This window comes from Lactuca serriola, chromosome 8, assembly GCF_051521515.1.
Source record: "Lactuca serriola cultivar US96UC23 chromosome 8, Lser_US96UC23_V15, whole genome shotgun sequence".
Taxonomy (NCBI): Eukaryota; Viridiplantae; Streptophyta; class Magnoliopsida; order Asterales; family Asteraceae; genus Lactuca; species Lactuca serriola.
In genome coordinates this window covers 221,215,267-221,287,355 of record NC_136415.1, presented here as the reverse complement: position 1 = coordinate 221,287,355, position 72,089 = coordinate 221,215,267, and the positions used below count along the sequence as shown (strand labels likewise).

General features: G+C 34.6%; 1 protein-coding gene and 3 pseudogenes across 1 annotated transcript; 2 read left to right on the top strand and 2 right to left on the bottom strand.

The window, feature by feature from the left end:
• The first annotated feature begins 39,528 nt into the window (after positions 1–39,528).
• On the top strand, positions 39,529–41,052 carry LOC145071138 (malonyl-coenzyme A:anthocyanin 3-O-glucoside-6''-O-malonyltransferase pseudogene; annotated as a pseudogene).
• A 2,137-nt stretch (positions 41,053–43,189) lies between these two features.
• LOC145067887 (secreted RxLR effector protein 161 pseudogene) lies at positions 43,190–43,627 on the bottom strand (annotated as a pseudogene).
• A 643-nt stretch (positions 43,628–44,270) lies between these two features.
• LOC145067886 (uncharacterized) lies at positions 44,271–45,470 on the bottom strand. Its single transcript, XM_079014919.1, has 3 exons — positions 45,176–45,470; positions 44,925–45,040; positions 44,271–44,666 (listed from the first exon to the last, which is right to left on the bottom strand). The coding sequence occupies exons 1-3, from the start codon at positions 45,468–45,470 to the stop codon at positions 44,271–44,273; spliced, it is 807 nt and encodes a 268-aa protein (XP_078871045.1).
• LOC145067885 (malonyl-coenzyme A:anthocyanin 3-O-glucoside-6''-O-malonyltransferase pseudogene) lies at positions 45,469–46,434 on the top strand (annotated as a pseudogene).
• The last annotated feature ends 25,655 nt before the right edge of the window (positions 46,435–72,089 follow it).

The window sequence follows — 72,089 nt, the reverse complement described above, 5'->3', positions numbered from 1 at the left end:
ACCTTGAATGGTCTTTGGGAAGCCAAATACTTGTTTCATACCTTCAGTCTTACAAATAACTTTCATTCTTCTATTTGAAGACTCATACTATCATCTGTTGTTGAACTATAGCGATTTAGTTCATGTGACACATACATTTTCTATTCTATGAAATTCTTATCCTCGTCTTTTCAACCTATAGTTGAAGGATGCCTCCACGTAGGAATCCAAGGCGAAACAACGGTGAGGAAGCACCTGTACCACCACCACCTCCACCACCTCAATTTGATGCTGTTATGTTTCAAGCAGCAGTCACCGCAGCGGTGGCAGCTGCCATGTCACAGATCAATAACTCGAGTACTAATGGCTCGGGATCTGCTACACACCTATCCAACCATAGTGAGAGTCATGGACCACCTCGAGAATGCACCTATAAGGACTTCACTAATGCCAAGCCTCGGATGTTTTATGGAACTAGTGGTGTAATGGCCCTGAGGCAGTGGATTGAAAGGACGGAGGCAGTCTTTGAAATCCGCTTCTGTCCCGAGCACAACAAAGTCAAATTTGCAACTTTCACCCTTCTTGATAAAGCTTTAACTTGGTGGAATGGCCACGTTAAAGTACTTACCCTAATCGTGGAAAACTCCATAAGCTGGGAGAGCCTGAAAGCCATGATAATGAGAGAATACTGCCCACGGGGAGAGATTCAAAATCTTGAACACGAGCTATGAACTCTCGGAATGGTTGGTACCGATATTGCTACTTATACCAACAGATTCTGCGAGCTGGCAATCCTTTGTCCAGATATGATTGCTCCCGAGAGCAAGAAAATAGAAAGGTACATCTGGGGACTGACGCCCCAAATGCGATCAAGCGTGTTAGCTTCTAAACCTAACACCTTTGAAAGTGCTAAGGAACTGGCACAATCTCTGATTGACTACGGAGGTCATCAGAACTCAACCACTTCTGCACCAGCACCACAGAAAGGAAACAACAACAACAACAACAACAACTACAACAACAACAACAACAACAACAACAATGGCAGAAAGAGAGTGTGGAATAAAGGGAAGGGTAGGTCTTCCCAAGAATCCGCAAAGAAACAACTGGTTTTAGTGAATGCTGCCACTGTACCTACTACAGCTCCTACAAATACCTACCCAACAAAGCCTTATGTAGGTAACCTCCCAAAGTGTACCAAATGCAATTACCACCACCATGGACCTTGTCGGGAAATGCAGTGCGCCAACTGCAACAGGAAGGGACACACAGCCCGTTTCTGCAAGGACCTTGCAAAACCTATCACTCAAGTTCCCGGTGCGGGTGTAGGGCAGACTTGCTACGGTTGTGGCGAGGTGGGCCACTACAAGAGGAACTGTCCTAAGGCAGCAGGCACCGGAGGTGTGGGACGAGTTTTGGCAATAGGCCACGACGAAGCTGTAGCTGACCCAACTATAGTTGCTGGTACGTTCCTTCTCGATAATTCATACGCATGCATATTATTCGATAGTGGAGCTGAGAGAAGCTTCGTGAGTCAAAACTTTATTCATTTACTTAAACCTAAACCTAGCAAGTTAGAAAAATCATTCACTGTAAAGATGGCCAATGGAAAAACCGAAAACACTAATTGCATATACATGGGCTGTACGTTAACTTTAGACGGCCATTTTTTCCCAATCAATCTCATGCCGGTCCAAATTAAAAGTTTCGACGTCATAGTCGGCATGGATTGGTTGAGTCTTCTTCGCACCGACATCATGTGCTTTGAGAAAGCAGTCCGTCTTAATCTCCCTAACAACGAAACCTTAGTTATCTACGGTGACAAATCTAGTACAAACCTTCGCATCATTTCGTGCATCCAAGCTCGAAAGTGCTTGCGGAAGGATTGCCGAGCATTCCTAGCGCACATCGTTGATACAAGTCAAGAACTGAAGGACATCAAGAGCATCTCGGTAGTACGCGACTTTCCCGATATCTTTCCAGAAGAACTACCAGGATTACCACCGCAACGCCAAGTCGAGTTCAGAATCGACTTAGTTCCAGGAGCTACCCCAGTAGCGAAATCGCCTTACCGTCTCGCACCAGCAGAGATGCAGGAACTTTCCAGTCAACTTAATGAACTCCTTCAAAAAGGATTCATAAGACCAAGTTTCTCACCTTGGGGAGCACCGGTCTTGTTTGTAAAGAAGAAAGACGGATCGTTCCGTATGTGCATCGACTACAGAGAGCTGAACAAACTTACTATCAAGAACCACTATCCTCTACCCCGCATTGACGACCTATTCGATCAACTTCAAGGAGCGAACTACTTCTCAAAGATAGACCTACGATCCGGATATCACCAATTACGAGTTCTAGAGGGGGACATTCCAAAGACAGCTTTCCGAACTCGTTATGGACACTACGAATTTGTAGTGATGCCATTCGGATTAACCAATGCACCAGCAGTATTTATGGACCTAATGAATAGGGTATGCCGCCCTTACTTGGATCAGTTTGTCATCGTCTTTATCGATGATATACTTATCTACTCTCGAAGTGAGGAAGAGCTTAGTCAGCACCTACGAAAAGTCCTAGAAACACTGCGAACGGAGAAACTCTATGCGAAGTTCTCTAAATCCGAATTTTGGATTCGAAGAGTCGAATTTTTAGGCCACGTTGTTAGCGAGAAAGGTATACACGTGGACCCCTCCAAAATTAAGGCTATTGAGAACTGGTCGGCACCAAAGACACCTACAGAAATTCGTCAATTTCTAGGTCTAGCTGGCTACTATCGCAGATTCATAAAGAACTTTTCGAGCATTGCGAAACCTCTTACTACATTAACCCAGAAAGGTGTGGCCTTTGACTGGGAAGCGAAACAAGAGAAGGCATTCCAGACACTAAAGCAGGCCTTGTGCACCGCACTGATACTATCCCTCCCCGAAGGGATAGAAGACTTCGTAGTGTATTGCGATGCGTCAAATCAAGGACTTGGTTGTGTTCTATGCAGAGAGGGAAGGTTATCGCTTATGCCTCCCGACAGCTAAAGACACACGAAGTGAATTATACGACACACGATCTCGATTTAGGAGCAGTGGTATTTGCTCTGAAGATCTGGAGGCACTACTTATACGGGACAAAGAGTACTATTTTCACCGATCACAAGAGCCTTCAACACATTTTCGATCAAAAGGAACTCAACATGCGATAACGACGATGGGTTGAGTTACTGAATGACTACGAATGCGAAATTCATTATCATCCTGGCAAGGCCAACGTAGTAGCTGACGCCCTCAGTCGAAAGGAATACACTGGTCGGAGGGTCAAATCTCTGACCATGACTATCCATTCCCACTTATCCACACAAATTAAGGAGGCACAAATGGAAGCTTTGCAACCTGAAAATGTGGCAGGTGAATCCCTGCGAGGAATGGAGAAGAATCTAGAAGTCAAGGGTGGCGGAGCCTACTATCTCATGGACCGAATCTGGACCCCGAAACATGGTGGTTTCAGAAACGTAGTCATGACTGAGGCTCACAACTCAAGATATTCCGTTCACCCGGGTTCAGATAAAATGTATCTGGATCTTAAGAAGCTGTACTGGTGGCCTAACATGAAAGCAGAAATTGCTACCTTCGTGAGTAAATGTCTTACTTGCGCTAAGGTTAAGGTCGAGTATCAGAAACTGTCAGGATTACTACAACAACCAGAGATACCAGAATGGAAATGGGAGCGGATTACTATGGACTTCATAACCAAGTTACCCAAGACGACAAGTGGACTCGATACCATATGGGTCATTGTCGACAGATTGACCAAATCCACGCATTTCCTACCCATCAAGGAGACTGACAAAATGGAAAAGTTTACAAGAACTTACTTAAGGGAAGTAGTGCGACTGCATGGTGTTCCAATATCCATTATCTCCGATCGAGATAGTAGATACACTTCAAGATTCTGGCAGTCACTACAAAGTTCCCTGGGAACTAGGCTAGACATGAGTACAACCTACCACCCACAAACAGACGGACAAAGTGAGAGAACAATACAAAGTTTAGAAGATATGCTGAGAGCCTGTGTGATTGACTTTGGAAAGGCATGGGATATTCATTTACCCCTTGTCGAATTTTCATACAACAATAGTTATCATACAAGCATAAAGGCTGCTCCGTTCGAAGCCCTCTATGGTCGAAAGTGCAGATCCCCTCTGTGCTGGACTGAAGTTGGCGATACCCAGTTAGCTAGAGGAAGAGTTCCTGAAAGCACTCTCACCGGTCCGGAAATCATACGAGAAACGACAGAGAAGATCGTTCAGATTCGTGAACGATTGAAAGCCTCTAGAGACCAACAGAAAAGCTACGCTGACCAAAGGAGGAAACCTTTGGAATTCCAGGTAGGAGACCACGTCTTATTTAAGGTCTCACCGTGGAAGGGTTTAATACGATTTGGAAAGCATGGAAAACTAAATCCAAGATACATAGGGCCTTTCGAGATCCTTGCCAGAATCGGCCCTATGGCTTACAAGCTTAACCTACCGCGCGAACTTAGTAACATCCATCCAACCTTCCACGTCTCAAACTTGAAAAAGTGTCTGTCCGATGAGACTCTTGTTATTCCACTCGACGAGATCGAGATCAACGAGAGCCTCAACTTTGTGGAAGAACCAGTAGAAATTATGGACCGAGAGGTCAAACAAACAAAACAAAGTCGCATACCCATCGTGAAGGTTCGCTGGAACGCCAAGCGGGGACCTGAATTCACATGGGAACGCGAAGATCAGATGAAACAAAAGTACCCTCATCTTTTTCATGTTCACTAGTATCTTTACTACTTTAAATTTCGGGACGAAATTCTCTCTAACGGGGGGATGATGTGACAACCCGATATTTCAACTCTTTGTAATGACCAAAAAGGGTCAAGTATTGTAACCACTTTTGAGTAATAAAATTTACTTTCATAATAAAATGTACAAATAGTTCTATTTAATTTCCTTTTATGTTTAAATGTCTTTAAACCATGATCGTACATGAAAAGAACGCCCAAATCCGACTTCATATAGCGAAGTTATGATTTTTCCAAGTTCGGCTTAGCAACAGACATCTAAAAACTTGAATCGGAGATCGAGCGACTTTTGGCCGGAATGACCTAAACGAGAATCGAAGGTCTCGACAATGGTATTCCAGCGGTAAAAAGTCTGGCAAAAACCGACATCAGATAAAGAAGTTATGAATTTTCAAAGAAATTCCTTAAACACGATGAGTTTAAAATAAATAATAAAAAAATAAAATAATTCCGGAATTTGCCGACGGAGTCTAAACGAAAGTTGTAGAGCGTAGTCTCACCTACGCATGGATATAAAGACCATCGAAAACGGAGTTCGTATGAAGAAGATATGAATTTTTGAAGTTTATTAAATAAATTATATATTTATTTAATTCAAAAATCGGACCTTATCCGAAGAGGGGTCAGCGTCCTCATCCGAGGTACGCGCTACGTACCCCTGTACGCCCTGCGTACCCGAGAGACTTGGCCTCTGATCGTCCACGTCGCCCTATCCGACCCGTCCGACCCGCCGTCCCATCCGACCCGCCTCCCCAGCAATCCGTCCCATCCGAAGCCGAGGCATTCGAGGCTTCGGTCATGCATGACGTACGCATACGCGCTGCGTACGAGCGTACGCCCCGCGTACCGACGCAGTTCAGCCTTCCTATAAATAGGATGCGATGGCTTCCGAGAAAAGGGCTCATTTCTCTCCTCTCTCTCACAATCTTGCCTCGTTTTCCGTGCCCGTTCAAACCCGAAGCTTTGGTCTTTTTGCTCAAGTCCCGAGGGTCGATTTTACTCCCGAGATTCTCGAGAATCCCGAGGAAAATCCATTTCCCAAGTCGAAACTCTGCCCGGTTTTCCATCTCACTATCTTCAAACTTTCAAGTGAGTTCATACCCCTTAATTTACCTTTTAAATATTTTATAAATTCTTTTATATGCTTTCAAGGGGGGGATTACAAGTAAAACACACGAGTATTATCGTGTGTTACATAAAGAAACTCTTTTATATGCTGTTATATATCCAAATCACATGCGATTTATAAACCTTTAAGGAACTTTCATATATATAACATATGTTAAAATGACATTCTATCTTTTGAAATATAAATTTGTTGTAATGCATGTATAAACTAAACTTTTCTTAGATTATTCTTGTCTATCTTAGACTCTACACCAAAAATCTATGCTTTCATAAACAAGTGATTCCTTTTCTAGGTATTTCTAAACAAACAAGACACACTTTTAGAAAACTATAATAGGTATGGTTTTACGAACAAATTTCTAACTCTTATGTACTAGAAACATGAATTTCAAGAAGTTTACTTTCGTATACAAGAACAAACGTAACATTTTAACAAGTAGATCTGTTTTTATACCACGGTTTTGTGAGACGCTAACTTCATGTACGTTCGAGTACACATTTCAAGTCCTGTATTATATACCAGAATCCCTTGGAGGGGGAGCGTGGTGTTTGTGTATAGATCTATACGGGCTTGACAACCCGCGCCCTGACTGTTAGCTGCAGTCCACCGTTTGGGGTGACAAACGTCATAACATTCCAACGCCTGAAGAACGTTGTGTATAGGCATTCCGAGTCAATAGTATGGTTATAAAACTCACAAGGGGTATTAAAAATGCATTGATTTATAAGGTTTTCAAACTCATTGGTTATTTTACACTTACATACATTTTAGAAACAAACATTGGTCTTGAGTGAAGGCTACTATTATACTAGTAGAAAATATAGGATTTTCTAAACACAAACAAACAAGGACAAAACATTTCATTTCATTCAAACATTGTCATTTAAATACTTATGAAACTCACCAGCTTAAATGCTGATCTACTCTTTCAAAATTTCTTGTATGTCCCAGGAAATTAGTAAATTTCAGGTATTCATTTTGCTTTTGATGAAGGGATGTTGCGGCGCCAGTTTAATCTCGTATTTTGACATCATATTGTAATTGGTTTTAAACATGTAACTTTTGACAAATGTAAACTTTCAATTATATATATGATGGTTGTATTGCTTTCTTTACTATGTATTCATTTGTTACGTTACCACATGAAGTCATCCGCCCCCGAACGTTTCCGCCGTTCAGGTTTGGGGGTGTGACACGTGTGTACCAGATCCAACAAACCTTCACCCCTAGCACAAGAACCAGTGAAGGGTAACTTTGTCATTTTTCCAAGTAAGCATGATTGACAACTATCATCTAACTTTAGGTCAAATGACTCCAAGACTCCATCCTTTTGGATTTAGCCTATGTGTTTCTTGCTCACATGTCCAAGACGACAATGCCATAATGATGCTTTATCCAAGTTATTGTTACTCGAAGAATCAATACACAACATATTATTTCCTAGATTATCTACAATAGATACAACTTCATACACATCATCACAATGTAATGCTTTAAAATAAAGACCATTATTAAAGAAAGCATTTATTCCACCATTTTCGTTATCAAAAGAAAAGGTACACCCTTGTTTCTACAAATCATGAAAGGAAATAATATCTGTTGCCATATCTGGAAAATAACAACATTTATTCAAAGCTAAAGTAAACCCACTACATAGCAACTAAGAATAAAATCCAATGTTGGTGACAGGTGAAGCTTTCCTGTTCCCCATGATCAAGTTTATCTTTCCATGCTCCACATTCTCACTTCTTCTTAGTCCCTGCAAAATCAGAACATATATGAATACCACAACCGGTATCAAGGACCCAAGAGTTAGAATAGGGTGAGTTATTAGATAGAATAGTGTAAATACCTGCATGGTTGGGTTTAACCTTCCCATCCTTCATATCTTGCTGGTACTTTGGGCAGTTCCGCTTCCAATGTGACTTTTCATGGCAATAGAAGCAACTAGCCTCTTTTGGGTCAGAAGAAGGAGTGACGAATATTTTCTTGGTTCCACTTTAAGAAGAGCCATAAAGGGTCCTAGCCTTGGTACCCTTCGAATAGCTCTTCCTCTTCTTCCCTCTACCTTTCTCGATTGCCAAGACAGGGGCGGAGTGTGGAGTAGGAGTAGGAATGTTAACAACCGACTTACCTTGAAGACCTGTTTTTGCGGTCTTTAGGAATCCCTGAAGTTTGCTGAGTGTGACTTCTTCCTTATTCATGTGGTTTGTCGTGCAAAATTTATCATAACACGAGGGTAAGGAGTGCAAAGTGATATCTATTGCAATCTCCTCAGGGAAGTTCGCATTAAGCTTAAGCAAACGATCCATATACCTTTGCATTTTCTGCATGTGGCTCGTGACAGATTCTCCGTCCTTCATCCTGGTTGTTAACATGGAGGAGATTATTTCATATCGCTCTTGTCGAGCACTCTGATGGTATCTTTCCATCATATCTTGTGCATCTCAAAAGGGTAGTAGTCCTCATAGGACTTCTGGAGTTCAGCTGTCATGGTGGCCATCATGATGCATGCCACTTTGGTGGCATCTCTTTCATGAGTCCGGAAGTTAGCGATCTGCTGGGGAGTAGCAGTGGACTCATCGATCTCCTTTAGCTCCTTGTCGAGGACATATTCCTTGTCCTCGTAACGAGTCACCATCCTAATGTCCCGGATCCAATCCATAAAATTGGAACCATCAAAGATGACCCTCCCACATAGGTTCATGAGGGAGAAAGAGCCTGTAGGGTTTGAGCTAGAAGTAGTGTTGTTGGAAGACATCTGAAAAGAAGAGAACAAGTTTAGTTTAGATATAAAGATAGTCCTTAATAAAACACCCAAATGTAATATTAAGGCTAGGATCCAATCACAATATATCATAACTTAGAAGAGGTATGTCGTAATCTAAGCTATAACATATTTGAAAGGTAGGTGACGATTCACCAATTTCCACCAAAAACCGAAATATTAATTATTAGGTTTTAATTGGTTCATAGAAATTCATAGATTCTTTTGAGATTCAATGAACTTTTCAAAGGCATGTTTCAATCTCGAGTGTGCCATCCAAGTTATGTGACTGGGATACCGAGGATCACAATACGAGGTGTGAAGTAACCATGCAAATCACTTGGTACCCTTAAAGTTTATCAGTCAATCAATGTGTCGGTTAACCACACACGCTCCACCGACCTATAATAAACTTTAAGTCACCCTTTAATTACCCTGTTAAGTCCAGGTTAGTGTGCCGGTTAACCACACACGCTCCACTAATGACTTAATCAAAGTGTAACGTGTAATTTCATCGATTAGCACCTTATTCACATTTTCCTAAAGTAACTAAGATTGGAAATTTAATAAAACATTTAGTTACTTTATAATATTCATCATACTTTTAATGAGAATTTATAAGTCCTTGTCCTACTTGTTCTGCTAAGGACCCTCCACCGATTAAGGAAGCGGTGGGTGAGAGTGGACACCCATTAAGCTGCCATTTTATAGGCAGCAACCTTATACCCCCCCTTATAGACCGACTTCGTGAATGAGGCCTACTAATGGTAAGACAACTTGCTCTTATACATACATATATATATATATATATATATATATATATATATATATATATATATTATTAACTTATAATATTATAAAGTATAAAGGTTGATTTTTGAACTTTTAAAAATCTAGAGGTTGGAACTAAAGTTTATTAGTTGACTTTACATGTTCCTAAACTTGAGGGCAAGTTTTGTAACTTTACAAAAACTTTCAAATTCATAACTTATGAGTTATTCAATTGAAGACTCTTCATTTTATAACTTATGTGTTCTTTCAATGGTTTTTAACACAAATAGACTTTTGGTTATCCATAACTTGAGGACAAGTGATGGACTCCATTAAAACACATAAAGATCATGAATTAAACATTTAAACAAGTAATTCCTATGATCTATCAAAAACTCATAAGAACATGAATATTCATATCAAAGTTTCAAGAACATATGAACACATAAGATCATGAAAAGTTGATATTAGCCATTGAAAATGGATTAGAACAGCCATTACACCATCTAAAACAAGTTTTACAACACCAAAACAGTTTAGTGTAATGTTTTTAGTCCATTTCCAGCAATAAAAATCGAAATTCTGCACTCTACCTGGCCAATTCACGAACTGACTCGCCGAGTTGGTTGCATTTTCACTAGTAGTTGAGTATGTTTCGTTTGTTTCCGTCGTTGTCATCGTTTTAGTAAATGACTAACAAAAAGAATGTTATCCCAACCCTAGTGGTCATCATGAATCGAGTCCGATTAAGATAAAGTCTACGAAGTAAGTTACTTGGTTCAGAGAACTGTGATCAATGTAGTGTTCAAATTTAGTTAAAAGATTGAAGCAAAAGATAATTGAAGCAATCGATAGAAGTATTGTCGTTGTCGTTAAGACTAAGCAACATGTAGATAGAAATGTTACATGTTATCATGTGACTATATCATATTAAGTCAAGAAGGAAGGTGTCTTCCATTATAGATTCTGATTAAAAGAGACACGAGTCTAGCCATTACATCATGTAATGTAAAGTCATTAGAGCATAATCATTAGATTTGTTACGGTAGTTGAAGTAAAGACCATATCATGAACTAAACCTATTTAAAAATCAGAATGATTTTAAGATAAGGAATGGATTTGTAACTCGAAGGTTAGGACTGAAATTCCAACATATAATGATGACACGGTGCAAGGTTGAGCATTGCCAACAATCAGGAATTCCAAGGGTTTGATACATGTTTGGAAAAGACATTTGAGTTATAGTTATTACCTAGGATGGGATGGTGATGTGTGGAATCATTATACAAGCCCTATTTTGCTGATGATTCTGGAACGTAATCATCCTAAAAGGGAGATAATTTTAACGCTCGCAACTTCGGGCAAGACAATAAAAAATAATAAGCAATAAAATGAAATTTTGATACAAGATTGCTTAGGATAAATAATCCTAACCAAATTTCTGGTATATATTTGATAAGGATTTTGTACATATAAAGAACGTGCAAGTCTGACTTCGTGTGAAGAAGTTATGCTTCTTCGAAGTTTTGCGATTAAAACAACACGACTATGTGTGTCGTAAAAAGTAAAATTTAGATACATTGCTTATTAACCTAAGTGATCTAAAATAAAATCATATTAATTGTAAAACCGAGAGCGTGCATATAGAGAACGTCTGAATCTGACATAGTAAGAGGAAGTTATAATTTTTCAAAGTTACAACACAGTAGTGAAGGAACAAAAATTGAAATTCAAATCGGTTTATTTTTAGCCAGAATTATCTAAAAAAGTAATGAAGATCTCATGATAAGGAGTATGTTGATATAAAGACAGTCGAAAACGGAGTTAGTATGAACAAGTTACGAATTTTACTCGGTAATTTGCAGTGTAGTCTTCTTATACTGTGAAACTTAAGGTCGGCTAGCAATTAACCAACAGAGTCTAAATGAAAGTAGTATTACTCAGAAATACCTATGTGTGGATATAGAGAATGTCGACAACGAAGCCCGCATGGGAATGATATAAATTTTAAAAGATACAATACTACCTACTTGCCTTACCATGATGCTCCACCCGCTGAACGACATATGTCACACGCGCGGAGGGCCGACCAGGCTAGGCGTTTTGCACACCTGGTTGGGGTGTAGCACACACCTTCAAATTTCATGATATTAATAAGTTTCAGCCTCCATTCAATTTCCTACACCTTTCCAACATTCTCTCTCAATTTTGTGTCCATTTTGTCCTAAAATTTCTTTATTTTTAAGATTATAGCGAAGCTCTGGGGTCCGTAACTTCCCTACATAAGTAGCTATCAGGTTGAGTTCTACCAGTGCAATTTATGAAATTTTGTAAAGAAAATCTTTGTAAGTTAAGCTACACTTATATTGCTTTCATTGTAACTTATATTTATATTCATTGTCGTTGTTATGAATTTTTAAATAAAATTAATCAGTGATTTCAAGCCATTATATTGATTGATCTAATTACAGGGATGATGTCTAGGCTAGATTTAGTGAGGTTTTTCAAGTGATATTTCCAAATAGTATATTTTGTACATACCAAACGGACCCTACCTCCGATATAATCATACTTGGTTGCTCCGTACTTGATAGATCTTGATGTAGACATTGGGAATGCTGAGTAATCTAAACTATCATTATTCATAAGAAACGATAAACATAGACTTAGTTATACTAACATAGGTCACATCAAAAGGAGAAGCTAAGGTGTTAGGCGAAGCTCTGCCGAATTCTCCAGACACTCACCTAAGTCTAGTTAGTGAATAGTCCCTTTCATAAACATAATTTTAATACAAGTATTAATTAAAGTATTAAATATCTATTTGAAATTTTATATGTGATCTATATGATCACTGCCTCGATTATGTGCTAAAAATTTCTTTGAGAATGTACAATATGCAAAGTAGAACGATGTAGTATCGAAATTTAGTTAACAGATTGAAGGAAAAGATAATTGAAGCGATCGATAGAAGTATTGTCGTTGTTGTTAAGACTGAGCGGAATGTACGTAGAAATGCTATATGTTATGATGTGATTATATCTTATTAGGTCATGAAGAAATGTGTCTTCCATGCTAGAGTCTGATTTAAAGAGACCTGAGTCTAGCCATTACATCATGAAATGTAAAGTCATTAGAGCATAATCCTTTGGTCTGTTACGGTACTTGGAGTGAAGACCATATCATGAACTAAACCTATTTAAGAATTAGCATGATTCTAAGATAAGGAATGGATTTGTAACTCGAAGGTTTGGACTGAAATTCCAACATATAATGATGAGCAGGTGCAAGGTTGAGTACTGCCAACAATCATGAAGTCCAAGGGTTTGATACTCATTTGGAAATGACATAGGAGTTATAGTTATTACCTAGGATGGAATGGTAACGTGTGGAATCATTATACAAAGATTTTTTACTGATGATTCTGGAACGTAATCATCCTAAATGGGAGATAATTGTTACGGTCACAACTTCAGGCAAGGCAATAAAAAAAATAATAAGCACTGAAACGAAATTTTGATAGAAGACTGTTTAGGACAAATAATCCTAACCAAATATATAGTATATGTGATAAGGATTTTCTACATATAAAGAACACTGAATTCTGACTTCATGTGAAGAAGTTATGCTTCTTCGAAGTTTCGCAATTAAAAAAACACGACTATGCGTGTTGTAAAAGTGAAATTTAGATACATTGCTTATTAACCTAAGTGATATAAATGAAAATCGTATTAATTGTAAAACCGAGAACATGCATATAGACAATGTCAAAATCTGACATAGTATGTGGAAGTTATGATTTTTCAAAGTTATAGCATAGTAGTGTAGACACAAAATTTGAAATTAAAATCAGTTTATCTTTAGGCAAAATGATCTAAACAAGAATTGAAGATCTCATGATAAGGAGTCTGTTGATATAAAGACAGTCGAAAACAGATTTAGTATGAAGAAGTTATGAATTTTACTCGGTCCTTTGCAGTGCAATCTTCTTAGATTGTGAAATATAAGATCAACTAGAAATTAGCCAACAAAGTCTAAATGAAAGTTGTAGTACTCGGAAATACCTACACTTGGATATAGAGAACATCGACAACGGAGCTAGTATGGGAAAGATATGAATTTTCAAAGATACAACCTACCTACTCGCCTTGCAATGTTGCTCAACCCATTGAACGACACGTATCACACGCTCGGAGAGCCGATCATGCCAGTGTCTGGCACACACCTTGTTGGGGTGCAACACATCACTTCAATTTTCAGCCTCCATTCTATTTCCCACAACTTTCCAACATTCTCCCTCGATTTTCTCTCAATTTTGGCCTAAAATTTCTTTAATTTTTAAGATTCTAGCGAAGCTCTGGGTCCCTGACTTCCTTACATTAGTAGCTACTAGGTTGAAGTTCTACTAGTGTAATTTATGGACTTTTGTCAAGAAAATCTATGTAAGTTAAGCTAAACATATATTGCTTTCAGTGTAACTTACATTTATATTCATATTCGTTGTTATTAATTTATAAATAAAATTAATCAGTGATTTCAAGCCATTATATAGATTGATCTAATTACGGGGATGATGGCTAGGCTAGATTTAGTGATGTTTTTCAAGTGACATTTCCAAATAGTATATTCAATATACCAAACAGACCCTACCTCTGATATGATCTTACCTGGTTGCTCCTTACTTGATAGATCTTGATGTAGACATTGGGATTGTTGAGTAATCTAGACTATCACTAGTCATAAGAAATGATAAAATAAGACTTGGTGATATTAACCTAGGTCACATAAAAAGGTGAAACTAACGTGTAAGGGAAAGCTTTTCCGAATTCTATAAACACCCACCTAAGTCTAGTGAGTGAATAGTCCCTTTCATAAACATGATTTTAATACAAGTATTAATTAAAGTATTAAATATCTATTAGAAAGTTTATATGTGGGCTATATGCTCATTTCCTAGATTATATGTTAGAAATGTATTTGATGGAAGTAGTGTCTGAATTTAGTTAAAAGATTGAAGGAAAATATAATTGAAGTGAAAGATAGAAGTATTTTCGTTGTCGTTAAGACTAAGCAACATGTAGGACGAAATGCTACATGTTATGATGTGATTATATCATATTAGGTTATGAAGGAACGTGTCTTCCATGCTAGTGTCTGACTCAAAGAGACCTGAGTCTAGCCATTACATCATGCAATGTAATGTCGTTAGAGCATAATCCTTCGGTCTGTTACGATAGTTGGAGTGAATAACATATCATGAACTAAACCTATTTAAGAGTTACCATGAGTCTAAGAAAAGGAATGGTTTTGTAACTCATAGGTTAGGACTGAAATTCCAACATATAATGACGAGTAGGTGCACGGTTAAGTATTCCCGATAGTCAGGAACTCCATGGGTTTGACACTAATTTGGAAAAGACATAGGAGCTATAATTATTACCTAGGATGGAATGGTAATGTGTGGAATCATTATACAAGCCATGTTTTGTTGACTATTCCAAAATATAATCATGCCAGAGGGGAGATAATTGTAACGCTCGCAACTTCGGCAAGACAATACAAAAAATAATAAGCAATAAAACGAAATTTTGATAGAATGTTGTTTAGGATAAATAATCCTAACTAAAGTTATAGTATATGTGATAAGGACTTCGTACATATCAAGAACGCCGAAGTCTGACTTTGTGTGAAGAAGTTATGCTTCATCGAAGTTTCACTATTAAAAAAACGGCTATGCGCGTCGTGAAAAGTGAAACATAGATATGGTTCTTAATTATTAACCTAAGTGATCAAAATGAAAATTGTATTAATCGTAAACCGAGAGTGTGCGTATAGAGAACATCAAAATCTGACATTGTATGAGGAAGTTATGATTTTTCAAAATCTATCATAGTGAAATTTAGATACATTTCTTATTAACCTAAGTAATCTAGGTCGATTAGCTTTTGTGGGCTGCTCACCAGAGACATGGGAAGGATTTGGTAGGACAGCCAAACCCGTGGTCTTGAGATGGAATTTTTTGTGTGGAGAATCGGAAGGAATAAAATATAACATGTGTTGAGGAAGACATCTAACATGTCCAAAAGATGATTGATTTTGCAACCTATAAGATTTAATTCCTTTGAAAGTACAAATACCTTAAGGATGTCTGATGGGATGGGAATGGCTTCATGATGTTCATGATAGAGCTGATGTAGTGTCGAAGCCCAGAGTCGTGGGCTTGGTATTTTGTTTGTCTTCCTTCTCTTAGTGTACTTCACAAAGTCTTTCCACAAAACTTTAGGTAGCTCAACTGTATTTTTTCGGCTGGTAAAATGCTATAAACAAAATATAGACATTCTTTGCTCATGGTGTCAGTACCGCCATGGTTTCCAGATAAACCTGGAACAATTATGCACATCAAAATCATCAGGATTCTAGGAAAAACAAATGTCTTGAATTTCGTGGCCTTTAAATCTCCTTTGTAACCAATTTAAGCAAGAAACTCTTGAAATTCTTCAGTAGTAGGCTTAACAACGGTGAATTCCTTAGTGTTTAGAGAAACCCCAATTGCATGTAAAAAAATTATTTGGGGGTTGGAACAATTCTATCACTAGTGATTTTGCATTGAAGAACCCCTTTATTGAACTTCACATTCTTAAAGACTTCGAAAAGTAGACAAAGTGGGAAACTAGGGTTAGGAATTTTTGTGAGAGGGATGGCGATAGGATGATGAGATATGAATTCAACCAAAACATGAAAAAATTCAATACAATCAGAGGGATCGAATGAAAAGAGTTATGTGGAATCTCTAAGAATTGGTTCAGTGGATGATGATGAAGCAGATCCTTTAGAAGATTTGATCTTTGATGAGGTTTTGGAAATTTTGGAAGCCATTTTTGAATGCTTGAAGAACACGAAGAATAGAGTATAAATAGAAATTTCTAAGGAAGAGGACAAAAAAAGCGTACAGAGAGAAAAGTAGGATTCAAAACCCTTATCTAGGAGGGTGTTTCGGGTAGGGTCGAAGAGTGCAATGATGACAGCGAACATAGAAACATGTTTTCATTAAACGCATATGTTATAAAGGGCCTTCCTATATGATAGCTTTGATGGGTTTTATACAAACAATCCTATGTGTGCATGCAACCCTAGATTTGGATCTATGTTTTCACTATTAGATACACAACATTATGAACACATGAATAAAACCCTAATGCAACCTACTATTTTCGAAATTCACATAGAAGGTTAGATCACATACCTCTTGTTGTTATATTTCAATAACAACTTAAATCTTCAAACTCTAAGTCTTGAAAGTAAGCACCACAAGTGTAGTGCCTCTAATGGCTCACAAACACCACAAGCAATTGGAGAGGCTATAGAGAGAGAAGGGAGGAGGTAGAAATCAGATCTAGATACCCTAGGGATCAAGTGGACGATTTCTTATGCCTTAGGGGTCTTTGAAAAGACCTTAGATCAATCAATTTATCAAATAATGACTGTGAACAAGAACAAATAAGGTTTCACAAAGAAAAACTTTCACTAAGAAATATAATCTCACAAAGAGATTATCGTGTGCACAAAGCGGCTATTAGGGTTTGTGAAAGGTGTGCCTTTCACAAACCGATACAAATGAATATATACTGCTATTCTAGACAATCCCTACAAATCAGGGATATACAGCTAACTAATATATGATAACTATCGAAACAAGATAAATACAAGATCTGCTACAACGTACTGAATAAAGCTATATACACTGAACTATTGTGATGCTGATGCTGATGCTGACGCTGAGATATGCGCTGATGCTGAAAGACTAATTTCAAACATCATCATATTTCAAGGTTTGACCTTACAGTCTTATATAGGGTTGAGATTAGGGTTTCAGTCCTTATCCTTATCTAGTTGCTTGCCCACCAAGCAATCAAAAGATAAGCCTTGATAACCCTTATCTCTTGGACCTCTGGATGATTTCAACGATGTCTTATCCCTTGAATTCGTCCATCCTACAACTAGGACAACCATTGCCCTATTTTGCAACTATCACATGATTACAATTCAGCCCCTCTAGTATAACTAATTACACTTGATCACAAAATTAATTCTTAATTAATTATTGACCAATATTAATTAAACAAATATGATTTCTCCTTTAATATATTATTCTTATAATATATTAATAAATCATAATAACCTCTCTCTCTATTTCTTTCTCCAGTCAAGTTGCTTTAGTGAAGGCAACCCAAAAGGACCATGCACAACCGGGTCAAGTACATACCAAATATGGTTACGGGCTTAGACACTAATCCAACAGTCTCCCACTTGGATAAGTCTAGTAACCACAAATACAACGTACAACTCGATTAGCAATCGTAGCTCTCAAAGACGTTGTCGAACTCTGATCTTATTAGTAACCTGTCCTTTAGATAAGGGATCGTATAGTCCTTTGTTTTGATATCGTGCAGACAATATCATGAAACATTGTCATACTTATTGCCTAGTAATTAGCTTCTCGGTCTAAGATTTATTTGACATTGAACTTAATTGAACACATCAATTCAGTCCTGACCGGGCCCGTCACATAAGTCAAATCAAATCATCGAGCGGCCATGATATCGCTTTTACCCTCTTAGGATAGAAGTAACAGATAAACTTCGACTTATATGTATTTATTATATACTAATCAATCATACACAACAATGCGTTTTATGACACCAATTTACTGATGCGGTTTCGTATTATCAATGCACAACCAATTAGTAAACAATAAACCATATATCTTGCTTTTAAGACCATGATATTATCGTCTTGCGATCACTCCATAAAGTGATTCTAGCAAGCGTGGGTTTATTCCAATGCTCAAAACTTGTTCATAAGCACTCATGAACGTTGTAGCAAACCTTTGCTATGTCTAATACCATTAAGACAATCTACACACCAATTCATGACAATCTTCATTCATACCTACTTCCAACATATGAACGATTGTGGACTGTTTGAATAATTCGATTATTCTTAATAAACTCAATTATTTTGGAAGTCAAAACATGCAAAGTGAAACAATAGTTAAACATAAGACAAAAACCTTAAATAATACTCCTTTATTTAATCATCAAATGTCAATTACATTTATCTATTACATGTTTCTAAACTATCTAATCCAGACTAATATCATCCTTCAGCCCAATGCTCCTAGCATGCTGCAAGTGCTTAACCCTACTCAGTCCCTTCGTAAGTGGATCTGCTGGATTATCTTCTGATGATATCCTCTTAACTACGAGCTGTCCTTCTTCTAATCGATGTCTAATAAAATGATACTTTGTGTCGATATGCCGAGATCTACCATGATCCCTCGGTTCCTTAGTCAAGGCAACCGCTCCTTCATTATCACAGAAAATTTTCATAGGCTCCTTTATGGCAGGCATAACTCCAAGGTCACCAATGAAGTTCTTCAACCATATCGCCTCCTTTGACGCTTCGCTCGCTGCAATGTACTCTGATTCGCACGTTGAATCAGCTACGGTTTCTTGTTTGGAACTCTTCCAAGTCACTGCTCCTCCATTATGGGTAAAGACCCAGCCCGACTGTGAACAGTAGTTGTCCCTGTCGATCTGGAAGCTTGCGTCACTATACCCTCGCACCTTTAAGTCATCACTCCCTCCGAGGACTAAGAACCATTCCTTGGTCCTCCGAAGGTACTTAAGTATATTCTTGACTTCAATCCAATGAGCTTTGCCCGGGTTCCCTTGATATCTACTGACCATGCTCAAAGCAAAGGCCACTTCAGGGCGAGTACAAGTGATAACATACATGATCGAGCCAACTGCAGAAGCATAAGGTACTCGTCTCATCTCTGCTATCTCAGCTTCGGTACTCGTACTTTGAGTCTTACTCAACTTGGCATTACTTTATATCGGTAGTTCTCCCTTCTTCGAGTTTTCCATACTAAAACGTTTTAGTACTTTATCCAAGTAAGTATTCTGACTAAGTCCTATTAGTCTCTTACTTCGTTCTCTCACTATCCTTATCCCTAAAATATAGGAAGCCTCTACGAGGTCCTTCATAGCGAAGCACTTCCCGAGCCGGGACTTAACCTCCTACAGAGTCGGGATGTCGTTTCGTATGAGTAGTATGTCATCGACATACAAAACGAGGAAGCTAACTATACTCCCACTGGCCTTGACATATACACATGATTCATCTTCACTTTGTACAAATCCAAACTCTTTGACTTTCTCATCGAAGCAAAGATTCCATTTGCGAGATGCTTGCTTAAGTCCATAAATGGACTTCTCAAGCTTGCACACTCTATTGGGATGCTTCGGATCGAAAAAACCCTTTGGCTGAGCCATGTAAACATCCTCAACCAACTTCCCATTAAGGAAAGCGGTCTTGACATCCATTTTCCATATCTCATAATCATTAAATGTAGCAATGGCTAGCATCACCCTAATAGAATTTATCTTAGCAACTGGTGAGTAGATCTCATCATAGTCAACTCTGGGAGTTTGAGTAAAGCCCTTCGCCACCAGTCGTGCCTTATACGTGTGCACATTCCCATCCACGTCGGTCTTCTTCTTGAAGATCCATTTGCACCCAAGCGTCTTACGTCGAGGCACATTTTCAACCAAATTCCAAACTTGGTTGTCATACATGGACTGAATCTCGCTGCCCATCACCTCTTTCCATTTTGCAGACTTTGGGCCTGCCATGGCTTCCTTATAGCTATTGGGTTCATGTAGATTTATTAGCGTACCATCACTAATATACGTGTCCCCTTCGGTAGTAATATGAAAACAATAAAACTGGGGTTGAAGTCTAAATCTTTCGGAACGTCTAAGAGGTAAGGACTCGTCAATTGGTTCAACCGGAGTTTCCTCCTCGGGTTGAGCACCAGCGGTAGATATTCCTTCATCACTCGATTCTCGAATCTCTTCAAGATCGATTTGCCTCCCACTGACTCCTTGGCTTATGAGTTCTAGCTCTCGGAAAACCCCTCTCCTCACAACGAAGACAACATTGTCACTCGGTCTATAGAAGAGATATCCAAAGGATCTATGCGGGTAGCCGATGAAAATACATTGCTCACTACGAGGTTCGAGCTTGTCATGAGTCTCTCGTCTTACGAAGACCTCACAGCCCCAAACCTTGATATGTGCCAACGAGGGAGCTTTCCCTGTCCACTTCTCGTGAGGTGTTTTGGAAACCTTCTTTGTAGGGACTCGGTTAAGGATATGGGCGGCAGTCTCTAAGGCATACCCCCAGAATCAGATAGGTACTGAAGCACGACTCATCATAGAATGGACCATATCTAACAAGGTTCAATTATGCCTTTCTGCCACACCATTCAACTGCGGTGTCCTAGGTGGCGTCAATTGCGAAACTATTCTGCATTCCTTGAGATAGTCGTGGAATTCAAGACTTAGGTACTCTCCTCCTCGATCGGATCAAATCATCTTGATTTTCCTGCCCAATTGATTCTCCACTTCATGCTTGAACTCTTTGAACTTTTCAAACGTTTCTGACTTGTGCTTGATTAAGTAAATATACTCATATCTACTATAATCATCAGTGAAAGTCACGTAGAAGCGGTTCCCATCCTTTGTGGTGGATCTAAAGGGCCCATACACGCCGGTGTGTATGAGATCCAATAAACCCTCACTCCTCTCACAAGTGCCAGTGAAGGGTGACTTGATCATCTTTCCAAGTAAACAAGATTCGCATGTGTCATCTTCCCTAAGGTCGAATGACTCCAACACTCCATCCTTTTGGAGTTGGGCTATGCGCTTCTTGTTGACATGTCCAAGATGACAATGCCACAAAGATGCTTTATCCGTACTATTGAAAGAATCCATACACAACACATCATTTCCTAGGTTATCTACAACCATAACAGTTTCATAAATTCCATTGCAAGGCATTGCTTCAAAGTATAAAACACCATTTAGATAAGCATAAATAGAACCATTCTCATTATTAAATGAATATCTAAATCCTTCTCTAAACAAACCATGAAATGAAATGATGTTTCTTGCCATATCTGGCGAGTAGAAACAATTATTTAAATCTAAACCTAATCCATTAATAAGCACTAAAGAATACACTCCAATCTTGGTGACAGGCGACGATCTTCTGTTTCCCATGATTAGATTTATTCTTCCATGCTCCACATCCCTATTTCTTCCTAGTCCCTGCAAATCAGAACAAATGTGGTAACCACATCCCGTATCAAGAACCCAAGAAATAGCATGAGATGAATCATTAGATTTAATTGTGTATATACCTGCATAAGATGGCTTGATCTTTCCATCCTTGATGGCATGCAGATATTCCGGGGAGCTTCTCTTCCAATGCCCTATTTTGTGGCAATGATGGCACTCTCCCTCCTTTGGGTTAGGGTTGGGCTTAGCAGGATCAACCTTGGTCCCACTAGAAGAGGAACCATCTTGGGACTTTCCCTTGCGGTGGCTCTTTGACGGAGCCTTCCTCTTCTTGCCCCTTTCCTGCCCTATAGCCAAAACAGGAGCAGCGGATGGATTGGGAGTTCGTGCAATAGACTTGTCCTTTAGGTTGCTCTCAACAGTCCTTAGGAGCACTTGGAGTTTGCTTAGGGTGACCTCTTCCTTGTTCATGTGGTAGGTCATCCTAAATTGGTTGTAGCATGAGGGAAAGGAGTGAAGAACAATGTCAATGGCCAAGTCCTCCCCAAAGTTAACATTTAACTTGCGAAGACGATCAAAATATCTTTGCATCTTTTGCAAGTGCACGGTAAGAGATTCTCCAATTCCCATCTTAGCGGTGATCATATTCGTGATGATCTCATAGCGCTCTTGCCTCGCACTTTGTTGGTACGTCTCTATTAAGTCTTGATGCATCTCATACGGGTACATGTCCTCATAGGACTTTTGGAATTCTTGGTTCATTGTGGCTATCATGATGCAATGGACCTTCGTTGCATCATATTCGTGGGTCTCAAAGACATCCATTTCCTCGGGAGTAGCGACTTCTGGATTGAGCTTCTTGAGCTTTTCATCGAGGACATACTCTTTGTCCTCGTAGCGCAATCGTGTGAATCTATCTTATCCATTGGCTGAAGTTCGATCCATCAAAAGTCACCTTTTGACAAAGACTCATTAGCGTGAATGAGTTAGCAGCAACGTTGTTTGCGATAGCCATCTACAAATAGAAAGGAGAAAGTTTGATTAGAATTGAATCCCTAATTTAACAGCCAAAATGAAAAATTAGGGCTAGGGCCCAACAACATTATTTACATATTAGAAATGGGATGCCGTAATCTAACACACAAATAATTTGGAGGTAAGTGAATGACGATTCACTAATTCTTCACCATGAAAAACATAAGCTTAAGTTTTAAATGTTTTTGAGAATTCCTAGATTTTCTTGGAGATTCATTGAACTTTTCAATGGCATGTTTAAATCTCGATATGCCCCTCTTGTTTGTGACTGGGATGCCGAGGATCACAAAGTGGGTGTGAATAACCATGCAAATCTACATGGTGCATTCATTGTTACAATCACCTATTCAATGTGCCAGTAAACCACACAAGATCCATCGAATTATGATAAACAATGAATCACCTTTTTCCACCTTTTCTTAGAACCAATTAGTGTGCCGGTAAACCACACACGCTCCAATAACTTCTTAGCCAGGGTGCAAAGTGTAATTTAATGCGATTGCATCACATTCACTTTTGCCTAAAGTAACTAGGATTGGAAATTTGTAAAACGTTTAGTTACTTTATATAGATTCATTATACTTATTAATGAAGAGAGGATTGCCCTATCCTACCCGTTCGGCTAACGACCCTCCACCGGTCAAGCAAGCAGTGGGTGTGAGTGTACACCCATTAAGCGCCATTTTATAGGCAACAACCTTATCCCCACCTTATAGACTAGCTTCGTGAATGAGGCCTACTAACGGTAAGACTAACATTTTAATTAATTATATATATATATATATATATATATATATATATATATATATATATATTCATTAAGCTTGTAATAATATAATAGTATAGGGTGTATTTTAAACATTTCAAAATACTAGGGTTTTAATTTTCAATTTAAAATTTTCGAAGTTTAATACCATTTAAATTAAAATTTTAAATATTAAACTCTTGATTTAATAATTATCTCAAATTAAACTATTAATTTAAATTATTAAATCATAAGGGATTATTAAATCTTAAAGGATAATTACCATTTAAACAATTAACTTATCCTAATCCCTTTTATCCCTCTACATTTCGAAAATAATGGTAGGGGATAATTCAAAATCTTTAATTACCATATTTAACCATTAAAAGATAATTACAAGATATGAGATTGTCCAAATCCTAAAATTTAGGATCTTATCTTGGGGAAGGAGGCTAATCTCGAAATCCTAGGGTTTGCAAACCCTAGATTTCGAAATCTTGGATTGAAGGAAAGGATTTAAAAAACCCTTTCACAATTTTAGCAAATTAGGGTTAGGAAACCCTAATCTCGAAATTTCTTGCCTCCTAGGGTTTATTGGCAATAAACCCTAATTTGTCAAGTTCATACAATTGTATCATACTAATTGAAAACAAGTTAACCAAAGGCTCTGATACCACTTATGGGTTTTATACAAACAATCCTATGTGTGCATGCAACCCTAGATTTGGATCTATGTTTTCACTATTAGATACACAAGATTATGAACACATGAATAAAACCCTAATGCAGCCTACTATTTTCGAAATTCACATAGAAGGTTAGATCACATTCCTCTGGTTGTTATATTGCAATAACAACTTAAATCTTCAAACCCTAAGTCTTGAAAGCAAGCACCACAATTGTAGTGCCTCTAATGGCTCACAAAACACCACAAGCAATTGGAGAGGCTATAGAGAGAAGGGCTGAGGTAGAAATTGGATCTAGATACACTAGGGATCAAGTGGACGATTCTTATGCCTTAGGGGTCTTTATATAGGGTTGAGATTAGGGTTTCAGTCCTTATCCTTATCTAGTTGCTTGCCCACCAAGCAATCAAAAGATAAGCCTTGATAACCCTTATCCCTTGGACCTTTGGATGATTTCAAGGATATCTTATCCCTTGAATTCTTCCATCCTACAACTAGGATAACCATTGCCCTATTTTGCAACTATCACATAATTACAATTCAGCCCCTCTAGTTTAATTAATTAAAGTTGATCACAAAATTAATTCTTAATTATTATTATTGACCAATATTAATTAAACAAATATGATTTCTCCTTTAATATATTATTCTTATAATATATTAATAAATCATAATAACCTCTCTCTCTCTCTCTTTATTTCTCCAATCAAGTTGTTTTGGTGAAGGCAACCCAAAAGGACCATGCACAACCGGGTCAAGTACTTACCAAATATGGTTACGGGCTAAGACACTAATCCAACAAGCTTGACCTCTTATACATGAAATTTGATTGCACAAGAAGAGAAACGACAGTTCATTTTATGAAAATACTCAATACCTTATTGAAATTTGTGCCAAAAATGTATTTTAATTAAGGAAAGTAACTATTGAGTAAACATTTTTTCATTTAGAAGGTATAGTTAACCAAATTTTCTAAAATCACATTTATTATGTATCTCAGAACAATGAAAATTCTAAGGTGACATTTTTATTGAAGGAATCTCGAAATACTTTCACTTAGATCTGTAAGGACCATCTCTAGTGAATTCTCATGGTGTATGCTCATACTATATGATTATCATTGGCGATTACTCAAAGAAGGTATGGGTATATCTTTTATCGACAAAGGATGAGGTGTTTAGGAATTTCAAGGAGTGGAAGACAAACTGGAAAACAATTCAAAACACTAATAACTGATAATAGGTTTGAGTTCTATAATGCTCCATTTGACAACATCTAGAAAACAGAAGGTATATTGAGGCACCACATTGTACGACACAGACCACATCAAAATGGAGTGGCAGAAAGGATGAACGAAACACTCATGTTGTATGATTTATGTGAATATTTACAAAATTATCTAGGCAATTATGGGCGGAAGCAGTTAACTGCTTGCTATCTGGTGAATGATATTTCTAGGAAACCCTCTGATTATTTTGGCTTAGGTATATTCGGATGCCCTGCATATGATCATGTGAATGATATTAAACTTGAGCCAAGGGTAATGAAATGCATATTTCTAGGATATGTTATATTATTAAAAGGTTATCAAATGTGGTGTGCAGAAAAAGGAAGAAATTCTAAATTTATCATGAATAAAGATGTAACCTTTGCTTAGTCTACAATGGGTAACCCAAAGGAGGTGATAAAAGTCAAGAAGAGAATCTAGATCGGGTTGCTAACCATAAGATGAAGTTTGCATCAAAAACTCCAAACAAAGTTGTGATAAGTGATGAGCAACAAGGCGGCAATGAACTGTTGGATTACGTCTCTAAGCCAATAACTATAATTAGTATGTACTTGACCCGAGAGTAGCATGTTCCATTTGGGTTGCATATCACCATGACAATTTGATAGGATGGACTTTTAAGAAGATGTTATTTATCATTTTTTAATATATTATAAGTTTTAATATATTAATATGAAATCATATTATTTAATTAGTATTGGTCAAGAATTAATTTGGAATTAATTTAGTGATCAAAAGAGACTAATTAAATGTAAGGGGATTGATTTGGTAAATCAATCATTCTTAGGTTGTGGGCTTATGGTTATTTAGGACGGGCTAAACCAATATGGAAGTCCATGGATATTCGATGGAGGTTTTAAACCATGGATCCTAAGTAAGATGAAAAGTCATTCACATTAGGGTTTACATGGATGTAACCTTAATCCTAGCCACACTGTATAAGAAGACCCTAGGCTACTAAAATTGGCACCTAGTGATCTTTGGAAGACTATAACCAGTTCTTAGTGTGTATAAACTCTCTCAAAAGTCATACTTTGTTTAAGGTGTGTTGTGAACCATTTGAGGTGTCACACTCAGGGCACTAAGTTCTTAAAGGCCAAATACAACATGTTCTACAAGCTACATAAAGAGGTAAACTCCTAACTAGTATTTTATGTTGCTTATGTCAGTTGGATTAGGTGTCTAAGCCCATAACTATAATTGTTATGTACTAGACCCAAGAGTAGCATGGTCTACTTGGGTTGCATATCACCACGACAATTTGATAGAATGGACTTTTGACAAGAGGTTATTTATGATTTACTAATATATTATAAGTTCTAATATATTAAAATGAAATCATATTATTTAATTAGTATTTGTCAAGAATTAATTTGGAATTAATTTAGTGATCAAAAGAGACTAATTAAATGTAAGGGGATTGATTTGATAAATCAATCATTCTTATGGTGTGGGCTTATGGTTATTTATGATGGGCTAAACCAATATGGTAGTCCATGGAGGTTTTAACCCATGGATCCTAAGTAAGATGAAAAGTCATTCACATTAGGTTTTACAGGGATGTAACCCTAATCCTAGACACACTATATAAGAAGACCCTAGGTAACTAAAATTGGCACGTAGTGATCTTTGGAAGACTATAACCAATTTTTAGTGTGTATAAACTCTCTCAAAAGTCATCCTTTTTCTAATGTGTGTTGTGAACCATTTGTGGTGTCACACTTGGGGCACTAAGTTCTTAAAGGCCAAATACAATATGTTCTACAAGCTACATAAAGAGGTAAACTCCTAACTAGTATTTTACGTTGTTTATGACAAATGTATGCTAGTTGTAGGCATAATGCTTTGGAAACAACATTGTATGTATAATTAGAGAAAACAAAGATCCAAAGAATTTAGGGTTGTATGTGCACCATTGGATGTTGTAGTATACTAAAACCCTTCATGAACAACCTAGACAAGATGACTCCTAAGAACGACTAAGGGAATTTTTTTCTACTGATGATGATGTCAGAACGGAAGATGGGTTAGAAACTATGGCAAGAAGAAGATCGAAGAGGGTTATTCAATAACCAAGAGGATATGTTTCATATGTCAATTCATGTTAACTTATTTGCATTCCATTTGATTTGGAAACTAAGAAGACATTGACATTGAAAAGTCTCAATCATAGAAAGAGGCAGCGGTGAGTAAAGAAGCAAGTAAATGGTTGATGGATATAAATGAAGAAATGCAATCATTGGAGAAGAATGAAACATGAGATCTTGTTCTATTACCAAAGGGAGCAAAACAACGGGACACAAATGGATTTTTAAGACGAATGAAGGAATTCCAGGAATTAAACCACCTAGGTGAAGGGTTTTGATCATTCTAACACACTTATGGTGTACATTCAACCCTATAAACCTTGGATCTATGTTTTCTCTATTACACATGCAAATATTCAATATTCCAAGGTTTTATCCTAACTAGCATAATATGAAGCAACTATACTACAAAAGCCTAATTCGATAACATACCTTTTTATGTAGCTTGAAGTCTTGAACTTTCAGAGCTTAGCCCCAATAGTGTGGAAGCCTCAAGCGGAATCACAAATCACCAAAAACACCTTCGAAAACTTGAGAGAATAGAATGCACACTAGAAGTCGGCCCGATCTTGTATCCTCACACACCAGTGCCATTTCATATGCCATGGACCTCTTTATATAGTATGGAGGATTATGGTTTCATCCATGTAAACCCTAATACCCATGACCTTTCATCTCCATAGGATCCATGTGTTAAAAACTCCATGGACTATCCATGCAAGCTTAGCCCAACCTAAATAAACTCGGCCCATACTATATATAAGAGTCCATATTTAATTGGTTCCTTTTGATCACTAAATTAATTCATGATCAATATTAATTAAATAATATGATTCCATATTAATATATTAGAACTTATAATATATTAATATAAATCATAAATATACTATTCTCAAAAGACTATCCATATAAATTGTTGCGGTGAAGTGCAACCCAAATACACCATGATACTCTCGGGTTGAATACATACCAATAATGTTTATGGGCTTAGAAATATAATCCAACAGTCTCACACTTGGATAAGTCTAAAACTATTATTGCGTATGACTCCAAAACCCGACTAGCAATCGTAGCCCTTAAAGTCGTTGTTGAAATCTGATATAGTCAATGACTTGTCTATTAGACAAGGGATCATATATTCCTCCATTCTAGATATCATATGGACTGAGACATGGATTTAATCATTCTTCATGTCCATTTGTTATTTCTCGATTTCCGATTTATGACGACCGACTAATTGAACAAATCAAATCAGTCTAGGCTTGGACAAGCACTTCAGGGTGTCATCACTAAATTATCGAGGGGACCACAAATATCCCTTTTATCCCTTTAAGGGTAAAAGGAATGGATAAACTTCGACTTATATGCTTGTTCTACTACTTGTTGGATCATACACAAAGGCACGTTTTATAACATTGAGTTACCAAATGCGTTTTTGTGCAATCAATGTATAACCAACTCATAGGCAACAACTCATATCTCTAGGTTTGAAGAATATAAGATATTATCATCTCATGATCACTCGTGATAAAATCCATGAAATGAGTCAAATGAGTGTGGGTTTAATCCAATACTCAAAACTTATGAGCGCTCATGAATGTTGCGGCAACTCTTTCTATGTCCAATACCTTGGACATCTATAAACTAGCTTCATGACAGTCTTGCCTTAATACCTACTTCCAACATATTATCGACTGTGGATGGTTTGAACAACTTAGTCATTTGGATAGAATGACCTAGTTGTTCTGTAAGTCAAAACATGCAAAGTGAAACACAAGAATAATCGAATCCAATAAGGTCTCGGAACTGATGAATATAAATAAAACACCTTTTATTTATCACCATATTGATTACACATTATTCATTATATAATGTTTCAGCTAATCAACTTTATACTTGAATCAAAACACTAGTCATGCCATGCTCTAAGCATGCACACTATGTTTATCCAAACAATAGTCATGCCATACACCAAGTATGCACACTATGTTTGTCCAAACAATAGTCATGCCATACACCAAGTATGCACACTATGTTTGTCCAAACATTAGTTATGCCATACACCAAGTATGCACACTAAGTTTGTCTATGATATTTACTTTGTGAAATAGATGGATTGAACATAATTCCAATGATTTTCATTTCACAATCCCAAATCCTTACCGCAAATGCAAGAATTCCAAACGCCTTACATTTACCGAAATCTGTTAGATTTTAAACTTATATGCACTGATCCTCTGTAATGATTATGCACAAAGTCACAAAGACCTATCAACATACATTACAAAGTATTCTAATGGAGATCAACTTCATGGAAATGAAGTCTCATATTCAAAGTACATTGCTTTGAACATCCTTCTTGCATTAAGTTTTCTAATCTTACAGAGATTGAATAGTTTCCACCCATGGAGACATTTCCATATTCCCATTTTGACTATCACTTCTGAACAAGAGTTGCCTCCTTTCAGAATATGTTTATACGGTCCTTCTAAAATTAACACTATACTTCCAACTGTCCCTGAGCAACAAATCTTTGGTAAACCTTAGATTGTCCTCGACAATTGCTTAATCATTTTAGTCATATCCAATTCTAGACCTTTTCCCCTCTTAATGCCCCCAGGCATTTTGGAATAATTAGAAAGGGTAAATATTATAGTACATGCAATCGATCATATACCCGAAGCATATGGGACACGATTCATTATGTCTCGCATAAAGACATGATTCTAGACCAGTCTTTTAATACAATATTTTTATTTGCCATGTTTTCATAATTCGACTATGAAGAGGGATGTCGTAATCATAATCGAATTTTGAGAACGCAATATATATAGAATTTCCTTAAGTTGATCCATTCCAACATAAAATTCATATATATATATATATATATATATATATATATATATATATATATATATCCATGACTAAATATGATTAAAATCACAATCTAAGCTTTTAGAATTGAAATGAAGTATAATTTCCTCTCCCTTAATTATAGCAAAACAACTTTTCCCAATTGAAATTTTTTGTTTTCTATAATTAACATTGCTAACTTGCAACACTTATCATAATTATCATGCTCCCACTAACATGAGAATTATCAGCATAACACTTATGCTCCCACTAGCTTTCACATGCACTCAGAAATCAACTGGACTTCTAGAAATCAATACTTTATTGACTTTCTTACAAAGTTCAGACTTCTGATACGAGATTCTTTGATAAAACTTTATCAAAATCATACACATTTCCTTAGATAGCTCTCATGTGTGTCTAACCAATTTCCAGAACTATGAAAAGGGATGTTGTAATCATAGTCTCAATTTCTTAGACCTTTTCAATTTCTCACAAGTCCATGTTAGTGTGTCAATTCACCACACACGCTCCACTAACGACTTTGAGAATGCAAATATCACAATTGCTATCTACTTAAAATCTACTTAGTGAAAGCATTTCCTCACCATCATTTTCATGAATCAGAGAGAAACCTTATGAAACTTAGATTTTTATAGTGTATATGTTCCTATCCATGTAAATTTATCATAACCATAATCACAAGACAAGGTCAAATCCAAACTCACATGGACTGAACTTATTTATTCTTAATTTCTTGCCACTTGGCAGCACAAGCGTCTGCCATTGCTTCCAAGTTGTTATCCAACCAATTGAGAACTCTCAGAACTCATATGCAAAGCTAACTTTAACTAGAATGGGCACAAAAATAGGAATATGTCAACATGATAGGTTATAAACCTCAAGTCGTGAACTAGTGAGAAACTATAGGTTTTATTCTTGATTAGATCTTGAAATTCTTTCAGGCTCTTTTAGACTACAACTGTCCTCTTGACATATAAGACTCTCTTGCCAAGACGCATTCTTTGACAAACAAATATTCAAGATATAGTGCGGATTCTTATCAAGACAAACACTTCACACAATTGGTGTAAGTTGGTCTCTGTTTTATCCAAAACATCACAACTTACCAATTTCAAATGTACAAGAGTAGGACACATTTTACTCTTACATTTGACAAGTGTTGATAAACCTTCTTAAAGATGTGTCACTCAAATTACAATCTTGGAGTATAACTCTAAGACTTGTTTTGGAATGAAGTATGACTCATCTTCTTGATTTAACCATTTCAACAATTCATATTTCCTCTTCTTAGTCATCGGAATATACTAAGATTTCCTTAGAGGACCAATTGTGATATGGTTTCTTAATCCTTAAGATGATCATAAAACATGATACTAAAGTACTCTCCCATCTTTTCAGATTTGAAAAACTTTTATCTTTCTGCCAAATTTGATTATTCCCATTCGTTCTGCCATACATCGAAACTTTTCCAATGTTTCAGAATTATACTCAAATTGTTAAGTATAACCATATTTAGTAAACTTTAGTAAATTATGAAGAATAATATATCAATCTTTTATGGTGTACTTGACCAGTGCACAAGAATGTGTACTCGATCCCTTAGTCCTTCACTTGACTCACATATACATGTGAACAAGGAATTAGTCTTAATTTTCCAAAGATGAAAATTCGCATTCATCATACTATAGAACTTGCATGATTCCAAGTTTCGGTCCAATTGAAACCTTGGGTGGTGAGAATATTTCCTTATTTGGTAAATTTAGACACTACTACATATGAAAGAATCAAATTCATATTTCCAATATTGCAAGAAACATACAAACATCGATTTTCCATAAATGTCATTGCAAGGAGATATAAAATAAAGTAAAACAAATTTTTTTTTATTTATAAAATACGGAAAAACGTTTCCTTACAATGCAAATTTAAATGGAAACTATGCTATTACATATTTCCTAGCAATCTATCATAATTCCTATGTAGCTCAAGAATCTGATCTTCGAACCTTGCAATTGAAATCCATCTTTGCGATCAGATTCAACATACTCTTCTTTTAAGTTTCCTTCCCTTTACTTGATCCTGCCATACATCAAAATGTACTAAGAATCTTCAAATAGGAACTTAAGAGAGTTAGATAGTGGACTTACCTGAAGCAGCGTCAAACTTTTTGACTTGACCTTCTCTCAGATCTTTCAGGTAGTTAGGCAGCTCTGCAACCAATGCCCCTTCCTTTGGCAATAGAACCATATGGACCCTTTGGGAATGGCACACTGGACTATCTCAGACTTACCTTTTTCTTTACCATTTAGTCAACCAAGTTGACTATGGACAATCCTTTTCCATTGGGAAGAGGAAGCTTTATGGATTTCCAATGTCACCATTTTTGATGTCCATGGAAGTTTGGGAAGTCGATCTTCCAATCAAATTTGCTTTCCAGTGCTCCAAATCATTGTTGATTCAGTAGCACCAAGAAAATAGATTAGATCATTAAGAGTCATGTCATAGTCTTTTACATAGTAGTCCTAAAGGAAAATTACTATGTGACTTAGAAAGTGATTCAACAACCAACTTTCTCAAGACTTTGACACCCAACTCTCCCGACATGTCAATATGTGACTTCATCTCCAAGATGTGAGCACACATAGACGTTGCTTGCCAATAGGGCTTGAGTGACCTTGAACGTGTGGGTGAATAATTGGAGGAGGTGGAGAAAGTGAAGTATGATTTCCGGGACATCATCTTCATTAGGAAAGCTTGTTCCAAGAGATTTGGGAAGATCATAGTTATCTAAACCAGACATCTACACTGGGAGAAATTCAATTAGGTTTATTTAATGTCCTTAATATAACACCCAATATGAAATATTAAGGCTAGGACCCAACATCATATTTTATAACTTGGAAGAGGGATGCCGTAATCCAAGCTATAGAATATTTGAAGGTAGGCGAATGCCGATTCACCAATTTCCACCATGAAAAACGAAATAATTTATTAGGTTTTAATTGGATTTGTAACTCCTAGATCTTTTGAGATTCATTGAAATTTTCAATGGCATGTTTCAATCTCTATTGTGCCCTCTCATGTTTTGTGACTGGGATGTCAAGGATCACAAAACAAGGTGTGAATAACCATGCAAATATACTTGGTACCCTTAATTTTATCACTTAATCGATGTGTCGGTTAACCACACCCTCTCCACCGATCCTATGATAAACATGAAGTTACCCTTTGCCTACCTTGTTAAATCCAGGTTAGTGTGTCGGTTAACCACACACGCTCCACTAACGATTTAAGCAGAGTGCAAAGTGTAATTTCATGGGTTAGCACCAAATTCACATTTTCCTAAAGTAACTAAGATTGGGAATTTATTAAAGGTTTAGTTACTTTATAATTATCATTATACTTATAATGAAAATTATAGTCCTTGTCCTACCCGTTCGGCTAACGACCCTCCACCAGTCAAGGAAGCGATGGGTGAGAGTGGACACCCATTAAATTGCCATTTTATAGGCAGTAACCTTATACCCCCCTTATAGTCCGACTTCGTGAGTGAGGCCTACTAACGGTAAGACTGACTTGATCGTATACATATATATTATTAACTTATAATACTTTAAATTATAAGAGTTGAATTTTAACTTTTAAAACTCTAGGGTTTGGAATTAAAGTGTTTGTGAGACTTTAGAAATTCCAAAACTTGAGGGCAAGTTTTGAACAATTCAAAAACTTTTGGTTTCCATAACTTATGAGTTTAATATGGTTTTTATGAAAAAAAAATTCAAGTTCCATAACTTGAGGACAAGTTATGGAAGACATAAAAAACATTTTATGATGACATTAAAATTAGAGACTCTTCCATTTTCATAACCTATGACTTTTAATGACACTTTAAAAGAAAAACTCTTCACTTTCCATAACTTGAGGACAACTTATGGAGTTTATAAAAACCATTAAGATCAAATTACCAATTAACACAATAATCAAGTAATTTTTCTATAAACAAGATCAAACTCATAAGTAAAGATAATTCATATCAATAATTTTCAAGAACTTAGCTAATTACATAAACTAAAACAAGTCTTGAAACTTTGACTATTATCATTTATTTAGATGAGAATAAACATTACCATAACATCAAAATCAAATTTTATGAACAAAACACTTTGCGGTAATGATTCTAATCCAAAACAGGCCAAAAAACTAAAAAAAAAAAAATATTTCACTAAACAGTCACCACCTCGTGGTGAACTGGCAAATTCCAAAAAAATGTTTTTTCTTGCAAATAGACCTTGGATCTATGTTTTCTCTATTATACATGCAAATATTCAATATTCCAAGGTTTTATCCTAACTAGCATAATAGGAAGCAACTATACTTAAAAAGCCTAGTTAGATTAGATACCTTTTTATGTAGCTTGAAATCTTGAACTTTAAGAGCTTAGCCCCAATAGTGTAGAAGCCTCAAGTGGAATCACAAATCACCAAAAACACCTTGGAAAACTTGAGAGAATAGAATGCACAATAGAAATCGGCCTACTCTTGTATCCTCACACACTAGTGCCATTTCATGTGCTAAGGACCTCTTTATATAATATGGAATATTAGGGTTTCATCCATGTAAACCCTAATACCCAGGACATTTCATTTCCATAGGATCCATGGGTTAAAAACTCCATGGACTATCCATGCAAGCTTAGCCCAACCTAAATGAACTTGGCCCATACTATATATAAGAGTCCTTATTTAATTAGTTCCTTTTGATCACTAAATTAATTCTTGATCAATACTAATTAAATAATATGATTCCATATTAATATATTAGAACTTATAATATATTAATATAAATAATAAATATACTATTCTCAAAAGACTATCCTTATAAATTGTTCCGGTGAAGTGCAACCCAAATGGACCATGATACTCTCGGGTCGAATGCATACAATTAATAGTTATGGGCTTATATATATAATCCAACACTAGGTTCAAAGCAAGGTTGGTGGTGAAGGGATTCTATTAGAAAGAAAGGAATCAATTATCACTAGGTGTTCTCACCGGTCATGAAAGTCAAGACGATTTGGGTTCCTTTCGCCATGTTGAGTGTATTTGATCTAGATCTTGAACAACTAGATGTGAAAAATGTATTTCTACATGGGAATTTAGAAGAAAAGATTTACACTCCCAACCGAAAGGGTTCCTTAACTCAAAGAAGGATCATGTGTGTGTGTGTGTGTTTTTGTAGAAATCTCTACATGGTTTGAAGCAGTATCCAAGGAAATGGTATAAGATATTTGATTTATTTATGATCTTGCATTTATATTTGAAACCAGTTTGAAAACTGTGTTTACTCAAAGGAATTATCACCAGATTCCTACATATATTTGTTTATGTATGTTGATGACATGCTCATCACAACCAAGGACATGGCTGGTATATATGACTTGAAGGCGACCCTGAATAATGAGTTTGAGATGAAGGATTTGGGAGCTGCAAATAAGTTACATGGATTTGTGATTCGAATGGAAAGTATAGCAGGGCGGTTGTCTACTTCTCAACAAAAGTACCTTAAGAAAGTCTTGCATTCATTCCACTTGGATCAGTGTAAACCAGTTAGAAATCCTTTGGAGACACACTTTAAACTTGGTCTAGGTAGTATACCCACAACTAATGAGGCAAGGAAGTACATGCGAATCATTTGTACTCTAGTACTACTGGAAGTCTCATGTATGTTATGGTCTGTACCATACCTGATTTGGTTCATTCAATTAGTGTAGTAAGAAGTTTTATGAGCAATCATGGAAAGGGTTATTGGGAAGCAGTCAAGTGGATCGTGCGATACTTGAAATGAAATTCATATGTTTTCTTGGTGCATGGAGCTAATATTAAAACCGACTTTGTTGGATATACGTTGACTCAAACAATAGAGGTGATTTCTTGAATCGTAGGTGACGAACGTGTTATACATTCATGTTGTTCGGATGTTCCATCAGTTGGAAGTTAACTTTACAAGATATCGTTACTTTGTCTACAATTGAATCAAATTACATGTTTATGACAGAAGGAATAAAAGAAGATATATGGTTGCGTGGGCTTGTTCAGAGTCATGGTCTGAAGGTGGAGAAGCCTATCTTATACTGTGATAGTCAGAGTATGTTGAATCTTGCAAAGAATCCTATGTATCATGAGAAGGTGAAGCACATTAATTTCAGGTTAAATTATATTTGTGACATTCTAGAAACCAAAAACTTCTCTATATTGAAGATGGATATCAAGGTAAACCCCACATATATGTTCACAAAGTCGTTTCCTACAGAGAAGTTGAAGCTTTGATTGGACATGGTTGATTCTTGTAGGAGTTAGTTCCCTTTGGGGATGGATGCCACGAAAAGGAGAGGGAGTTCTTGTTTAAGGTGGAGTTCAAAGGATACTCAAGTCAAGGTGGATATTGTTAAATGGGATTAGAACATTTAGAACTTAATGGATCACTTTGAATTTTGTGGAGCACTTGAAGTTCAATGGAGCAAACGACAGAGGAACATGTCATCTAAGATGGGAATGAATCGTGTGACAAAGGAACATGTCTTCTAAAAGGGGGTATGGAGCACCTAAGAAAGGAATATAGCATCTTGGAGCATGTATGTGCTCTCTATGATCAAGATGTGTCATGCACTATGCACAGATCCATCGTTTTGGATGAATGGGCACCATCCTTGATAAGGATGTGCCACCTTGGGAAGCAAGTACGCTATTCATTGTCAAGGTGCGCCACTTTGAATGAGAATGTGCCACTCATGAAGCCTAATGTGCCAATTATGATGGAGGTGTGCCAACATGGAAAAGGATTTGTCATTCTTGGAGAGGATGCGCCATCCCTTGCACAAGATGTGTCATCCTCATGCTTGATGCGCCCTGTTAGTGCAAGTTCGCCATATAGATTCTAGAGGAACCATGGTATTCCTTGATGAGCCACTTATGCTATGATGTCCACTATGATTCTCAAGATTGTCCAAGAATACTCAGAAGTTGAAGATGCTCTAGGATTATTGCATGATGCGCCACCGTGATGGTTGATGGGCCACTCTTGCATCATGATTAACCATTATGGATCATAATGTTTCCTCATGTGTGTTACTGATGCTCATGTGACGTACCTCAAGGATAAAGATTCCCGGAACTACTGCATGGTGGATTGTGATTGGTTGACACCTTTCATCTGCGTATTGATTAATGAGTTTCGTCCATTAGGGTTTTAGGTCTGATATCTAGTCTATAAATCAGGATATATGGTAAGTCATTTGTAATGTGTTTTGAATTCTAAAGTGATAGACGAATCTCTGTTGAATTGTACTTGTAACATATGTTTGAGAGGTCTTAAATAAAAAAAATACTTTCCTCTTGCCCGTTGACATATGTCAACCTAGACCGAATCACATACATACTATATCTTGTATGCTTCGTGTTTTACCCCTATTACTTACTAACATAATAAATATTTGAGTAACCTTTTAAGCAGGGCCGTTCCAAATATAATTCGGGCCCAAGACGAAAGAAGAATAAAGACATTTAAAATACATAAATTTTATTAACCTTTTTATAATAAGTCAATAATTAAAAAACATATTTATACTATTTTATAAATATAGCATTTTCGATTACAAAAATCCATATATTTAAAAAAAATACTTTTCTTAGATTTTTGAGATGCAAAATTTTTAATAATATATTTAAGATCGATATTTTTTAACATATCATTAATAAAGTCTATACAAATTTTTGGTCCCTTCAAAAGATAGATATTGGACAGTCGTTTCTATCGCCCAACCTCTAGGAGAGACCTACATTTAAGAAAAAATATATTTTTTAGTACTAATTTTAAAAAAAAAAAGAAAAAAAAACTTATTAAAATGATAAAAGCTTTTAAAAAAATACCATTTATCTAACTATGTCGATGTGCAAGACTTTTTAATATAAAAAAACGAGTCTCAGTATGAGTGGGCACCTGCCAAGCCCCACCTACACGTCCAGCATTCATTTGTTGAATACTCCGTTTTATTTGTTGGTACAAAAATTTACATGATTATTTAAACTAAATTTTAAACTATAATATTCTATTTAAAATCATCATTTTGTTTTATTTGTTGGTACAAAAATTTACATGATTATTTGAACTAAATTTTAAACTATAATATTCTATTTAAAATCATCTCTAATAAAAATGAAGGTTATTTTGCCACATATTATATTATCATTCAATTTATCAAATATCATTTTAAAGTTATTTTTAATTTTTTTTTCACATCTTATTTTATGAGTTTTCTATTTTATTAAATTATACATAATATTTTAATGTGTCAATTATAATAAATATATAACAATAAATGAATATTAATTTTATTAATAAACTTTTCTTTTAATTTTAAAATTCTCAAAATTAAAGCTTATTAGTTTTTTTTATTTAAATTATTTGTAAAATTTAAAATATAAAAAACATTTACATTATAATAATTTATTATTTTTTCTTATTTTCTTATAAATTAAAAAGTCTCAAATATTTTATCATTTATATTTAATTTTTTTTAAATTAACTGACTAATACATAGATGTCACGGAAAGACACCCCTTTACTTGTAGAGTACTACATTTTTTTGGTAGATTTTTCTACAAAAACTTACATGTTTATTTGAACTAAATTTTAAACTATAATATTCTATTTGAAATTTGTTTAATCTTTCGATTAAGATATTTTCATCAACGTTGTGCGACTATTCTAGAAATATGTCAAACGAGAGAATTGAATTTTCATAACTGTTCCAATACAAATTGTCTCCTCACATTTAGAAGTGTAATCACATATATAATTGTTAATCATTTTATTTATTTTATATTTTTTCCTTTTTGTGCATTAAAATAATATTTTGTCATATTTGGAAGATTACAATTTAATGATATTTCTATATGTCCTACACATACGTGTTATATCCGGGGTTTCCCATAATCTTAAACCGGCTTTAGAATGTAACAAAAGCTTAATTACTAAAAATACAACCATAACACGATATATCTCTTAACAAAAACAAAAGCAAAAGATAATTACTAGGTGCATTCCCTAATAAAACCAAATATGCACTATTTGTTATCATCTCCTTATCCCTATATAATAACTCCACTAGCTTTGGGATACTCAACCATCCGACAGAATTGATTCAAAATGGGCTCCCTTCCAACCATGACTATTCTTGAAGAGTCCCAAGTATCGCCACCACCGGCCACCGTGTGTGACCGGTCGTTGCCACTGACTTTCTTCGACTTCTCATGGCTAACCTTACCTCCAATCAACACTCTCTTCTTTTATGACCTTCCAATCACTAAAACCGAGTTCACAGAAACCATCGTTCCTAATCTGAAAAACTCGTTATCGATCACCCTTCAACATTTCTTTCCTTTCGCTGGTAACTTGATCATATTTCCTTCTCCTGATCAAAAACCGGAAATTCGATATATTGAAGGTGATTCAGTCAAGGTTACGTTTGCTGAATGCAACCTTGATTTCAACGATCTTACAGGAAACCATCCACGAGAGTGCGACAAGTTCTATCATCTTATACCTCTTCTCAAACAGACTACTAAAGTCTCCGATTTCCTAACAATCCCGGTCTTCTCAGTTCAAGTTACACTTTTTCCGAACAACGGATTCTCTATTGGAATGACGAATCACCATAGCTTGGGTGATGCTAGCACCCGGTTTTGTTTCTTGAAGGCGTGGACATCGATAGCTCAATCCGGAACAGATGAGTTGTTTTTAACTAATGGGACTTTACCCGTTTATGATCGACTTGTCAAATACCCGAAACTAGATGAAAGTTATCTGAAGAACGCAAAGGTGGAAACTTATAACGAAGAGTATCAACCACAAAGCCTTTCTGGGCCAACTGATAAACTCCGAGCCACAGTTATCTTGACGCGAAGTGTCGTGAATCGGTTGAAGAAACTGGTTTCGACCCAACTTCCAACGTTAGTATATATATCATCTTTTACGGTTGCATGTGCATATATCTGGAGTTGCATCGCAGAAGCACGTAAAGATGAGGCAGAACTATTCGGTTTCACCATTGATTGTAGGGCACGTTTGAATCCACCGATCCCAGCAGCTTACTTTGGTAATTGTGTTACGTTTACAATGGCGTTGGAGAAAACCAGTCTTTTAATGGGGAAGGAAGGATTCGTGACTGCTGCTAAATTGCTTGGAGAAAGTCTACACAAGACCTTGAACGATAAGGATGGAATCGTGAAAGATTTTGGGTCGTTCGAAGATTTGTTCGCGAAGATGATGCCAACGTCATGGATAGGGGTTGCGGGAACACCGAAGCTTAAATTTTACGATTTGGATTTTGGATGGGGGAAGCCCAAAAAGCATGAAACAATTTCCATAGATTTTAATGGATCCATATCCATGGCTGCCTGCAAAGAATCGAACGAAGACCTGGAGATTGGTTTGTGTCTTTCTGCTACTGAGATGGAGGCTTTTGTTAATGTCTTTAATGATGGATTAGAGGCGTACGTACGTGTAGATTAATTGGATTATCTTGATTGCTTTTTATATTTTCTTGTTGAATTGTGGATTCATGGTAATTACTAATTATGGTTATGATTAATGAGTGTAGCATGTGTAACATCCGATACAGTTTTTTTGCTTTGGTCATAAGTGACTACACGTATATTAAGTCATGCATATAATATAGCTTTGTTGACATTTCAATAAATACAATATATTATTATGTTAATTCGTTTATAAACACTGTGCACCACCAATGAGTCCTCTTTTGCGTTGCTGTCTTTCTAAATAAGGACAAATAGAACATTTTATGTCGACAAAGGAAAAAAGATTGATAAACAACAAGCCATATGTGGTAATAAATTATGTAGGGTGAATTACAATATTATATTTGCTTAATCATAAATATAAGATAAAATTGCCAAAATATTCTCTTGGTTAGGTTCAAAAACATTTGGTGGTGCATGAATTGTCAAATTATGAATCTTTTTAATTATTTTTGATATATACAACTAAAATTACTTTAATACCGCTATTATTATATTTTTCTATTTTTTTAATTTAAAACAAAAGAAGAAAGAAAACTAATAAATAACCTCCCTCCCCACCCTTAATCACCGACTCCAAAATCGTTTGGAATCGAAGGCAGATGCCTTATTGCAACGTGGAGCATGGATGGTGATTGCAAATTTTGACTTTTGATTACTTAGTTCTCAATCTTAACCTTTTGTTTGCAACTTCTTATTATCAAATTTTGATTGCAAATTAATTCTGCCTCACTTAGTTTTGTACTTATCCATGTTATTGATGATTTTATGAATGGCAACAAATTAACAGACGATTTGAACAAAGACAAATTAACATATAAAATATTAAATTACAACATATCACTAGACTATGAAATCGACAATTACATTGAATAAGTAAACTCATTTACTCTCAAATTATCTTCCATATATTTGAACGAAGTGAAAAGCTTGTTAGTTAAATAAACCTCTAACAGTCACACGTAGACACACATGATGAGAGCTTAAAATCAATATGTGGGAACATGGTTGAATCTCCTATAATCGGTTATACCATACCATGGTCTATTTAAGTACAAGTTAAAATTGAACATTTAGTATCTTTCGTCTAACAAAGACACCTCTAAGAAAATATATAGCTTTGGATTTGAAACATGCATCAACATAAAAAAATTGTCATACAGTTTTAGTCAATTAAATGGAGGATTCATAAAGCCTTTTTCATCAAAGAACAATCTGAAATTTTTAATAAGATATATTGACAAGTTTGTTGACAAGTATGCAGTGGACCAATCATTTATTTGTTGGATCAACCGGTTAGTTAATATGAAAAGTTTTATTATATTAGGATAACTTTGATTCTAGAAGGTTGTTTTTTTTAGTTTTAGTATTAGATGAAGATTCTAGTTTAATAATTAGTATAAATATGGTTAATGTTTAGAATGTTTAAGTTGTTATAAAATATGATCAAATAACAAGATAAATTATAAAGTAAAGAAAGAATTCAGAGTAGAGAGAACTTTTATTCCAATACTTGTGACGAAATCATTAAGTTTCTGATACATATGGCTCATTATTTATACTATCCAAATAAGATGAAAGATGAGCTATAATATGAATGTGCATTATGATGGTGTAGTATTACATTCATAAAGCACATTGAAATGATTGTTACTAATGCTAAATAATGATGGGGAGTTATGGGACAAATGGAGAATCCAATGGTCATTCACAAACTAATATTTCATAACACTCCCCCTTGAATGACGATTGTATCACGCCTCGTTAAAACCTTAATAGGTAAAACGTCATGGGAAAAACTGTTTATTAAGGAAAAAGAGTACATGATTAATAATAGATATTTGGAACAATTGCCTCGTTAAAAACCTTGCTAAGAAAACCCAGTGGGAAAAACATAGCTAAGGAAAAGAGTACAATATGTTCCCCCTGATCATCACATCACTCAATTTCCTTAAAGTGTCGCATTCCAATATTTCGTACCATGTTTTCAAATTTGGATGTAGGGAGCGCTTTAGTGAACAAATCTGCCAAGTTGTTACTTGATTGAATTTTCTGGATGTTGATGACACGCTCTTTTTGAAGATCATGAGTAAAAAAACTTTGGTGATATATGTTTGGTTCTGTCTCCTTTGATAAACCCTTCCTTGAATTAGGCTTTACAAGCCGCATTATCTTCATATAGTATGGTTGGAACGTCCCTGTTAGAAGTTAGACAACAATTCTCACGAATGTGATGACTTAAATTTCTTAACCAAATACATTAACGGCTTGCCTCATGAATTGCTATAATCTCTGCATGGTTAGAAGAAGAAGCAACCAAAGTTTGTTTAACAGAACGCCAAGAAATTGTGATACCTCCACAAGTGAATGAATAACCTGTTTGGGATCGAGCTTTGTGTGGATCAGACAAATATCCAACATCTGCATAACCAATTAACTCCGCATTTGATGAATTTGAATAATATAAGCCCATATCCATTGTACCTCGAAGATATCGAAGAATGTGTTTAATTCCATTCCAATGTCTTCTTGTTGAGCAAGAACTATATCTTGCTAATAAGTTTACAGCAAAAGATATATCAGGTCTCGTATTATTAGCAAGATACATTAGTGCACCAATAGCACTAAGATATGATACTTCGAAACCAAGAAGTTTTTCATTTTTTTTCACAATGTCGAAATTGGTCCTTTTTGACATCTAAATGTCTTACTACCATCGGGGTACTCAATGGATGTGAGTTATCCATATAAAACCTTTAAGCACCTTTTCTAGATAACTAGATTGATGTACAAAAACTACATTTTTGGTGTGCTCAATTTGAAGACCCAAACAAAATTTCGTTTTACCAAAATCTTTCATTTCAAATTTTTCTTTCAAAAAAGAAGTGGCATTTTCCAATTCTTTAGGAGTTCCAATTATGTTCAACTCATCTACGTAAACAACAATTATCACAAATTCTGATCCAGATCTTTTTATGAATACACATGGGCTTAATGAATCATTTTTAACCCTCTTTTAAAAGAAATGTACTTAAACAATTGAACCACATACGGCCAAATTGTTTCAATCCATACAAAGATTTATTTAATTTTACCGAATATACTTCACGAGAATTAGGAGTTTGTGCTTCTGGCACCTTAAACCCTTCTGGGATTTTCATATAAATATCATTCTCAAGTGAACCATATAAATAGACGGTAACTACATCCATCAGACGCATCTCCAATTTTTCATGTGTTGCCAGACTTATTAGATAACAGAATCTAATTGCATCAACCATAGGAGAGTATGTTTCTTCATAATCAATTTCAGGCCTTTGGGTAAAACCTTGTGCAACAAGTCATGCTTTATATCTCACAACTTCATTCTTCTCATTTCTTTTGCGCACAAATACCCATTTGTGTCCCACTAGTCTTACTCCGTTTGGTGTACGGACTACGGTTCCAAAAACTTTTTGTTGAGTAAGAGAATTAAGCTTTTTGTTGATTGCATCTTTCCATTTTGGCCAATCTTTTCTATTTCTACATTCATCTATAGATTTAGGTTCAAGATCCTCATTTTCTTCCATAATCTTGCACGCAACATGATATGAAAAAATATCATCGACGTCTATCTTATTTCGGTTCCATCTTATTCCTGTCATGACATAATTTATTGAGATCTCTTCATTTTCATAATTTTCAAGTACCCCCGTTTCTTTTGTTATGTCATTGGACTCTTCTGGAGCTTTATTAATCTTTTCAAAAGATTATGTTTTCTCTTTTGGACCATCAATTATATTTGCTCCCTTTCGTTTTCAAGGACTTTTATCTTTGGAACCGGTTTGTCTTCCACGCTTCAGGTTTGCCTTTGATTCATTTGTAGTTGTATTTTTTCCTTATGGGATATCAATTCTAACTGGAGCATTTATAGCTGGCAAATGAGACTTTGTTACTCTCTTAGGGTCAGTAAATGCATCTGACAATTGATTTGCTATATTTTGTAAATGAATTACCTTTTTCACTTCAAATTCACATTGATTTGAACGAGGATCTAAAACTGAAAGTGATAATTCATTCCAAGAGATTTTATTCTCCAGCTTCTTTATTTCTCTCCCTAATGTTGGGAATACTGATTCATCAAAATGACAATCGTTAAATCTAGCTGTAAATAAATCTGCAGTTGATGGTTCTAAATATTTTACTATAGATGGAGATTCGTATCCAACATAAATTCACATTCTTCTTTGAGGACCCATTTTTTTGCCGTGAGGTGGAGAAATAGGTACATAAATTGCACATCCAAACGTCCTTAGATGGGAAATATTTGGTACATGGCCGCAAACCAGTTGAATAGGGGAGAACTTATGATAACTAGTTGGCCTGATGCGTATAAGTGATGCCGCATGTAAAATTGCATGTCCCCATGTCGATATAGGAAGTTTAGAATACATTAGTAATGGTCTTGCAATTAATTGAAGGCGTTTGATTAACGACTCAGCTAAACCATTTTGTATATGAACATATGCAACAGAATGTTCAATCGTTATCCCAATAGACATGCAGTTGTCATTAAAAGTTTGTGATGTAAATTCTCCAACATTGTCAAGTCGAATTTTCATAACAATCTCGGTCTTCTCAGTTCAAGTTACACTTTTCCCAACAACGGATTCTCTATGGAATGACGAATCACCATAGCTTGGGTGATGCTAGCACCCGGTTTTGTTTCTTGAAGGCGTGGACATTGATAGCTCAATCTGGAACAGATGAGTTGTTTTTAACTAATGGGACATTACGCGTTTATGATCGACTTGTGAAATACCCTAAACATGAAAGTTATCTAAAGAACGTAAAGGTTGAAACTTTTAGCGAAGAGTATCAACCACAAAGCCTTTTTGGGCCAACTGATAAACTCTGAGTCACGGTTATCTTGACGCGAACTGTCATAAATTGGTCTAAAGTTACTATATATTTCATCTTTTACGGCTGCATGCATGTGCATATATCCGGAGTTGCATCACAGAAGCACGCAAAGACGAGGCAAAACTATTTGGTTTCACCATCGATTGTAGGGCACGTTTGGATCCACCGATCCCTGCAGCCTACTTTGGTAATTGTGCAATGTTTACAATGGCGTTGGAGAAAACCAATCTTTTAATGGGAAAGGAAGGTTTCGTGACTGTTGCTAAATTGCTTGGAGAAAGTCTACAAAAGACCATGACCGATAACGATGGAGTCGTGAAAGATTTTGGGTCATTTGAAGATTTGTTCGCCAAGATGATGCCAACGTAATGGATAGGGGTTGCGGGAACACGAAAGCTTAAATTTTACGATTTGGATTTTGGATGGAGGAAACCGAAAAAGCATGAAACAATTTCCATAGATTTTAATGGATCCATATCCATTGCTGCCTGCAAAGAATCGAAGGAAGACCTGGAGATTTGTTTGTGTCTTTCTGCTACTGAGATGGAGGCTTTTGTTAGTATCTTTAATGATGGATTAGAGGCGTACGTACGTGTAGATTAATCGGATTATCTTGATTGGTTTTTATATTTTCTTGTTGAATTGTGATTCATGGTAATTACTAATTATGGTTATGATTAATGAGTGTAGCATGTGTAACATCCGATACAGTTTTTTTGCTTTGGTCATAAGTGACTACACGTATATTAAGTCATGCATATAATATAAGCTTAGTTGACATTTCAATAAATACAATATATTATTATGTTGATTAGTTAATAAACACTGTGAACCACCAATGAGTCCTCTTTTGCGTTGCTGTCTTTCTAGATAAGGACAAATCGAACATTTTATGTCGACAAAGGAAAAAAGAGTTATAAACAACAAGCCATATGTGGTAACATGGATCGACCATTTATGTAAGGTGAATTACAATATTATATTTGCTTAATCATAAATCTAAGATATAATTAGAAAAATAATCTTTATGGTTATTAAAAAGGGATAATGACTTTTAATCATAAATATAAGATAAAATTACAAAAATAATCTTTATGGTTATAAAAAAATGGATAATAACTTAAAACGATAACATATTTTTCAGTTTGTATACATTAGTCATTGAGTTTTTTTGTCCATATTTTCTCATTGAATTTGTTGAACTGTTCAAATAACATCCTTATGACCTTCTATAGCAGGTTTTGCCGGTTTCCGGCATATTTGGCAAATCCGGCGATAGTCTGGTCATCTTCTCTGGCGAGACTTTGGCCAACATGAGTTTTCCGACGATTTTAAACACATCTTTAATTATTTAATCGGATTTACAGATGTGGCTCTTGAAGACGACCCACCTTTTTCCCCTATCTTGAAAATGTGAGATCCCAAAATCAAAAAAACATGGAGCTTAAAGAATATACATCAAACAAGAAACCTATTATTGAAGGGTTTCTTCTAAATTTGCAGATCTAATGAAGGATTCATATTTGGAGATCTGATGAAGATTTTTGTGTGTGTGGGTGTTTGATTCGGTAACTTAAGAACTCAAAACTAGTAATCAATTATTCATCATCATCTTCTTCTGTTCCAACTCAAGAACACATTATTGTGTTTTCTCTCTAAAAATGATTTTTGATTATCTTCGATCTAAAGAATTATATGAAGACGAACGAAGTTCATGTTCTTCATCAACTTCAAATTTTCTTTTTGTTCAAGAACAGAAATTTGATTATGGGTTTATATTCATGTTCATCATTAGAGTGTTGTTACAGATCTGTTGTTCATCGTCTTCATCTTCTTTGTTCTTGGAAGTCAACAAAGCACAAACAACACAACACAATGTACAAGTTCATTGATGCATTATCCTTTGAACCAACTCACATAACATCGATTTCTTCTATATTCATGGAAATTATTTCTGATAAGAAGATGAACATGATCAGAAATCAGATTTGGGAAAAAGATGAAGACAATGAATATCTAAAAACTTTGAAGATCATTGTGTGTGTGTTCATCTGATACATCTTCTGTTCAAACTCAAGAACATATATCATTATTTCTCATTCTAAAAATGATTTTTGAGTGTAGGGTGTTTGATCTTCAAGCTGAAGCATAATATTTCGAAGTTCGAAGTTCATGTTCTTCATCAACTTCAATTTTCCCTTTCTGTTGAAGAACACAACTTTGATTTATGGGTTTGTTTTCACGTTTATCATCAGATTTTTAAATTTATGTTCTTGAGTCCATGTTTGTTTTAGATTTCTGGTTTGGAGATGAAGTATTGTGTGTGTTTTTGATAAAAAAAAAATTAAACTATTTTAGTTTTATGATTGGAGACTCGTAGTAAAAGACGACCGGAATGTCACCGGAGGTGGCAAATATGTCGGAAACCGGCTTAACCTTCGATAACAAGTCATAAGGATATATTTTGAACAGTTCGACAAGTTCAATGAGAAAATGTGGATAAAAAACACTCAGTGACTAAATGTGTGCAAATCAAAAAATATATTACCCTTTTAGATCATTATCCCCAAAAAAAAATGATTTTGGTCCAAAAACATTTGGTTTGGTGGTGTATCATTTGTCAAATTATGGAACTTTTTAATGATTTTGGACCATATACAATTAAAATTACTTTTATACCCCTATTCTTATTTTTTTTTTTCTATTTTTTTAACTTACAACAAAAAAAAAGAATATTAATAAATAACCCCCCTCCCCACCCTTCATCACCGACTCCAAAATGGTTTGAGAGAAACCAATTCATCACCTGCTTCACAACCCTCTTTGGTCCAAAACTATCGCCGAAAGCCGCATCAAATATGATATGCCACCCACTTCTATCTCTCTCGTTCACTGGCTCCCATGGTCGACATTTGGCTTTGACCCTAACCATCCTAACTCTTTTGAAAAAGTTTGATCACAAATATGAAGGATACAACACACTCTTTATGTACACACGCATACACCTACACACTCAAATATATACATACATATACATATATATATATATATATATATATATATATATATATACATATACATACTAGACGAATGTCCGCGCGTTGCGCAGAAGCATCTATATAATTGAAATCTTTACATGTTTTTTTTAAATATAACAATAATTTTATTGTTAAATTTGATATAAAAATTCATATACTAACGAGATATAATATATTGATTATTTTGAAGAGTAAATTACACAAATGGTCCTTATGGTTTGTGTTGATTTGCGCGCTTGTTCCCTACCTTATTTTTTTAACTCGGAAGGTCTCTACTATTTGTTTTTGTTACACGCTTTGTCCCTACTATTTGTTTTTGTTACGCTTTAGTCTCTGTTTGACCTAAAAAGACAATTATTTAAATAGGGAAAAATTGTGGGGTATGTAAGGTAAGTTGAATGGGTGAGGTTGGGGTGTGTTTATTTAAATAAATTAGAAAATCAAGGGAAAAGCAGTTTTTTAGGTAAGACAGGGACCAAGTGTGCAAGAACAAAAATAACAGGGACCTTCCGAGTTAAAAAAATAAGTCAGGACCAAACACACAAATTACTCTAAACCATAGGGCCTATTCATGTAATTTACTCTATTTTGAATTATATAATAACATATACATCTATTAAAACTACATGATCTCAATCTTTTGAATGACCTTTACCCGCGGGTTACTCATGAATAAAATAAAATAAAATATATGGTTTAATGTTATTTATAATTGAAGTTATTATTAATTAATTTTTCAAAATTTATTTGTTTAACGTTTTAATTTCTATCATTATAATTATTTAAAACATCAAACAATTTTTTTTTATTTTAAAGGTAACAATATAATCATTTATATAAGGTTATTTTTAACTATTGTTATTGTAAGTTATTTTAAGCTAATTATTTCAAAAACTTTTAACGATTATAAAAATATATTTATGAAATATTTTAGTTAAATTGATATTACAATTTAGTTTTTTGCATTTATCACTAAAATTTATCATTTTTAACTATTCACAAAATATTCTTTGAGTTTTTTCAGTGGAACTAAAATCTATATTGAAGTTGACCCTGTAATATTATATTTAAATTAATAATTTAAGTATTTTGTCCAAACTGTTCAAAAGTTGTAGCTTTAAATTGATAGTTGTTTATATACAACAACATATGAAATTTAATAAATTAAGTATAACATGTTAAAAGTTAAAGACATAACTTTATAAGTAGAATTAAAAATATTATTTTAATATTGAAATTTAGTTTATTTATGATTACACTTTAGGTTTGATACTTATTTAACCTTATTAAGCAACTTATAATCATTATTAAAAAGACACTACAATTTATCACTTTTAACTATTCACAAAAAAAAATAGTTTGTTTAAGTTGAACTAAAATTTATATTTAAGTTGATCATATAAGGTTATATTTAAATTAATAATTTAAGTATTTTATACAAATTGTTCAAAAGTTGTAGTATTAAAATCATAATGGTTAACATACAACAACATATTAGACCTAATAAATTAAATATAATATGTTAAAAGTTAAGAACATAAATTTATAAGTAGAAGAAATATATTCTTTTAATATTGAAATTTAGTTTATATGTGATTAAATTTTAGGTTTTATATTTATTTAACCTTATTAACCAAATTATAATCAATATTCGAAAGAAATTGAAAAGTCATGGGTGTTTCAAATGAATGTGGTGAAAGGAAAAATGAATGAGAGTTTCAAATGAATATGGTGAAAGAAAAAATGCTAGCTTTATAAATATACTAGGCGAATGCCCGCGCGTTGCGCAGAAACACCTATATAGTTGAAGTCTTTACAAATATATGAATTTCTAAATATAACAATAACGTTGTCATTAAATTTGATATAATAATTTGTATATACTAAATTGATATAATATATTGATTATTTGAATTATATGATAATATATATATATATATTTATTATAACTTCATAATCTCAATCGTTTGAATGATTTCTACCCACTACAAGAAATTAGGGCCTTTAACCACACATGTTATGTGTTGGTAAAAGCCGCTTATGTGTTGGTAATATGTTTTACCTAAACATAAGTTAAGTGTCACTATGTGTTGGCTCATGCCTGTTGGAATAGATCATTACCAACACATAATTTATGTGTAGCTAAAGAGTAATATATACCTACACATGTATGTGTGGCTGAAAGTAATAAGTATGTGTGGGTATAAGTACTTTGATTTGTTTGAGATGTCAATGACGTGGCCATTGACATAGTTGTTGACATAGCCGCTGACGTGGATTGCAAGGATGACGTGGTTAATGACGTGTCTCAAAACTATGTGTGGGTAATTGTATTTTTATGTGTAGATAGTATTAGTATATGTGTAGGTATCGAGTCTGACATGAGTTGGTAGTCGGTAAAAATATATTTATATGTGATATTAAAAGTCATGTATGTAGGTAATATTGTTCGATATATACAAAATAAATACAAGCATTTATATAAATAGAAACATACACTAAAAATATCATTATAAATTAAATGTTGTCTAACATAATAATTCAAACCACAAGAAAATTACAAGTTATAAAACTTAAAATACTTCAACTACCACATATAAACTAATCATAAGTATACTTTTAAATACTAAAAATTCATGAATGTTCATTCCATGTCATCATACCTATCAAAATTTTCACCACATACATCACCAAATTGTCCTAAACGTATCACCAGATTGTCCTAAACGTGTGTGGTAATGTACCACGCTTGGATGTATCACCGTGAAATTGTCCTCATGATGTGGTTAGAGGATGACGCATGATATTTTTCTCAATAAAAAATTGTTGTATAGCTATGCACATTTTCCTTTCAATGTTTCCAATTCATCCACAAATTCATCGTCACTAGAATGCTTAGAGTTCTTAGAAGAACTCGCGGTGTTACCATCGACAACAAAATCACGTCCCTACCAGCAAAAACGTACCAAGCTTCTTCCAAGTATCTTCTGTAAAATCAAATTGTCGTTCATTTATTCCACATGATGCTCGTTTCTCATCATTTTCATTACTTCATGTTAGCGCAAAAAGTAAGATGAGTAAAATAAATCAATTATTTACCAAATAATGCATACTCAACTGTAGAAATGAGCACCTAAATTTACATATTTTGCAGCCATATGCATAGATATCAACCTTTAATTTTCTTCATCCCAATAGTGGGTGGGATAGAGGTATAATGTTATTATCATTCTCATTAAAGAAAAGCAGGGGTGTCTAAATTTTCAAGTACAAGAACAAACATATCAGTGATACATACTGCATTCGCAAAAAAAAGATAAATGTAAACAATCAATAATATATCTATAAACCACAGAAGGTGAAAACAGGAACAGTGGATTGTGAAGACTGAAAAATAATAGAGTAGTCGTACCTTGATTCCTAAAACTCGTTTTTTCCCCGTGATACCTCGTCGAGCGTTCACCATGTTTAGGGTTTTGTGGAGTTTTCTGGGATGATAACAATGAAGCAGCAAAATCATTACCTTCTATAAACCCCATGACTCATGAATTACGGAAAGGATTCTGATTTCAAATCGAATCGTGAAAATAGGAGGGGATTACCCCAATTACTTTGCAATGGTGATCTCCAATCCGTTTCTTTTAATTTGTATGTTAAATTTCATTTAAATGCTGTTTTAATTCTTTGTGGACGATTGACTTGCCACATCAATTTTTTTTTTAATTTAAAATTTTAATAGAATATTTATATTTATAAACTAATAGTATATGTTGCCAGTTGCTAAAATTTTAAAAATTAACCCACATACGTTTGAATTATATATACATGTGTAGTCAATTACCGATAGATATTCAATTATCAACTACGTGCAAGTATTTAGCTTGCCACATCATTATCTAAAAATAATAAAGAAAAGAGTGAAACAATTATTTATATATTTAACTACATATTTATATACTAAAATTTAATGAACTATCAACACATTTTAGCAATAACTATTCTACACATATTACCTTTTTCAAATATATGTAGGCATTTGATTTGCCACGTTGTTTATGAAATAAAAGTAATTATAACAATTGTCTATATTATATTTTAAATCACCTACACATTTGTTTAATTTATATATTTGTGTAGGTAAATTTCCTACACATAAATAAAAATTACAAGATGTGTGGGTATATATTTTGCCATGTCATTTATAAAATAATGTTAATTAGTTTTACTTAATTTAGTTCCATACACATATTTAAATTAAATTTATGTATCGGTAAAACCAAATGAATCACCAAAATACCAATTTAGTTTATAAATATGTGTATGTACATTACCTACACATAAATATTTTTTTTGGCATATGTAGGGAATTTCATGTTAGGTCAAACAAAATTTTTAGAGGGAAAATCCCCCCGAGATAACATGTCGTTATAAGGTATTACCTATACATATCAAGTGTTAACTATTATAAAAATTTATTATTTTTATTTACCTACACGTAAATGAAATATGTGTAGGTATTTACTAACACATAACATGTGTAGGTAATATATGTGTGGGTAAATACCTTAATTTCTTGTAGTGACCCGCGAGTTATACATGAATAAAATTAAATATAATATATGATTTGATGTTATTTATAGTTGTTTTTATTGTTAATTAATTTTTTAAAATTTATTTGCTTAATGTTTTAATTTCTATCATTATAATTATTAAAACGTCAAACATTGTTTTTTTTTATTTTAAAGCTAATAATATAATCATTTACATAGAGTTGTTTTTAACTATTGTTATTGTAAGTTATTTTAAGCTATTTATTTGGAAACTTTTAACGATTATAAAAATATATTTAAGAAATATTTTATTTAAATTGAAATTACAATTTAGTTTTTGCTTTTATCACTACAATTTATCACTTTTAAATATTTACAAAATATTCTTTAGTTTTTTTAAATGGAACTGAAATTTATATTTGAGTTGACATTGTAATGCGCAGAAACACCTATATAGTTGAAGTCTTTACGAATATATATTTTTTAAAATATAACACTAACGTTGTTGTTAAATTTGATATAATAATTCGTATATTAATTGATATAATATATTGATTATTTTGAATTATATGATAATATATAAATCTATTATAACGTCATGATCTTAATCGTTTGAATGATTTCTACTCGCGAGTTACACATCAATAAAATTAAATATTATACATGGTTTAATATTATTTATAGTTGTTATTTTTAACTAATTTTATAAAATTTATTTGCTTAATGTTTTAAGTTCTATCATTATAATTATTTAAAACATCAAACATTATTTTTTGATTTTAAAGGTAACAATATAATCATTTATATAGAGTTCTTTTTAACTATTTTTATTATAAGTTATTTTAAGCTACTTATTTGAAAAATTTTAACGATTATATAAATATATTTAGAAAATATTTTAGTTAAACTGATATTACAATTTAGTTGTTGCATTTATCACTATAATTTATCACTTTTAACTATTTACGAAATATTATTTGGTTTTTTTAGTGGAACTGAAATTTATATTTAAGTTGACATTGTAATGTTATATTTAAATTAACAATTTAAGTATTTTGTCCAAACTGTTAAAAAATTGTAGCTTTAAACTGATAATGGTTTACATGCAACAACATTTTAAATCTAATAAATTAATTATAATATGTTAAAATTTAAAAACATAACTTTATTAATAGAAGTAAATATATTATTTTAAAATTGAAATTTAGTCTATTTATGATTACACTTTAGGTTTGATATTTATTTAACCTTATTAACGAACTTACAATCATTATTAGAAAGACACTACAATTTATCACTTTTAACTATTTGTAAAATAATTTTGTGGGTTGTTTAAGTTAAATAAAATTTATATTTAAGTTGAGATTATAATGTTATATTTTAATTAATAATTTAAGTATTTTATACAAATTGTTCAAAAATTATACCTTCAAAAATGATAATGGTTTACATACAACAATATATTAAAACTAATAAATTAAGTATAATATGTTAAAAATTAAAAAACATAATTTTATAAGTAAAATTAAAGATATTATTTTAATATTGAAATTTAGTTTATATATTAATACACTTTAGATTTGGTATTTATTTAACCTAATTACCAAATTATAATTATTATTATAAAGAAATTAAAAAGTCATGGGAGTTTCAAATGAATGTGGTGAAAGGAAAAAAGAATGGGGGTTTCAAATGCATGAGATTTAAGAAAAAATGCTAGCTTTATAAGTATGTATGATAATGATAATGATAATCATGTATATATATATATATATATACACACACACACACACACACCACACACATAATGGCGTAGCCAAGATTTTGTTTTAAGGTATGCCAAATAATATACAAAATCTGAACAAGTGGCAAAATTCTTCAAATGATAACAAAATAGAATTATATATGCATCCTTAACTAAATTATTTATTTTAAGTTGCACAGGATGTGATCTTACATTATTAAAATAATCTAAAATGGAGTCTAATCGACATAGACAAAAATGTATTCTCTTCTACTAATTTCAAGTTTTGAATGGAATGTGAAATTCCTTTTATTTAAGAAAAATATATATATTGTACATATCGTGTGTGTATATATATATATATATATATATATATATATATATATATATATATATATATATATATATATATATATATATAACAATAATTTTGTGTGTATGAGCCAAGACCCATTCTTGCCTTATATTAGCTACGCCCTTGCACCCACACACACACATTATGACGACGTAGACGTCCACTAAGCCAATCTTTTTGTGTGGCGTTTAGCATGTGTTCGACAACGAAGTTATTAAGAGGGAAAGATAGGAATCGAAGGCGAATGTCTTAATGTAATGTGGAACATGGGCGGTGATTGCAAATTCTGACTTTTGATTACATAGTTTAGATTCTTAACCTTTTGTTTGCAACTCCTTATTATCAAAATTTTATTGCAAATTAATTCAACCTTACTTCGTTTTGTACTTGTCCATGTTATTGATGATTTTATAAATGGAAACAAATTAATAGACGATTTGAACAATGACTAATTAATATATGAAATATTAAATTATAACATATCAGTGGACTACGAAACCGAAAATTACATTGAATAAGTAAACTCATTTACTCTCAAATTATGTTCCATATATTTAATCCAAGTTAAAAGCTTGTTTGTTAAATAAACCTCTAACAGTCACGTGTAGACACATATAATGACAGCTTAAAATCAATATGTGGGAACATGGTTGAATCTCCTATAATCGGTTACGGTTACACAATTATACCATCGTCTACTTTCGTAAAAGTTAAAATTGAACATGGGGTATCTTTTGTCTAACAAAGAACACTTGTAAGAAAATATATATAGCTTTGGATTTGAAAAATGCATCTACATAAAAAATGGCCATACAACATTAGTTAAGTAACTGAAGAATTCATAAAGTGTTTTTCATCAAATAACAATCTGAAATTTTTAATCAGATATATTGACAAGTATGCACTGGACCAATCATTTATCAAACTTGATTCTAAGGATAAGTTCATGGATATGATTACGATGTATTGAAACAAGAAAGAAGTAACCATTTATGTGACAATAAAGAATAACCTCGACTCAAATCACCTTCATTTCATTAACCAACAGTGATATCAAAGATGAACCACATGTGGGAACATGGTTGAGTCTCTGATACTAGAAAAATATTTCCATGAGGCAATAAATTATAAACAACAAAATATAGGGAAATAGAAACATACATCAAATACTTTCGAAGGTAACGTATTCAAGCTTATTTCAATGTGTTTTATTTGACTCAAACCTCACACTCCAAAAGAAGGGGTTTTGTCATAGTTTTAATGAATGCAGAAAAACAAAAGATAACGATGGTGATGCAACAGAAAAATGATAAAAAGAAAGGGAAATTTCTAATAGCAATGTTTACAGTTTTGATAGTAACAACCGATTTTTTTTACTCTGAAACTATAATATTGTTATAAAATTTTGAAATGATAGTGTACTTTAATTCTCAAAATTTTTGCTACAAAATATTATATTGATGCTCTGCGCAGTAAAAGGTCAATTACGTGCTATTTAAAAATTCAAATACCTAGAACTTCAATAAATAGTAATATACTTTAATGATTGAGGGTAGACATTACAAACTACAATGTCTTAATAAGATTTTTTTAATTAAAGTATAATGTTACAATAGAATGAAATAAAAGTGTAATGTTATAATACAAACCTAAGTTAAAGAATTTTTTTTTCTTGCACCTATCCCTTTATGTTGTGAACTTTTGAATTAGGAAAAAGATGTTCTTTTAATTCTGAACTTTAGCATGAAACCAAGTAGACATCCTATAATATCCCGATGTTAAGGTACTTCTAAGTTTGGACTCTATAATTTCATTATGTTACAATTTTGGTCCCTAAATTACGATAAGAGTTAAAAGGGGCCCTAAGTGGCATTTTGGCAAAAGTTAGGATGGAATGGGTGTTGGGTTTTGAGCATAACATCATTCCTATTGTGTACATGCAACGCTAATTGCTTTGATCTAGGTTTTTCTATATTGAACATGCAACATTGAATAACAAAGAAATAACCCTATAACTAGCATACGTATTTCAAATTGACATATGATTAGGGTTTAGATCTTACCTCTCTTTTTATGTAGCAATAAGAAGTTCACCTTGAATACCCTCAACCTTTGAAAGCTTAGTGCCTCAAATGTTGCACCTCTAAGGGAGGCACAAACACCACTAGCAACAAGGAAGAACAAGAGAGAGGAGGAGGCTTCAAAAACATCTAGGGTTCTCTTAGAACTCTTGGTCACGTTTTTAAGAGCTAATGGGGTCCTTTTATAGTTGAGGCTTCTAGGGATTTGAACATGAAACCCTAATTCTCTTTGCTTAGGCCCTAAGCAACATATGGACTCCAATTGAACAAGCCTTGGAGGAAATCTTTATGGACTGTCATAAAGATTTCTTCCACCTCATACCAATAAGGTCCATGAGCCCAAACTATAAATATTATCGATTTACATAATCTGTACCCGTTAATTTAATCAGTCTCTTTTGATCACCAAATTAATTCCAAACTAATTTCTGATCAATACTAATTAAGTAATATGAGTTCTCAATTAATATATTATTCTTATAGTATATTACTAAATCATAATTAACCTCTTTCTCCATAATTCATCGTATCAGTTGCTATGCTGAAGGCAACCCAAAAGGACTATGCTCATAATCAAATCAAGCACATACCAAAAATAGTTATGGGCTTAGACACCTAATCCAACAATGAGTACATCGTACGTACGTGTGTGTACGCTAAGCATACTAAGGCACGCCTTAGTACGTTGGGTGTACACTTCGCAGGGTGTACGTGGAATGCATGAAAGCCCTAATTTTAGGGCTTTAACTTATATTTAAGCAACCTTATGGACCCTTATCCTCTTCTTACCTAGCATCCTTCAGTGATTTCGACCCTCAAGGAACCCCAGAGCTAGAGAGAGCAAACTTTGAGCTTTCAAGTGAGTTTTGTAGAAAGAAGAAGGTGGTGAGAAGATCTTGGAGTTGAGGGCACTTTGGATCTGGGATTTCTCCTTGGTTTGCAACATCTTGAAGGGATAAAGCTTGCATCTTAACTAGCCTATCTTGTAGATCTAGGTTTTTTTTCTCTTTAAGTCACCTTTTTGGTCCTAAAATGATGATTCATGAACATAGCATGTTCTTGACCCATTAAGTTGTCCTTTCAAACCCTTGGAAGGTTCTTGAGTCAACAAAATGGATTCCAAGTGGTTGGGTTTGCTCCATGCATCATTTAGAAGGTATCATTGGATTTAGAAGTTGAGTTAGGCTCTTAATGGACATGCAAAGTCATAAAGTTGGAAACTTTATGAATCTTGAGGGTATTTTAGACATGGATCTAAAAAATGGACGTGAGTGCGTAACCCATTAAACACTTATTCAGTTTTGAGGCTTCTAGGAGTACGCCCCCGTACTTGGAGTATCCCCTGCATACAAGGTCAACCACCCCGATGGTGGTCAACGTGTGAGTATGCCTAGCGTACCTTCGGAGTACACCTCGTATACTCACTTTGAGTTTACTCGGCTAAGTTGACTCGGTAGGGTTGACTCGACTTGGTTGCCTCAGTTAACTTAGTTGGTTTGACCAGTTTGACTTTCACTTTGAACAAGTTTGACCAATTTTGACCTGGAGGGTATTTTGGGATTTTTATTGAGAATGGTCATTTGGTTGAAATAGGTATTGATTAGAGTTAAGATTCGGAGTCGATACCTCATCAGATTTTGTCCATATTGTGAGGTGAGTTTTCCTCACTGTACTTGCAGGTCGAAGGCACCAAGGTTGGCCCATTAGATTAGATATCCTATTAGGTAATAGTATGTTAGCGTGTTGTAGTGATCTGTTAGATCAGTATACTAGTATATAGGATGATGCTTTGCTTAGTGATCTGTAAGATCTGTCTCGTAGTCTATTAATTGGTTATATGTATGTTGTCTGTTATGTATATGTCGACATGTCGTATGTAGTTGGCTTGAGGCGGAACAATAGAAGGCCAAGAGACCCAAGGCGTCCCGGATAGACTGCAGGCCTGAGAGGCATACCAGTCAGGCTGAAGGCCCAAAGAACGGTTCGGATAAGCTGCAGGCCGCCCGGTGAGGCGTTCCAATCATACTGAAGGATATGTCTGTTGGGTTTTGAGCATTCTAACACTCCTAAGTGTACATGCAACCCTAAATACCTTGGATCTATGTTTTCTTTATTATACATGCAAATAAGAACATCCAAGGTATTATCCTAATCTAGCATACAAAACAATGACTATAGCAAGATAGAATACATATCTTTTGATGTAGATTGATGTCTTCAAGCTTTAAGAGCTTAGCCCCAATAGTGTGGAAGCCTCAAGTGGAATCACAAATCACCAAAACACCTTGGAATACTTTAGAGAATATGGATACTTGGTTCTCTCTAGTGAAATCGGCTAGCCCTTCATAGTGTACCCACACTAGTTCCAATTTCACCAACCAAGGACATCTTTATATAGTGTGGAGGATTAGGGTTAAACCCTAATACCCTTAACTTTTCATTTCCTAGGATCCATGGGTTAAACACTCCGTGGACTATCCATGAAAGCTTAGCCCAACCTAAATGAACTTGGCCCATTCCATATATATAAGAGTCCATATTTAATTAGTTCCTTTTGATCACTTAATTAATTATAAATTAATTCTTGATCAATACTAATTAAATAATATGATTCCATATTAATATATTAGAACTTATAATATATTAATATTAATCATAAACATGCTATTCTCAAAAGATTATCCATATAAATTGTGTCGGTGAAGTGTAACCCAAATGGACCATGCCGAGTCGGGTCAAGTACATACCAAATATAGTTATAGACTTAGACATTAATCCAACAGTCTCCCACTTGGATAAGTCTAAAACTATTATTGCATATGACTTCAAATCTAACTGGCAATCGTAGCTCTTAAAGCCGCTGTCGAACTCTGATCTTGTCAACGAACTTGTCCATTAGATAAGGGATCATATATTCCTCCATTCTAGATATCATATGGGCTGAGACATGGATTATAATCATTCTCTCTGTCCATTTGTTGTTTCCCGATTTCCGATTTATGACGACTGACTAATTGAACAAATCAAATCAGTCCTGGCCCGGCCGAGCACTTCCATTTGTCATCATCAAATCATCGAGGGGCCCACAGATATCGCTTTTATCCCGAAGGTAAAAGGAATGGATAAACTTCGACTTATATGGCTTGTTCTGCTACTTGTTGAATCATACACAAAGGCACGTTTTATAGCACCGAGTTACCAAATGGATTTTCGTGCAATCAATGTACTATCAACTCATAGTAACAACTCATATCTCTAGGTTTGAAGAATATAAGATATTATCGTCTCATGATCACTCGTGATAAAATCCATGAAGTGATTCCAATGAGCGCGGGTTGAATCCAATACTCAGAACTTATGAGCACTCATGAGTGTTGTAGCCCTTTGTCCAACACCGTAGACCTCTACATGCCAACCCATGACAGTCTTAATTCATATCTACTTCCAACATATGACCGACTGTAGATGGTTTGAATAACTTAGTCATTCTGGAAGAATAACTCAGTTTATTCGGGAAGTCAAAACATGCAAAGTGAAACACAATAATAATTGAATCCAATATGGTATCAAAACCTATGAACATAAATAAAACACCTTTTATTTATCACCATATGATTACACATTATTCATTGTATACTGTTTCATCTATCAACATTATTCTTGAATTTAAAACAATAGTTGTCCCATGCTCCAAACATGTACACTATGTTTTCTAAACACTAGTCATGCCATACACCAAGTATGCATACTATGTTTGTCTATGATCTTTACTTTGTGAACTAGATCAATTGAACCTAACTCCAATGATCCTCTTTCCACAGTCCCAAATCCTTACTACAAATGTAAGAATTCGAAATTCATGCCATTTACTGAAATCTGTTAGATTCTAAACTTATATGCATTGATTCTCTTGTAATGATTATGCACAAAGTCAGAAAGACTTGACAACAATCATTACAGGGTATTCCAAAGGAGATCAGCTCCTTGGAAACATCCTTCTTGCATTAAGTTTCCTAATCTTAAACAGATTGAAAATTCTAACTTTGAAACATTTCCATATTCCATTTTGACTATCACTCCTGACCAAGAGTTGCCTCCTTACAGATTATGTCAATATGGTCCTTCTAGAATTATCACTATACTTCCAACTGTCCTTGAGCAACCAATCTTTGGTAAACCTTAGATTGTGCTCGACAATTGTTTAATCCTTTTAGTCATATCCAGTTCTAAACCTTTTCCTTTCTTAATGCCCCAGGCATTTGGAAAATTTTAGAAAAGATGAATATAGCACATGTAATCGATCCTATATCCGAAGCATATGGGACACGATTCATGATGTCTCACATAAAGACTAAACCAGTCTTTTGCTATAACATTTCCATTTCAATTTGCCAAGTTCTCATAATTCAGATTATGAAAAGGGATGCCGTAATCATAATCGAATTTTAGAACGCAAATAATGGACTCATATACAAAATTTTCCTTATGTTGAGCCATTCCAACATGAAATTCAAACATATATATATATATATATATATATATATATATATATATATATATATATATCCTTGACTAAATGATTAAAGCCTCACGATCTAAGCTTATAGATTTGAAATGAAGTATAATTTCCTCTCCCTTAATTATAGCAAAACAACTCTTTCCCAATTGAAACTTTTGTTTTATATAATTAACATTGCGAACTTGCAATACTTATCATAATTATCTTGCTCCCACTAACATGATGATTGTTAGCATAACACTTATGCTCCCACTAGCTTTGACATGTACTCAGAAATCAGCTGGACTTCTAGAAATCAATACTTCATTGACTTTCTTACCAAAGTTTAGATTTCTGATACTAGATTGTTTTGATAAAACTTTATCAAAATCATGCACCTTCCCTTAGATAGCACACTTGTGTGTCTAAACAATTATGAAGAGGGATGCCGTAATCATAATGGTTAGGCCTTTTTGCCACTTCTCACAAGTCCAGGTTAGTGTGCCGGTAAACCACACACGCTCCACTAACGACTTTGAGAATGCAAATATCACAATTGCTATCTAGATAAAATCTACTTAGTGAAAGAGTTTCCTCACCATCATTTTCATGAATCGGAGAGAAACCTTATGACACTTAGATTTATATGGTGTATGAGTTCCTACCCATATGAAATTGTCAAAACCATAATCACAAGACAAAGATAATGACAAATCCAAAACCATATGGATTGAACTCAATCTTAATTTCTTGCCACCTGGTAGCTTAAGGGCCTGCCATTGCTTCCAAGTTGTTAAGCAACCAATTGAGAACTCTAAGAACTCATATGCAAAGCCAACTTTAACTGGAATGGGCACAGATTATGTCAACACGATAGGTTATAAACCTCAAGTCGTGTGCTAGTGAAGAACTTCAGGTTCTATTCTTGATTAGTTCTTGAGACTTTTAAGACTCCCACTATCCTCTTGACCTATAAGACTCCCTTGTCAAATATCCAAGAGATAGTGTGGATTCTAATCAAGACAAACACTTCATACAATTGGCCTAAGTTGGTCTTTGTTTTATCCAAAACATCACAACTTACCAATTTCAAATGTACAAGAGTAGAAAACTTTTACTCTTACATTTGACAAGTGTTTTTAAACCTTCTTAAAGACATGTCACTCAAATGACAATCTTGGAGTATGACTCTAAGACTTGTATTAGAACGAAGTATGACTCATCTTCTTGATTTAACCATTTCAACAATTCAGGTTCTCTTCTTAGTCATAAGAATACACTAAGATTTCCTTAGAGAACTAATTTTGATATGGTTTCTTAATCATTAAGATGATCACAAAACTGATACTAAAGTACTCTCCTATCTTTTCAGATTTGAGAAACTTTTATCCTTCTGCCTAATTTGATTCTTCTTATTCGCTCTGTCATACATTGGAATCTTTTTCCAATGTCTCAGAGTTACACTTAAGCTTGTAAGTATAATCATATTTACTGAGCTTTTGTAAACTATGACGAATAGTTTTATCAATCTTTTGTGGTGGACTTGACCAGTGCACAAGAATGTGTACTCGATCCCTTAGTCCTTCACTTGACTCACACATCCATGTGAACAAGTAATTAGTCTTAATGTTTCCAATACTTGAAAGTTCTCATTCATCATGCTATGCAACTTGCATGATTCCAAGTTCCGGTCCAATTGCAACTTGGGTGATGAGAATCTTTCCTTATTTGGTAAATTTAGACACTACCACAAATGAAAGAATCAATTTCATATTTCCACTCTTGCTATTAATGGAATCATATAAGCAACAATTTTTCCTCAAATGCCATTGTAAGGATATTTTAAAATAAATAAAATCAAAAATTTTCTTTTATTTTAAAACTTTGCGGAAAAACTTATCCTTACAATCCATATGAAAACTTGTTGTTATCTATTCCTAAGCAATATCTCATAACTCTTAAGAAGTAGCTCATGAATCCGATCTTCAAACTATACGATAGAAATCCATCTACGCGACCAGATTCAGCATATTCTTTCTTTAAGTTTCTTCCCTTTTCTTTGATTCTTAAAACATCACCATGTGATCCAGTCACATCATGTATCAAGAATCTCATAATAGAAACTTAATAGAGTTAGATAGTGGACTTTACCTGAAGTAGAGTCAAACTTATTGACTTTAACATCCTTAGGTAAATTTGGCAGCTTCGCAACCAATGCCCCTTTCTTTGGCAATATAAACATATGGACCCTTTGATAATGGTACACGGGACTATCACAGACTTAGCTTTTCTCTTTACCATTTGGTCAACCGAGTTGACTATGGCCGATCCCTTTCCATTGGGAAGAGAATTCTTTTCTGGATTTCCTGTGTCACTATTATCAATGTCCATCAAGTTTTAAGGAAGTTGATCTTAATAGATAAGATCATTAAGGGTCTTGTCATAGTCTGTTTCATAGGTGTCCCAAAGGAACTCACTATGTGACTTAGAAAGTGACTGAACCACCAACTTTCTCAAGACTTTGACACCCAACTCTCCTGGCTTGTCAATATGTGACTACATCTCCAAGATGTGAACACAACTAGACCTTGCCTTGCCAATAGGGCCTGAGTGACCTTAAACTTTTTCAAGAACTTGTGGGTTAGGGAGAATAATTGGAGGGGGTGAATGAAGTATGATTTCCAAGGGACATCATCTTCATTTAGGAAAGCTTGTTTTAAGAGATTTGGGAAGATCATAAATGTCTAAACTAGACATGATTTTGGGAGATATTCAAGAAAGTTGATTTTTAAAGTCCTTAATATGACACCCAATATGAAATATTAAGGCTAGGACCCAACAAACTATTTTATAACTTAGAAGAGGTATGCCGTAATTCAAGCTATAAAATATTTGAAGGTAGGTGAATGACGATTCAACAATTTCCACCAAGATAAACGAAATGTATTATTAGCTTTTAATCGGTTTTGAAACTCCTAGATCTTTGAGATTCATTGAACTGTTCAAAGGCATGTTTCAATCTCGAGTTTGCCCTTCAGGTTTTGTGAATGGGATGCCGAGGATCACAAAACAAGGTGTGAAGTAACCATGCATATTACTTGGTACCCTTAAGTGTTTACCCCTTAATCGATGTGCCGGTTAACCACACACGCTCCATTGATACTATGATAAACATTAAGTTACCCTTTGCCTACCTTGTTAAATACGCGTTAGTGTGCCGGTTAACCACACACGCTCCACTAACCGACTTAAACAAAGTGCAAAGTGTAATTTCATGGATTAGAACCTTATTCACATTTTTCCTAAGTAACTAAGATTGGGTATTATTATGAGTTTAGTTACTTAGTGTTTATCATTAATACTTTTAATGAAGGGAGAATTATAGTCCTGTCAAACCCGTTCGGCTAATGACCCTCCACCGGTCAAGCAAGCGGTGGGTGAGAGTGGACACCCATTAAGTTGCCATTTTATAGGCAACAACCTTATACCCACCTTATAGACCGGCTTCGTGAATGAGGCGTACTAGCGGTAAGACTGACTTTACTCTTATACATATATATATATATATATATATATATATATATATATATATTATTAACTTATAATATTATAAAGTATAAGGGTTGAATTTTAACTTTTAAAATTCTAAGGGCTAACTTGGAATTAAAGTATTCATAAGTGAAAACTTTTCAAATTCCAAAATTGAGGGCAAGTTTTGAAACTATTCAAAACTAATTAATTCCATAACTTATGTGTTTAAAGTAGTTTTAATCCAAAAACTCTTCAAGTTCCATAACTTGAGGACAAGTTATGGAAGACTTTAAACTAATAAAAGAATTAACTTTTTCTTTATTTTATAACTTATGGAATTAATTAAGGTTACACTTTATTTATTTATTTATTAATGAAGTGACTCTTGAACCTCCATAACTTAAGGACAAGACTCTTCATCTTTTGTAACCATTGCCAACTTTTATGAGTTTTATGAAACTTAAATGTGACTTTTCATATAACTTGAGGACAAGTTACAAAAACACATTTTAGAATCAACTCTTAGATTAATTTGGATTGAAAACAACTATTTCACTCAACTTTTCTATTAATCTAAGCAACTCATAAGAACAAGATAATTCAAATCAAACTTTTTCATGTAATTAGTCTAAACCTTAAACTAATACAAAACATGAATCTATTGACAATTATCTTTGAAATTGGATTAGCATGAACATTACCACATCAAAAATAGGTTTATAAGTCCAAAAACATCTTAGGGTAATGTTCCTAGTCCAATTCCAGCCAAAAAAGTCGAATTTATGCTGTTTGGGGGTCCAACTCGTCGAGTGCACGAACCAAATCGGCGAGTTGGATGCATTTTGCCTTGGACTCGGCGAGTCCATTCATGTACTCGGCGAGTCTGTTGGGCAGACAGCATCAAAACTCGTTTTTCCAGCTTCTTTTGCAAGTATAACAAGAAAACAAGCCTAGGCTCTGATACCACTGTTGGGTTTTGAGCATTCTAACACTCCTAAGTGTACATGCAACCCTAAATACCTTGGATCTATGTTTTCTTTATTATACATGCAAATAAGAACATCCAAGGTATTATCCTAATCTAGCATACAAAACAATGACTATAGCAAGATAGAATACATACATTTTGATGTAGCTTGATGTCTTCAAGCTTTAAGAGCTTAGCCCTAATAGTGTGGAAGCCTCAAGTGGAATCACAAATCACCAAAACACCTTGGAATACTTTAGAGAATATGGATACTTGGTTCTCTCTAGTGAAATCGGCTAGCCCTTCATAGTGTACCCACACTAGTGCCAATTTCACCAACCAAGGACATCTTTATATAGTGTGGAGGATTAGGGTTAAACCCTAATACCCATGACCTTTCATTTCCTAGGATCCATGGGTTAAACACTCCATGGACTATCCATGAAAGCTTAGCCCAACCTAAATGAACTTGGCCCATTCCATATATATAAGAGTCCATATTTAATTAGTTCCTTTTGATCACTTAATTAATTATAAATTAATTCTTGATCAATACTAATTAAATAATATGATTCCATATTAATATATTAGAACTTATAATATATTAATATTAATCATAAACATACTATTCTCAAAAGATTATCCATATTAATTGTGTCGGTGAAGTGCAACCCAAATGGACCATGCCGAGTCGGGTCAAGTACATACCAAATATAGTTATGGACTTAGACATTAATCCAACAGTATCAGCGTTCTAGATAGTTTGTAGGCCGATGCGACATTCCTGTCATGCTGAAGACTTTGTACATGGGACGTTTGCTATTATTTTTATGTTTATGTTGTGGTACTTTGGGGAAACTCACTAAGCATTGGCTTACAATTTTGGGTTATGTTTCAAGTACTTCGGATGACCATGGGTAGGAGAAAGTGTGATCATACGCATCCTCTTGTTTATGACTTATGATTTTGGGACACTCTGATGTTTAGAAATATTTTGAAAACTATGATCTGTAAACAATCTACGAATTTCGGTCAATTTTAAAAGTTTAAATTTCTTGTGATTTTATGGATGTTACAAGTTGGTATCAGAGCCTTGGTTTGAGTGAATTAGAGGAACACTCATGTGAAACCTGTCTCAATCTAAGGAAAAAGATTTTAAAAATGAATTTTAATTTTTTTTCAAAATAATCAAAGAGGATGTGATGTGTACAACCAGCCGGAACCAGTAAGTAGACCCCAATTTAACACACTGTTATTTGATATTGTGATACGTTAAAGAACATGCTAGTGATAGGCTAAGGATCTTCAGGAATTGCATGATAGAATTTCCTGATTATATGATGTGTGATAACCTAGGGTTCTTCTTTATATGGAATTGGCATCATAACTGTATTTTCTTAGTGTATGCATCATAGTTGCACATAACTAAGATTTTATAGCCTGGGAATGTTTGGTTTGGCCGTATTTCCTATTCTTGTTTTATGAAGGACTTAGGGTAAAATCAATTATTTGACTGTCCATAGTATCGAGTGTTATGTATGATTAGTATAGACGAGTGTTGTAGGGTCGGTGGAAGTTTCATGGATGATTTTTATGGGGTCTGCCGACCAATCGTGTAATGTTTAGTCTTCTTCTAGGAAGCAAGGATAGAGTGTATGTGGATGCTAGTATGTGTGGTTAGGGCCATTATAGTGATCCTCTAAGGCAAATACGGGTAGGTGTGGAACGTAGTATGGGCCCGTACTACTGGAAGCATAGGACTGTACGCGATGCAGGGAAGTCACAACTCCTAGGGATTTATTGGGAGTTGGGCCCGTTGTATGATATGTGTGTTATCTGATAGCTCTTTGGTTTATTTTCAGTATTGTGGCGACGAGACGATTTGAGGTAGGATCCGGATCGGGATCGGGAGCTAGTGGCTAGGATAGGCAACCTTTAATTGAGGGGCGAGTTAGGGAGATCATGCATGAGGAGGTTGTTTTCCTCTTTTGGGAGCAGTTAACAGAAATGTTTGGGTCTATCAAGACTGTCATGGTGGAGTACTTTGACGAGCGTTATGTTGCACTATCAAAGGTTGTTGCTGCTGCAGCCACCATAACTGTTGCTACTGTCGGGATTGGTGTTGGGAGAGCCTTTCAGTATCAAGACTTCGACAATAGGAAGCCCCTGAAATTTGATGGAGTTCAGGATCCGATCATAGCCATGAGTTGTTTGTCTAACTTCCGGAGCGAAGGGTTTGTGGATACTTGTTACTAGTAGAGGCTGTTGTGACTTGGGAGAAGTTCTCGGAGATGTTCCATTGTAAATATGTGCTACTGTTGGAGCGTGAGAGGTTTGCCCATGAGTAATTGGATTTGAGACAGGGGACTGAGTCGGTGACGGAGATCACCAAGGTGTTTACAGAGAGGGCCATGTTTTGTCTTGAGTTTGCTGGTTCTGAGCTAGCTCAGATGACACGTTACTTGAGCATGCTTAAGACGGATATCAAACAGTTTGTATCCACTCAATGTTATGGTTCATTGTTGGAGTTGAAAAAAGCCGCCATGCGGCGAAAGATTGAGATGGAGCTCCAGACGAGGAATAGAGACAGGCCCTGATGCAGTAACAGCCAACGCCGTAGTGATTTAAGGCCACTGATACTAGATCTGGTAGTCATATGGGTCGCACTTGTGGGAAGTGCGGCAATGTTCATGAGGGGTCTTATCGATCGGGTGGTTTTTGCCAGATATATGGCAAGGAGGGGCACTATGCGAGGGATTTGCGCCAACCAGCACCAGTTCTGAGTACCAAGATTTGTTATCACTGTGATCAGGTTAGACATATGAAGCTCAACTGTCCATTTCTCGCTGCCACGCCGACACAGGACCCGACGCCAACTACCTTGATGATCACCAACGGGCCCGAACTCCATTATAACTTTGTTACTAAAAAAACTCCATGGTAATGAAGTATCAAATTCAAGATACACTCCTTGAAACACCTTCCTTTCATTAAAGTTTCCAACTCACATTAGATTTAATAATCAACTCCCTCTTTGGAAACATTTCCATATTCCCGTACGACCATCAATTTTGATCAAGAATCATCTTAAACCATAATCAAGTCAATATGGTCCTTCCAAACATAACAATACTTCTAACTGTCTACAAGCAGTTGGGCTTCAGTAAACCTCAGAATGTTCTTGACAGTTTTTTAACAACCTTCAATCACACAAATTTCCAGTCCCTTTTCCCTCTCAATGCCTAAGGAATTTGGAAAAATCAGAACAAGTGAATATTATAGCATATGTAATCGATCATATTTCCAAATATTATAGCATATATATCCAAGACTAAGTACAATTAAATCCTTCAATCTAAACTTTTAGATTCGAAACAAATTATGACTAAGTTCTCTCTTAAGTCTAACTATAGCGAAACAATTTCCAAACTTTGCAACTTGTAAATTTGTAAACTTTGTTTCCTACAAATAGCATTTCCAACTTGCAACACTTAGCATGACAATTATGCTCTCATTAGCATAACAATTATGCTCCTAATAGCACATCAATTATGTTCCCACCAGCTTTGACATGTACCCAGAAATCAACTGAACTTCTAGAAATCAATACTCTTGACTTTCTTACTAAAGTAAAAATTTCTAATATGTGAGGCTTCGATAAGTCTCCAACCAGACTTATTAATCTTATACATATTCATTAGATAACATATGTGTGTGTGTGTGTTTAAACCCTTTCAGAACTTATAACCATATATCCTGAAAGTTTGAACAATTCCTTGTCATCTCTCACAATTAAAACTATGAAAAGGGATGTCGTAATCATATTGCGAATTTGAGAATGCAATTATCACAACTACTAAGCATAGTGATATTTATCATATCTTTAAAATCCACTAGCAAAAGTGTTTTCTCATAATCATTCTTATGAATTACAATGAGAAATTTTGCTACCTAGATTGTATGGTGTACATGTTCCCATCTATGTGAGCTTATCATTTCCAACCTAAAATCATAAGATAAGGTTTATGAGAAAACCAAAATGAAATTTAGCTTTCCTTTCATGGACTGAACTTTGCTTATTCTTAATTTCTTGTTGTCCGGTAAAACAAGGGCATATCGGTGCTTCCATGTTGTTAAGCATCTCACCCATATCGATCAATGCACTTTCACTTACCAATGTGCTCTACCTTTTGCAGTCAAATGAGAACCATAGAACTCATAAGCATTTTCAACTCAATTGGAAGTTGCACTAAAATAAGAATGTTTCAACTTAACACGATAGCTTCTCAACCTTAGGTCGAGTGCTAGCGATAACTAAAAGGTTCATTTTTGATTGACTCCTAAAACTCTCAAGACCAATAAGACTCCCACTGACTTCTTGACATATAAGTTTCCCTCTCAAGGAACATTCCTTGATGAGGTAAGACAATTATTCAAAAGTTAGTGTGGATTCCCGACAAGAAAACACTTCATAGAATTGGTCTTAGTTTATCATCTGTATTAACCAAAACATCACAACTTCCAATTCCAAAGGTGCTAGAGTTAGAAAACATTATTACTCCACATTTCATGAGGTGTTATAAGCCTACTTAGGATAAAATAAGTTTTTAAGATATGATGTGTAGTAACTAGAGCATGACTCTAAAACTTGATCAAAAACTTAGTATGGCTCATCTATCGATTGAACCATTTCAACAATATCTGATTCCTTTTCTTATTCAAACAATTGCGCTAGGATATTCTTCATGGATCAATTGTAATATACTTCCATAATCATTAAGATGATCACAAAACATGATACTAAAGTACTCTCCTTTCCTTTCAGATTAGAGAAGCTTTTATCTTTCTTCGTAACAAATTCTTCTTATTCATTTTGCTACTCTTTGAAACTTTTCAAATCATCATAATTACGCTTAATCTTACAAAACATAGTTACTAAAACATCTAAAATTATGACTAATAGGCTTACCTTCCTTTATGGTGGATATTAATAGTCTATGTCAACATGTACTAGATCCATTAGTCGTTCACTTTGACTCACACAAACATGTGATCAATGAATTAGTCATAATCATCAAACAATCAAGATTCTCATACATCACGCAATTCAAATTGCATGATTCCAAGTTTCTATCCAATTGAAACTTGGTGATGAGAATTCTTTAATACTTGGTCAACTATGAAATTACCACAAGCGATATAACAAGAATCAAATACACAACTAACATTGGTAATAATAGAAATGTAACCAACACTTTCATTAATGTCATTATAAGGAAATATATAGTAAACCAACTAGATAAATTTTTTTTCACTTTTATTGATAATAAACAGAAAATTAGGAACTTGTCTTTACAATGCATAAAATAAAAAAAAATATATGTTTCTAGACATCTCCTTAGCAGTCTATTAGATTATCACAACTCCTAAGCAGTAGCTTCCAAAATCTGATTATCAAACAATGCAACCGAAATCCATCTCTCATGATTAGATC

What these genes read in the sequence shown, in the direction of transcription:
- LOC145067886 (XM_079014919.1), bottom strand. Translation starts at nt 45,470, where the DNA reads ATGTCTATTGGGATAACGATTGAACATTCTGTTGCATATGTTCATATA. An exon ending in ACCTATTTCTCCACCTCACG is followed by an intron (nt 45,041 to 45,175) that starts GCAAAAAAATGG and finishes TTGATGAATCAG; the next exon opens with TATTCCCAACATTAGGGAGA. An exon ending in GTGAATTTGAAGTGAAAAAG is followed by an intron (nt 44,667 to 44,924) that starts GTAATTCATTTA and finishes TCTTTTGAAAAG; the next exon opens with ATTAATAAAGCTCCAGAAGA.